This window comes from Panthera pardus, unplaced genomic scaffold, assembly GCF_024362965.1.
Source record: "Panthera pardus isolate Hobbes unplaced genomic scaffold, ASM2436296v1 HiC_scaffold_2, whole genome shotgun sequence".
Lineage (NCBI taxonomy): Eukaryota > Metazoa > Chordata > Mammalia > Carnivora > Felidae > Panthera > Panthera pardus.
In genome coordinates this window covers 136,668,342-136,740,430 of record NW_026526765.1, presented here as the reverse complement: position 1 = coordinate 136,740,430, position 72,089 = coordinate 136,668,342, and the positions used below count along the sequence as shown (strand labels likewise).

Sequence of the window (72,089 nt, the reverse complement as noted above, 5' to 3'; positions counted from 1 at the left end):
ATGGTGTCAACTCCTCTTACGCTCTTGACAATTACCGCCTGATAGCCTTTGAATCGACAATGAAATGAAAATGAAAGAGATACTCTGACCTGGGCCTTATGAGGATGCTGCAGAGAGGGCTTTTCAATGATTACCTGGGGAAGAGGCAGGCTGATGGTCACAAAGGCAAGGGATTAATACATTCAACAGCTGCTTGATGAATTTCTCTGAAAAGAGAGGCTTGAAGGACCCTGCCAGAAAGAAACGGGAGAAAACATAAATGGCTCGTGAGGAAGAGCCAAATGGCCTTTTCCGGTTTCCTAAGAGACTGAGTCTCCTGTGCTGAAGAATGTGCTGTTTCTTATAAAAGCTTCTGGAAATGCACTTTCCTTCCCAAATTCAAAGCAGGGCCACAAATCATTTACAGGAGACAAAAAACAATAAGTAGTGTCAGCACAGAGGAATATATTTTACTTTGCTCTGCCATGAGGAATTACGGCGGGTTGTGATGAGTGGAATATAAAGTAACATAAGTTGCCTGTTGACAACAGAGTTTGAAATTATAAAATGTAAAACCAATATATTTCCTGCACACTATGTAACAGCTGGGGTATTTTTATGGCTTCTAGCAGGATACCAGGCCATCTCTCAAAACCCTATAATTCTGTAAGCACGTTAAGTGCAGCCTGTTATTTATTTTGTTTGTTTATTTGGCTGCAAGGATTTCACACGCGGCTTTGCATAGCATCAAACGTAAAGCAAGCGATCAACAGGGAATCGCGCCGTCTTCAAGAAGGTCCAGCCCTGGCTCGATGACACGGTGGCATGGACGGGACGTCCAACGTGGTCAGTATATCTGGGCAGACGGCCATCTTTTTCCTGGAGGAAGGGGGCAAAAATGGCTCCATCAAAAATGCCTCAAGAATGTTTCTTTCCTAGCTCTGTCCAGAAGCTGAGGATAAAAACTAAGCCTTTCATGAGGCCGACAGCAGTGGAGTTCGTATAAGATCTCTTTAAATGACAGATGGTGATAAGCAAGTCCACACTTCCTATGTGCTAGACATTAGCACTGTAACCACTGACCCACACGAATGCACCATACCACACTAAGAAGAGGGCGAGGCAAAAGTCTGTGCCGAGTATCCTGCCCCAAACTGAGACGCGTATTTCAACCTGCGCCTACCAATCAGTACAGAATCCTTTGCTTAAACGTTTTAGCTGTTACGTGTTGGGGGTTTGATGTTTTTATCAAATGTCACACTTTCAATTATTATTTACAGGCTGAACTCCAGGGATACAGAATTGGCTGGAAATGTATTGGGAGTGGGGCAGCCCAAGTGGGTGGCGATTTCCAGCACCTACGCGGCGCCGGAGAAGCAGAGGGTTACAAAGGGGTACTAGATAAATGCTCTGCTCGGAGATGGAGGGAGCCACCATACCCTGCAACAAATTCCAGGTGCATGAAAACAGAAGAGAATGGAGGCAAACATCCTCTCCCTGTTGTAGACAGAGGCCTTTTCTGTGCCTTGCAGGCTCAGGAATTTTGCGAGGAGAAGGCATTGCTCTTCACACAGCAGTTTGTCAGCTGTCAGCAGCTCCTGACATGACAAAATCCCAAAGCTGGGGTACCGGGGATGCGTAACACAGAAGGGCCCAGTTGTTTGAGTTGAAAAGAGAGGAAACATCAGATGTTGCTTTTCAAACAAAGACCCAGTTTCATGCTTAACACCACAAAGATAACTTGGTTTTCTGTTCTTAGGATTAAAAAAAAAAAAAAAAAAAGGAAAAAAAGAAAGAAAGGAAAAAAAAAAAAGAAAAGAAAACCTTTGTTCCTTTGAAGTAAGGGCAAGCGATGTGAAATGAATTTTAACCAGGTTCTGCCAATATCTATCAGCGCACAGCATTTCGTATTGCAGATAATAAGAGTCTGGAGAAAATGACAGGCAGGAGAAAGGGGAATGTGGCGGCCAGGGCCGGAGGTGGCAGGATCCAGGTCAGAGGAGGGCTGAGGAGCCCTCGTGGGATGAAGTACAACCAGATCTTCAGGGGGGTGAATGCCCGTGTGCAGAGGTATGGAGTTTCCTTCTTAACAAAAAATAATTCAGCCAAGAATGGGGGGGGGGGTGGTAATTCTCCTTTTGAAGATGCTCACCCCCAAAGAAGATAAATTCTGTTGATGCAGAAAGGACTCAGTCATCATTCACGGTAATCAATAACTATTACTTATTAGTAAGGTTCGTGAAGACCTTCTCCTTTAGGTGAGACAAAGCTGTTAGGATCCCTTTTCTCCTAAAGAAAGAAGCTAAGATTAAAAAAAAAAAAAGTGACATGTCCTGGGAAAGATGGGACATGATAAGATTTAACGTGTATGATGCCTGCAGAAGGAAGGATAGGGTGTTCGAAAAATAAAGGGTCAGGTTTAGGTATCCTTCTTAAAATAATGTTTTCAGACCGCTTTATCACACTAGAGAATTTTTTTCTTTTAATGTGAAAAGAAAATGCCTTAACCACAACTGGTGGAAATAAAAAATAAATTAAAAAAAAAAAAAAAGCAAGCAAGCAAGCAAGCCTGAGATCCAGGTATTAATACCGGTCACTGTTTCTTGGATACTGAAAAGAGAAGCCGGAAAGCCAGAAGCAAGTTCGAGGAACAACTCTAATATGAGGCTTTTCTCTCGGTCAACTCTCCACTAAGGGAAACAGGGGTCAGCAATCATATTGCACTGAGATTTAGAGCCAGCACATGAACCGTGTCTGTATTTCCCTACGGCTTATCTTTTTTTATTCAGTATCAGTTTTTTTTCCCCCTTAGTGTGCGTGTGTTTTGTTTGGTTTAGAGGTGGCTGTGCAGAGATAAAAACAAGTAAGTTTAGTAAAAGGTAAGAAAGGTGATGTGGTGACAGGGGCGGGAGACAGAATCGGAAGATCGAAGGGTACACGTCAGTGCTAACTCCTCATGTGACGTTAAGGGATGAGCTTCCTGGGCCTCTCTTCCTTCCCTACACAAGGTGCAATTTTGCATGAGGCTTCTCGGAGACCCTTTCTGAGCCTGACATTCTCCAATCTGAATGATCTCCCCATTATCCCAAGGGCAAAATCACCAATGATGCATGCATAATGTTGGGTTGGTTTTTAATCGCACACACTGAGAGTGATAATAATTTTAATTGCATTCGGTTGTATTTCCTATTAATCTTGGAACAGAACTGCTGCGTGTTAAGGCAACTGTGGAGCTTAGAAAACAGCAGCTTAGAAAATAATTATCGTGCAAGAAAAATTCCATTTTTCTGAAATTTTGCATGAATCACACACTAAGTGAAAGGATACTAAATTGAGGCTTAGCATTTTGGAGTCTAGAGTTTGCTCTCTGAGACACTGGGCAGGGCTTGCATTTTCCATTACTTTGAAGTGAAGGGAGGATTTGGGATAAACGATTTCTTAGATGACTTCAAAATTCCCTTTTCAAGATGTCCTGAGATAGAGTGTGGAGTAATGGAAAAATCTGGACTTTTCAATCAGCGAGACCTGGACATGAATCCCAGCTCAACAACTCAGGGCAGTATGATGTTAGACAAGTTGCCTCTCCGAATCTCTCTTGGCTTTTGGGATTATGTGAAGCACAGGGCTGCACATAGTGTGTGTGTGTGTGTGTGTGTGTGTGTGTGTATGTGTGTGTGAGCGAGGGGGGGGAGGGGGAAATGTAACTGGAATTTAGGGGATGTTAGTGATTAGTATGGAGACTGCTCTGACTTTCCTCTGACTCTGGGCTTGTGGACAGACAATCATTTTCAGAGTTTACAGACAATCATCTGTCTGGGAAGAATCATCTTAATGTTCACCATATAGCACAAAGCCCTCTGATTTGTATGTTAACATGTAAGTTTAAGTTGAAACCCCTCCCAAATCCTTCTAGGACTTCAGAGTCTTTGGGGACTGCCCTGGCAATCTTGTTCAGAGCAAAAAGCAAAGCCTGAAATACTGTAACTCGTACGGAGTAAACCCCAAGGACATAGCTCCACCTTAGCAGGGAATCCATATAAGCCAAGATTGACTCCTGAATAAACTCAAGAAAATGAAACATCTCCAGTGAAAGGGCTCCCCAGTAACCCCCCTGGAGGTAAGGCAGATGAGCAGACTTCCACCTACCTGTCGAAAAGGTCCATTTTATCCAAATTATGCAACAGATTGACCCCAGAGCCAGACCTCTCCCACATCAATTCTGCACTGTTAACCAGAAAAGGAAAAGGAGTTTTTAGAGGAAAAGATAATGGGGCAAATAATCGTATTTCCTAATAGCTACGCATATGCACACACATGCACTGCATTTGGAGTACATTTCTAGGGAGGAAACATAAAGAAAATACTGACTTATACTTTGCCAAGATAAAAACCACATGATGTGATTTGATTTTAATTCTCTCTTTTCAGTAAGTGTGCCAACCTATGCGTTAACAATTTAGAAATTCAGACATGCCTGACACGGTGAGGTCATTAAGTCAAACGAAACAACATCATGTTTTATTTATTATTTTTTTAACTTCATTTAAATCCTAGTTAACATGTAGTGTAGTAATGGCTTCAGGAGTAAATTTTAGTGACTCATCGCTTACATGTAATACCCAGTGCTCATCCCAACAAGTGCCCTCCATAATGCTAATCGTCCATTTAGACCATCCCCCCACCCAACACCGTGCCAGCAACCCTCAGTTTGTTCTCTGTATTTAAGAGTCTCGGGAGCCATCATTTTTAGAGGAGAAAACTGCTTCACTGATAGTTGCCTGCTTCACTTCTCTGAAGTTCCCCACGCCCCCTGACTTAACATCGATGCAACACATTACATAAAACTTGTCACTGGAGTAAATGTTCCACGAGGAGTTAAGTGATTCCTGCGTTCAGGTCAGTACCCTTTCTAATGCCATTTCCAAGACGCTGCATGTTGACCACACATTCTGTGTGCCTAAAAACCTTAAAGACACATCCAACGATGAAATTCAAAGGGTACTACATGTCAATCATGCTTCTCCAGATAGACCATGCTTTACTATCAAGCCCTTAATTCTCAGCCACTCTGAAAGAGTAACGCTGTGACTCAGATAAGGCAACTTGTACCTAAATTTAAGTTCTTCCATATTTATTTTTTCTCCAGCGTCCAGGTCGCCTCCCAGGATAGAAATTCATCTCCTCAAAGAACAGTTTGCTTTGTCAGCCAAAATTGCTTCCTGTAGCAGATAACGACCGGCACATTTACTTGCCCAAACCCGGAAGCACTGATACAACGTAAGGCATACAATGGATTTCCCAGCACCACACGCATATACAGAAGCTACTATAATCAAATGGCATAGAATAAAACATGGAAATGCAGACTAATCCCCGGTCCATCATGCATTTAGCAACTTTAGGAATGTTCTCACAAAGTTATACGCTCTTACATAACAATCTTAGTTCCTAGAGTTTCTGAAAAATAGGATTCTGAGCACTGAGCATCCGCACAGAGGCGATGGGAATAGAGAATCCACTCTCTGCTGGCTCATTTTACTCTAAACAGATGAAGTTCTCATATTCTGCTGAGCCATCTGAATGCTGACAGTAGGAAGTCTGGATTGAATCATGCCTTTTCTTTCCGCATGGTACTATCTTCTCTCGTATCTTCAGATTTCTGGTAGGAAGTCAAGCCAGGTTAATCAAATGGTAAAATTAAATTTCTTGAGTAGATTTATTAATACAGTAAATGATGCCTTATCATCTTCTTGCTAACCCTATTGAGCTTAACGTGTTCAGACTTTATTATCATCTCTAGATTTCCTCATAATTAAACATAATATCTAAAGAAGGAGAGAACCTGATTGGCCTGACTACTTACAAACAGAAGTTTTGAAAATAGTGCTAAGGTACAAAATTATACATGATTTTCATGAGGTGTACAGGAAACCCTAACCAGATCCGTAACCAGATACTCAGGATTCGGAGCCAGAATTGTTTTTTCAAAACTTAACTAGCTCTGAACTGCATCCACGTATTCGAAAGCTTTATTCCCTCAAGTAAAAAGAAAATGTATCAGCATATTCATCATTTTCTCTCCAGCTATTTATAATGTTGGCATAGGGGAAAGAAAACCAGGTTTCCTAAAAATGTGGTAAGCACACATGTTGTGCTGCCCCGGAGGGTCTCATTCTTTGCCTGTTACCTGAGAATAATTATGAATAGTGCCTACGTTCACTTTCAAAGGTGTGAATAAATTATGGCAATAAATTATGTGGTCAATACACACACACACACACAAAAGATGGGATTCATTCTGAGGATACATAGCAAAGAAAGTACATGTAAGAGGACCGACCAACCAACCATCCAATGGCCAGGCAAGAAGGAAAGCGAGACGTTTGATGAGAATATCCCCGCATTCCAGAGACCTGAAGGCAACTTCCTATAGTCAGAGAGCAAACTGCGGGAACAGAAATAACAGCAATGACTCTCTTAAAAATAAATACACATAGGGGCGCCTGGGTGGCTCAGTTGCTTAAGCGTCCGACCAGCTCAGGTCACCATCTCAGAGTCCGTGAGTTCGAGCCCCGCGTCGGGCTCTGTGCTGACAGCTCAGAGCCTGGAGCCTGCTTTGGATTCTGTGTCTCCCCCTCTCTCTTCCTCTCCCCTGCTCTTGCTTCGTCTGTCTCTGTCTCAAAAATAAATAAAAACATTAAAAAAACTGAAAATAAATAAAAATAAATAAATAAACATTAAAATGGGTGGGTGGGGGGTGCCTGGGTGGCTCAGTCGGTTCGGTGTCTAACTTCGGCTCAGGTCATGATCTCACAGTTCTTGGGTTCGAGCCCCGTGTTGGGCTCTGTGCTGACAGCTCAGAGCCTGGAGCCTGCTTCAGATTCTGTGTCTCCCTCTTTCTGTCCCTCCCCTATTCGTGTGCTGTCTCTCTCTCTCCCTTAAAAATAAATAAACATCAAAAAAAATTAGAAACAACAGCAATGAAGTTGTGAGTGATGGCTATAAAAATGGAAAGAAAAGTGCTAGCCAAAGTTGGAAAAAGGTTGAGAAAATGTTTCTTCGAAGTTAGAAAAATGGTGCCCCCTGTTCCTCTGTGGCAAAACAACTGGAAGGCACAGAAGTGGGGAAGAAAATAAAGTCAACTGAATATACCTTGGGACCGTGGTCAGATGATTTTCAGGCAGAATGTAAGAAGTGTCAGGTGCCTTCTCTTAGCTGAGAAGGTGTGGGAGAGACCAGATATTTGAGAAAAAATTTAAAAAGGGGCTGAAGAGCAATTGTTGGGTTGGAAAAAATACATTTTCATTTCCTTCATTCTGGAAAGACTCTCAAACAGAAACAGTGCCTGGGGCACAGATCAAACCAAGTGTGCGGCTGTTAAGACTTTGTTAAGATCGCTAATAGATTTAAGGCAGTGTGGAATAGACAGCCGCTCAAAAAAACAAACAAAAAGACTCGATCCCATCCGATTTGTCATTTCGTTCATTAAAATCTTCATTTCTCTATTTGGAACTTTTCTTGCCATTACAATGTGAATTCCTTGCGATTGCAAACGTCACACAGCATTTCTCCAACATCATTGACCATGGATGGCATCCTTCTGAACAGAGAACACTTATGTGGAGCACAGAGTTTGGAAAGTGTTACTCTATTAAAAAATGAAATGAAACAAAACAACACTTCTTCTCTGACCTTTTCTACTTTGGGAAAACTATTCATTAGCAGTTAGCTGCATTTGGTTTAATATCCAATATAAATACGTTAAAAGAAATTCTATCCTCGATTAGTGAGAACATACACGGTAAAGCATGCGGTGAAGGTATAAAATATAAAATGCTCTCTCTAGTTGATGGCAAGGAAAATGATGGATCTGGTTGTGTTCCAAAGTGACTGAGCTTATCTTCTGTGTTCTCGTTTAAATAGCTGGCTACCTTATTTCTCTGTGATGACCACTTCAATGCTTTATGTTCACATAAACACACCAAGATTTTCCATTTGTTTTGATCATTTACGAATCATGTGTGCTAAAATGAGGGCTGTGATGTGAATCATTTGGGCGAGAGTAAAATTATGAAATGAAAAAAGTTGTGACAGGTAACATGCACGACAACTTCATCAAGTAGCTTTTTATTGCGGATGATTATATCAACTAGCTAACATGTGTTGCACTTTCTAATTGTTACAATAAATCTTTAGGAACATGTTACTGATGTTTTTCCTTCCTTCGTAGGGCCATTTCTTTACATTTGAAATTTCATGTCAGTGACCTCAGAGTAATGTATAGAACTGTTGAATCACACTATGCTGTATACCCGAAACTAATATAACACTGCATTAACTATACTGCAATTTTTTTTTTTTAAAGTTCCTTTTGGCACAGACAGAACAAATAAACTCCATGTGGGCAGGAATCTGTTTCACTATCCCAAGTGCCTCACGTCTGGCACACACGTATATCGTAAGTATGTGAATAAAATTTTGTTGAGTTAAAAAAAAATTCTATGCATGAATTAAATTGGAGAAAGCCAATTCTTTGAAATTATTTAAGGTTTACTGTCAATGAAGGACTATACTTAAATGCTGTGTTTGTGGATCTTGTTTCCCTCACTTCCTTAATTTACTGGAAGGTATGAGATGTAATCATTTTTTAACAATAAAAATTAAGCGTGTGAATAACTTAGCTCTTCATGAACGGATCTTTTACTAGTCATTTACCATCTTCACAAAATGTACTACATTGATGTATTGTAGTCAAAGTCGAACGCTATAGGTGAAGAAGACATCATAGCAATTAAACAAAATTAGTTTACCTTAATTTAAATGCTACAGGTGCTACCTTTTGGGATGAGCACTGGGTGTTGTATGGAAACCAATTTGACAGTAAATTTCATATATTAAAAAATAAAAATAAAATAAAAAAATAAATAAAAAAAAATAAATGCTACAGGTGCTATGTGATTGCTAAAGAAAACAGAAGTTCCAAATGATGCTAGACTGATTTCTACTAGGGAAGGTGGCTTTATTATTTGGAACAAATGATTAATCTTTCTTTACCAAAGTTACTGTTATGCTTTCTCAACTAGGCATTTTAATTTCCACGTTGACAGCCAGTCAGGAAGAATCTATTAGAAATGATCAAAGCATATGCGTGATAGGCTAGTTTCTTAAAATGACAAGTAGGACAGTTTTGTGATAGAGAGGAATTGATGTGTGCTTTAATCTCTGTATTTTGATGCAGGGCATACCACGCTGCCTTAGCTGAAATGCATTTTGTTCTTAAAGCTTTCACTAAGTGTTTCCTCTTTAAATACTTTGTCAGGGAGAGGGATGCTCTGGATGGAATCTGTTACTGACGGTGTAATAACTGCTTTCCTACTTAGTGTGCAGAAAACTGGTTTGTCTAATATCTGATCCTAAACTCTAGCTCATAAATTGCGAGAGACATGAAAACAGAAAAAAAGGAAAGAAAAAAAATCAGTATCTTCCTTTTGACTGTTTTCTAGTCATTATAACAAAGGAAGATAATAAGAGTAAAAAGAATGAAATAAAAACTAATAGTATTCAGAGTTGTCCACTCCATCTAGTCTAAAAACACTAGATGATTTTAGATGGCCAGGCCACCTCAGGATTCTGAATCAGGTAGGAATTTTCATACGTCATTTTAGGTACATAAAATGTAACCTCTCTTGCGATTTCTAAAATAAATCACAAATCCATCTCCAAGCTCCACTGGCCAAGGTTCATGAAAAGGTTACTCTTTTATGACTTCCGTATCCTTCCTGTTGGCACTTTCAGGGTTTGTGTGTGTTCAGGAAGATTGTGGAGAGGCCTCTGATGGCAGGTCTTGGTGGTTGCCATTGCGATGCTCTTTGTTTAGGCTTATGTGATTCTCATAAAGGCAAGTGACTCTGCTGGTGTCATGGCAAGCGCAGCCACAAGGACTTGGAAATCCAGCTTCCAGGGTCATGACACAGGTTGGTCAGAGAGATGTGAATGAGGGCGTGGATCCCCGGCAGTTATACAGGAGCAGATCTACACAACTCCCAGGAACACTCACTTGTCCCTACAAGTCAACCCATAAAAATGCAAAGAATCTATGGGCCACAGCCCTGCCTGCATCTCCTGGATGAGAGAATCACCTTGTAATTCTTTGAAAATATGGAGCAGAGAAGAAAAGGCATGGATTGATTTCTTCATCGTTAACTCCAGTCCATGTTCGTTTCAAGACATTTAACAGAGTTAAAACTCTAGGGAGAAGAAAACCCAGTAGGAATCAAGGGATATCAGAACAGAGAGGAAAAGGTTAAGAATTAAGATGTGAGATCACAGGGTACCTCAGAGAGTCCTACTTCAAGTGAGAAGAGAGGTGCTAACAGATTAGATCTTGCTGAAACACTGTTCCTCTTCTGAGATCCCTTCCCAAAATCAGACAGAAGTTGCCATTTTTTCCAGTTTTCTTTGCTTGGATAACAACAGCAATAGCAACAACTATATTTAATTGAGAATTTTCTTTGCATTAGACACTATATAAAGCTAAGAGCTTCACAAGCTCTTTTCTCCAAGTAAAAAATACTACAAGTCAAACTATGTGATCACCAGAAGTAGAGAGAAGGCTTCAAGTTTCTCATCTCCTCAAGAGCATCAACAAAGAGCTTTCCGTCTTTATCCTCCGTTGACACGTTGGCTTCATCCTAAAGTCCAACACCCTCATGGTCATGAGAAATCTGCTGCCAGCAATGGAGCATAATTCCTTGTCCACATCCCACCGTACTAGCCACTCTTCTGTACCTTGTTGACCTCAAGTATCACAGGTTGTCCATCCATGAAACAATTACCGGCAAGGAACTTGCATGGCAACAAATATCTCAGATGAATTATCAAAAGTGGAATGGCGTTGGGGAGCCAACCACAATGACCCCATTTTACACACGAGGGAAATAAAGAGCTAGGAAGTTAAATGATTTGGCCAAGATCACACGGTTGTCAAAAGCAGGTATAGGTCTGCCTAGAAACAAAGTGCATGCTCTAAACTTTTGTTTTACAACACTTGAGCACATTCTGGAGGTTCTCCTAACCCAAATTTAGATGCTTATTTATATGACAAATAAGAGACATCTACCAAAAATCACCTCGTTTTTTTTAGTATGAGAAACTAAATAGATAAAACTACTTCTGTGAGAGAACACTGTGATACTGTATTTGTGGGACTGGGGACACTTTTGAGTTTTTGTACTTAATACAATGAAAAGCAAGATAGGCATGAAAGGAAGGGTGAATGTTACGATCAAAGCAAAATACAGCAGCCGGTTACCCACCTTTACTTGAAGTCAAGATTGTTAAAGACCCGTTTCTTTCCTGTGACTGTGGTAACTACTGCTCAACTCATTCTTGTCATGTGTATTACACTACCAAGTTTAAAAAAAAAAAAAAAAAGAACAAATTATTTCTTTAAGCAAAAGGTTTTCCTTCCTTCCTTCAAAAAAATTCAAATTGGCCAAATAAAATTCATCATTCAAATATAAATCATTTTTAACAGGTCATATAAATGACTGATTGTATTAACTACTGAATCAATACAGTAGAATCTCCTTCAGGGCCCTGGGAATTATATGATGGATCTTTCCTTTTCATCAATAACTCTGAATAGCTCTGGGTTAATAAATACTTCATATTTCTCATCACAGATTATTTGTCAAGTAGTAGATCACTTGTAAGGAGCAAGACCAGAGAAACGTCCCAAACCCTGATTTGATTCACTGTCTAGGTGAACTTACAGATAACAACTAAGAGGTCGTTCCCCCAAATGATGAGAATGGGACTCATTAAGAGAAAGATAACTATTCTGAATAAATGAAAACCAAAGTCTTCCTTGGTTTCTTCTTTTCTTTGATTCTATCTTCATCTTATTCATAAAAACACTAAGTTCTTAATGATTTTTATTTTTTTCTGATTTTCTTCTCTGAAGCTCTAAGACAATTAATTTACTGCTCTTTTCCACTTTTTGCCCCATTTTATTCATCCATTCTTCTTGTACATTGTGGGCAAAGTATCAAAGTTCACATATTTTTTTTTCAGATAAATAAGTCATACAGACAAAATAATTCTAAGTAACTTCTGGTAAAATTTTTATCCTGTGAGGTTTTAAAACTCACTTTGCCTATTTGACAAAGTATTTGTTTAAATTTATTTTGAGAGAGAGAGAGAGCTGGTGCACCCACATGCGAGCAGGGGAGGGGCAGAGAGAGAGAGTCCCAAGCAGGCTCCATGCTGTCAGTGCAGAGCCTGATGTGGGGCTCGATCTCACAACCACAAGATCATACCCTGAGCTGATATCAAGAATCAGATGCTCAACTGACTGAACCACCCAGGTGCCCCCAAAGTACCTGTACTTGACCCTCCAAATAAAACAAAGGCATTTTTATGTTGAGATGGTTTCCTTTTGTGTGTATGCATGACCTAAAAAGTTAAAATGACAAAATTAATACCTTCCAGTGATTTTTAACCGGGCCTGTTTATCAGTGATAAGAAACTCTGAGGTTGATGAAGTAGGGCAAAGGCTAAAACATCTGCCTCAGCATACACATGAGCAATTTATTTTCTAAGAAACCTAAAGACATAAAACAAAAACATTTAATTTAGTTTCAATGACCAACATTTAGAGATGCTCTTCTCGTTTTTTATTTTGGTCATTCTTGTGACTAGGAATGGTGGCCCGTGTGCATGTGTATGTTTTGAAGATCTAATCGGCTTCACTATATGATTCAGTTGGACAGCAATCCACCTACCAAGAAGAAGAGAGCTCCAAAGAGCTCCATCTATACATGGAAGGGTTTTACAAGGAGATTGGGGCAAGAAAGTTATGAGCCGAAGAAAAGGATTATTTTAGGCAAGGTTGATTTCCTTGGGGGTGGGGCCTGGGGGTAGAGGGTCTTAGAATATGGATCACCTCATCTCCCTTTGCGGGTAGGAGAGGGCCCATGTAGCAGACTCATTGGCGCTCACCATAAAATTCCTGACTGACCACTGAGACTAAAGTTCTAGGTGAGGTGAGAACTGCAATTAGATGAGATATTAAATCCCAGTTTACTGACTGGGGACCTTAACCTATGTGGCCTGTGGTTTCTTTTTAACAATTGACCCCTTTGGATCAGACTCTCGGGTCAACTGAGAGACGTGATCAAAATGTAAGGCATTGGAGCCATCTCAGCTACTACTCTACAGTTCTAGAAGCTTTTGTTGGTCCTTTGTGTGATACTTCATGATGCTTTTAACTGCCTTTCCCTGATGACTGATGACATGGAGGACTTTGTTCATGAGCTTTGTGACCATTCACACATTCTTTTGTCAAGTTGCCTAAGTTCTTCTCTTACTTATTAGTGAGGTGAGGGTATTTGTCTTTCTATTATTGATTTGTAAGTGCTTGTTAGGTATCCTGGGTATCTTTCTGTACTCAGATAATTTTCCTGCAATAATGTTTTTTCCCAGTCTGTGAACTGCCTATGCAATTTCTTAAAAGTTTATTTATTTTTGAGAAAGAGTGAGTGAGCATGAGTGGGGGAGGGGCAACGAGAGACAGGGGACAGAAGATCTGAAGCAGGCTGTGCACTGACTACATACAGGCCAATGTGGGGCTCATGAACTGTGAGATCATGACCTGAGCAAAGTCAGATGCTCAACTGACTGAGCCACCCAAGAGTCCCTACATTTTAAATGGTGTCTTTCAGTGAGCAAATATTCTTAATTTTGAGGAGGCCCAATCTATTAATTTTGTCTTAATGATTAACACTCTACCTTTTTTTTTCAATATATGAAGTTTATTGTCAAATTGGTTTCCATACAACACCCAGTGCTCATCCCAAAGGGTGCCCTCCTCAATACCCATCACCCACCCTCCCCTCCCTCCCACCCCCTATCAACCCTCAGTTTGTTCTCAGTTTTTTAACAGTCTCTTATGCTTTGGCTCTCTTCCACTCTAACCTCTTTTGTTTTTCCTTCCCCTCCCCCATGGGTTTCTGTTAAGTTTCTCAGGATCCACATAAGAGTGAAACCATATGGTATCTGTCTTTCTCTGTATGACTTATTTCACTTAGCATCACACTCTCCAGTTCCATCCATGTTGCTACAAAGGGCCATATTTCATTCTTTCTCATTGCCACGTAGTACTCCATCGTGTATATAAACCACAATTTTTTTATCCATTCATCCCTTGATGGACATTTAGGCTCTTTCCATAATTTGGCTATTGTTGAGAGTGTTGCTATAAACACTGGGGTACAAGTGCCCCTATGCATCTGTACTCCTGTATCCCTTGGGTAAATTCCTAGCAGTGCTATTGCTGGGTCATAGGGTAGGTCTGTTTTTAATTTTCTGAGGAACCTCCACACTGTTTTCCAGAGTGGCTGCACCAGTTTGCATTCCCACCAACAGTGCAAGAGGGTTCCCGTTTCTCCACATCTTCTCCAGCATCTATAGTCTCCTGATTTGTTCATTTTGGCCACTCTGACTGGCGTGAGGTGATATCTGAGTGTGGTTTTGATTTGTATTTCCCTGATGAGGAGCGACGAAGAGCATCTTTTCATGTGCCTGTTGGCCATCCAGATGTCTTCTTTAGAGAAGTGTCCATTCATGTTTTCTGCCCATTACTTCACTGGATTATTTGTTTTTCAGGTGTGGAGTTTGGTGAGCTCTTTATAGATTTTGGATACTAGCCCTTTGTCCGATATGTCATTTGCAAATATCTTTTCCCATTCCGTTGGTTGCCTTTTAGTTGTGTTGGTTGTTTCCTTTGCTGTGCAGAAGCTTTTTATCTTCATAAGGTCCCAGTAGTTCATTTTTGCTTTTAATTCCCTTGCCTTTGGGGATGTGTCAAGTAAGAAATTGCTACGGCTGAGGTCAGAGAGGTCTTTTCCTGCTTTCTCCTCTAGGGTTTTGATGGTTTCCTGCCTCACATTCAGGTCCTTTATCCATTTTGAGTTTATTTTTGTGAATGGTGTGAGAAAGTGGTCTAGTTTCAACCTTCTGCATGTTGCTGTCCAGTTCTCCCAACACCATTTGTTAAAGAGACTGTCTTTTTTCCATTGGATGTACTTTCCTGCTTTGTCAAAGATTAGTTGGCCATATGTTTGTGGGTCTAGTTCTTGGGTTTCTATTCTATTCCATTGGTCTATGTGTCTGTTTTTGTGCCAATACCATGCTGTCTTGATGATGACAGCTTTGTAGTAGAGGCTAAAGTCTGGGATTGTGATGCCTCCTGCTTTGGTCTTCTTCTACAAAATTACTGTGGCTATTCGGGGCCTTTTGTGGTTCCATATGAATTTTAGGATTGCTTGTTCTAGTTTCGAGAAGAATGCTGGTGCAATTTTGATTGGGATTGCATTGAATGTGTAGATAACTTTGGGTAGTATTGACATTTTGACAATATTTATTCTTCCAATTCATGAGCATGGAATGTTTTTCCATTTCTTTATATCTTCTTCAATTTCCTTCATAAGCTTTCTATAGTTTTCAGCATACAGATCTTTTACATCTTTGGTTAGATTTATTCCTAGGTATAAACACAAGTGCTTGTTGGTGCAATTGTGAATGGGATCCGTTTATTTGTCTTTCTGTTGCTTCATTATTAGTGTATAAGAATGCAACTGATTTCTGTACATTGATTTTGTATCCTGCAACTTAGCTAAATTCATGTATCAGTTCTAGCAGACTTCTGGTGGAGTCTATCGGATTTTCCATGTATAATATCATGTCATCTGCAAGAAGTGAAAGCTTGATTTCATCTTTGCCAATTTTGATGCCTTTGATTTCCTTTTGTTGTCGGATTGCTGATGCTAGCACTTCCAACACTATGTTAAACAACAGCAGTGAGAGTGGACATACCTATCGTGTTCCTGATCTCAGGGGAAAAGCTCTGTTTTTCCCCATTGAGGATGATGTTAGCTGTGGGCTTTTCATAAGTGGCTTTTATAATCTTTAAGTATGTTCCTTCTATCCCGACTTTCTCAAGGCTTTTTATTAAGACAGGTTGCTGAATTTTGTCAAAGGCCTTTTCTGCATCGATTGACAGGATCATATGGTTCTTATCTTTTCTTTTATTAATGTGATGTATCATACTGATTGATTTGCGAATGTTGAACCAGCCCTGCATCCCAGGAATGAATCCCACTTGATCATGGTGAATAATTCTTTTTATATGCTGTTGAATTCGATTTGCTAGTATCTTATTGAGAATTTTTGCATCCATATTCATCAGGGATATTGGCCTGTAGTTCTCTTTTTTTAGTGGGTCTCTGTCTGGTTTAGGAATCAAAGTAATACTGGCTTCATAGAATGAGTCTGGAAGTTTTCCTTCCCTTTCTATTTCTTGGAATAGCTTGAGAAGGATAGGTATTATCTCTGCTTTAAACATCTGGTAGAACTCCCCTGGGAAGCCATCTGGTCCTGGACTCTTATTTGTTGGGAGATTTTTGATGACTGATTCAATTTCTTCGCTGGTTATGGGTCTGTTCAAGCTTTCTATTTCCTCCTGATTGAGTTTTGGAAGCGTGATTAACACTCTATCTTAAGGTAATGACAGTATTTTCCTACTATCTTCTTCATAAAGTTTTAGGACTCTGAGTTTCACCTTTGCATGTAGGACCATCTCAAATGAATGTTCATATATGGAATGAGAATTGGATTGCAGTTCATTTCCAATTGTCCCAGCAACATCTGTTAAAAATTACTTGGCTATTCCTTTAGGACTGACTTGGTACCTTGATCAAAACTCAATTTGCCATATGTGTATGTGTCTATTTCTGGAATTCCAGGTCTTTCCCATTGAACTATTATCTAACATAGTGCCAAAGTACATAGTCTCGACTGTCATGGCTTTTTAAAATGTTAAAATCAGGTAGCGTAACTTTCTGGAATTATTTTTTCAGTGTTATTTTGGCTATTTTAGATACTTTGCATCCCATATAGAACCAGTTTATTAATTTCTTCCAAAAAATTAGTCTGCTGGAATTTTGACAATGTTTTGAATGTTTATCAATTTATGGAAAATGAACAATATTGTTTCTACACACCCAAAAACATGTAGTATGTTTCCATTGAAGTAAATATTCTTTTTTTAATATTTTTTTGAATGTTTAATTTTGAGAGAGCGAGAGAGAGAGAGAGTATGAGCAGGGAAAGGACAGCAAGAGAGGGAGACACAGAACTGGAAGCAGGCTCCAGGCTCTAAGGCATCAGCACAGAGCCTGATGTGGGGCTCAACTCACGACCTGTGAGATCATGACCTGAGCTGAAGTCAGACGCTCAACTTACTGAGCCACCCAGGCACCTCTGAAGTAAATATTCTTTAGTTTCATTCAGCAACGTCTTCTAACTTCATTGAAGAGCACTTTTCCGTATTTTGTAAATTTCTATGTATTTGATGCTTTTAATGTTACAATAAATTCCATTTTTACTTCAATGTTATTATCAATTTTATAGAATCAATATGTATCAATTTATATCAATTATACAGAAATGTAATTGATTATTATATAATGATTTTTATCCTGAAAAATGAGGCCTTCTTAACAACTTGACCTTTCTGCCGATATAGAATGTCCTTCTTTATCTCTGGTAATTTTCTTTGTCTTTAACCATTAAGGCATTAACTTTTTATATTTAACATTTACATGGTAAATACATTCATTCATTCCCTTTCACTTATAATATATCTTTGTTTTCTGTAGGCAGCTTATAGTTGGGTTTTACTTTTTAATCTAGTCTACAAATCTCTTTTAAGTGAAACATTTGGGCAATTTATATTTAATAACACTATTAATATTGTGCCTTAATTTCCCCAACTAGTATTTGTTTTCTATGTTTTCTATTTATTCCATTTGTTCTTTACCTCTCTGCAACTCTTTTCCTGCCATTTTGGAGGAGAAGTGGATATTACTGAGAATTTTATTTTGCTTTACGTACTGATAGTTCAGCTATACATTTTATGTGTAGTTTTAATAGTGGATCTAAATATAATATCCATCTTTAAGTTATATTTTTCACTCATATAATAGTATACAATTCATAAAGAGTATGAAAATTGTATAGTAGTATTCCATGTACCTCTCACCCCATCACTTTTTCTGCTTTATTTTAATATATGTTAAAAACCTCACAATACATTGTTATTATTTTTGCACTAAACACTTGGTCTTTTAAAGAAAGAAATACACACAAGTATAACATAAAAGGATTAAAAAAAAAACGGTCTTGAGTTCCATTTATTATTATTTGCTTCAGCCTTAAGAATTTCTTTCTGCATTTCAGTGGTGAAGGTCCCCTAGAGATAAATTATTTCAGCTTTTTCCCACTTGAAAATATATATGTTGTCTTCTTTTTTTGAAGGATATTTTTGCAAGATACAAAATGCCAGGTTGACAGGTCTATTGTGTTCACACACAATATTGTGTGCTCTTTTAAGAGGTCTTTCCTTTGTCTTATGGCTTCAACTATTTCTGTTGAGAACTTAACCATCCTGTCTACTGATGTTCAATTACACACATGTCTTTTTTCCTGTGGCAACTTTTAAGCACTGCTTTTTTATTTTTGTTTTTTAGTAACTGACTGCAATGTGGTTTTCTTTGTATTTTTCCTGCTTACATTTGCTAAGTGGTTTGTATCTCTCATCAATTTTACAAAGTTCTTAACTATTATTTCATCAAATAATACTTCCATCCCATTTTCCTCTTCCTCTCCTTCTTGAACGATTTGTTATTTTCCCACAGATCGCAGATGGTCTTTGCTTTTCTTTTTTACTGTTTTGTGAATTTAGGTATTCTCTATTGACTATTTCAAGTTTATGGGAATCTTCCTCTACTGTGTGTAATCTGGTCTCAAGTGTATCTAATGAATTCTTCCTGATGTTACACTTTTCTTTTCCAGCATTTCTTTTTAGTTTGATTTTAAAAACAGTTTTCGTATTTCTGCCAGCATCTCCCATTTTTTTGTGGATGTTGTGCACCATTTCTACTATGTCTTTTATCATTTTAGTATATGTGCTGCCGAAGCGAGCACATGTCTTTTATCATTTTATATATGTTTTAAAGCCACTCTCTGATGATTCCAACATTTGGTCCATCTCTGGACCCGTTTCTATTGACTATTTCATCTCTTGACCATTGATGCCATTTTCCTACCTTGTTGTGTATCTTGTAACCTTTAAAGATATGCCAGACATTATATACAAGAAAACACAAGAATCTAAAACAAGTCATATTTACTTTCAGAAGGTGCAGTCTCCTTTCTTGGTCAGTCTACTGGAGGTGGGCTGGGCAAGCTTATTGGGTCTGGGCTTCACTGCTGCTTTAGTTTGATTCAGTCCACCACTGGCTCTAACTATTTTGAGGGAGGGATTACCAATTTCTTATCAACAGGACCTGAGATCTGAGCACTGACAGTTTTCCACAGATATGTCGGTGTCGCACAGCCAAGCCACCAGCTGTCAGATCTGTTGCAAGTAACACCCTATCTTACTGCCCAGTTACAAGATGTGGGGGATTCCTCTGTAGAGTCTCTTTCCTTTCTAGTCTTACCACCGACGGACTTGTGTACCTCAGGAGATATTTTGCAATCCTTCCCCCACCTTCTTCCACTCTTGAGAAAGCAGATGGACTTACACTTATGATGGGCCTCTGGGACTTAGACTGGTTCTTTTAGCTCTTCAACTTACGGTCAACTTTTGATAAGGAAAGCCTGGATCTCTTGGGCAGAGAGGGCATTCTTCGAGCTCTCCTGCGAGGCCAACTGTCGAATGTAAAAGTCTAGACTGCCTCATGAGGTTTATTTTATTTGTTTAACTAAATTTTTATGCTAATAGGATATGCCTCAGAGTCATCATTCAGAGATAACATCACATTAGTACTTCAGAAGATGTATGTCTTTAAAAATCATGCAATCCATACAATGATGGTTTGACAGTACATAAGCCAGCTGACACTAGGTTTATTAGGTGAAGAATTATTAAAATATCATTATTTTAAACACTCTCTATTGCTTAGGAAGTTTTGTGGTCTAGTGGAACCCTGCCACAAGGTGATTCTTGATTATATTCTCTGCTTCTTCATCACTTACTAAGGAAGCTTGGAAGGGCCATGTGACTTCATTGCTTCAATTTTCTCCGTCGGTTCATTACTCACTCCCGGAAGAAATGTGAGAATTAACACGTGTCTAAAGTATCCTGAAAACTTTCAGAAAGGAACTATGTAAATCTAGGCAGTCGTTTCCATAAATGTTTTCTCTGTTAAACATTATTTTTATAACTAAAAAAATTCTAATAGTCTTTTCAATTGTATAGTATTCATGACCCTGCAGATGAGAACAAGCCAATGATTCATGGATCTAGTGTCTCCATTTCTAAACAAAACACTAATAAAATACAAAACTGGTTCACTTTAATTTTAAACTATAATGATATCTACACAAGGGACCCCGCATGCAGCTTTTAAAATCTTGGAAGGAAAAAGAGAGTTTACAGAAGCCGGCGAGATATGATTAGTCCACTCAAAACAATGGTAGTCCATGGAATCCCATGTGTGATTTTGCTCCCATGATAACTCACAGGAAAATGAAAACGAAGTGTGCCTGGTGGTCTTGGTAAGGACTCTGTTCCCTTTGAGGACAAAATTATTAGAGTGTTTGTCACCCAGCACAGCAGGACCCTTGAGAAGGCTTTTTTTTTTTTGACAATGTTCCACAGAGAAAAATGAGGCTACAGATAAACATATCTATTATTGAAGCACCTAAGAATGCTACTTTAGAATCAGGACATAGAAAACACGGTAGAAGGGAAATTAAATTTCTAAAGAGTGTTCATCATTCCTTCTATCAAGGCCCACATTCTGCAGTGGCTACTTGAACATTCTATGATACGCAGACAGAATCGTAACCCAGCCTAAAAATCAGTGCCTGTGCCATGTGGTAGTTCACCACAGTGTCTGTCCTCATCTTGGGGGCATTTTACTAATCTCTGTCAATAGAGAGGCTACTTTCGAATTTCGCTGTGCAGTAGTTTAAGGAGAAGTAAGTCTAGTTTTTAAAGTTCTTAAAATATTCGATTTTCAGACCTACATTTTAATGCTAGAGGGACCTTAATGTTCTGTTATTTCATAAGAAAAATTATTTACATTCGCCGATAAATATCGCACTAGATCAGAGGTCTCCAAACTGTTACGGTATATACCTATTAGGAAAATGATGTTGGGGCGCCTGGGTGGCTCAGTCGGTTAAGCACCGCACTTCAGCTCAGGCCATGATCTCACAGCTCATGAGTTCAAGCCCCACATCAGGCTCTGTGCTGACAACTTGGAGCATGGAGCCTGCCTCGGATTCCGTGTCTCCGCCGCTCTCTGCCCCTCTCCCACTCACACTCTCTCTCTCAAAAATAAATGAACATCAAAAGGGAGTGGGATGCCTAAAAGGAAAACGATGCTGAGAAAAAACTCGCAATACATGCATATTGATTTATTCATAAATTATATGCATGTAGTATCATTATTAACTCATATCTAAAGGCAGAACATACATTTGAGATTACAGCCATTTCTAATAACGATATGCATGAAACCATATTTGAAACCGTCTTCTTAATAATTCCAATTTTGTTGGCTACGTACTTGTCAGATCTTTTTACGGCTGGTTTGTGGCGTATTTCCTTAAATGAATATTGGCGGCTGCTGAGCTCACTTGAAAAGCAACAGTGATACCTCTGCCAATGTCTAGTTGTTTGCTGGGGTCTGCATTACAGTTGCAACTTCTACTCCATGGTTTTTCTGCCATAACCTCTTAAAGTCACTTGCCCTTTTTAATGAAGAATGGTCTTTCAACAAAGTGGGTGGTAGAACGCACGGACTTCTTAAACCCGGCACACAGAAACTACAATGAACATCTGTGCACCACGTGTGACACAGGACAGTGTGACGTACGAGCTAGGTAAGATGGTCTGGGTCACTTCACAAGCGCGGTGATTAGGAAATCAGGAAAAATTAATGTACTTCCTATTTTTAGACAGCAAAGAGGGACATTATAATATTTTCTTCCTGTATTCCATCTGGTTCACCCACTGGGCCATGTGCCCCCAGTCTGGAGCCAACTGGCTGCCATGACTTACATCCGAAAATGGAAAAACAGAACATGACTAAAGGAAAGTGCGATTGTTAATTCCTCAATATGTTGTGCTCCGAGGACAAACCAAATTGAAAATCAAGACAAGATGACAACACAGGTGAGGATCGAACTACATTAATTTCTAGTGATATTTATCTAAAGAGACAGGATGACTACTTTCCCAGAAGAGAAGGAACCAGAGTAACATAGGAGAGGGAGAGGTGACTCTGGGAGAGGTAACTCAGCATGTGGGAGACTGAGGCGGCTGGCTGGGCAAACAGATAAAACTGAAGAGAAAGAATAAGGCAGCTGATGAGAGCAAATTTCGGTAAAAAAGAGAATTAGAAATGCAGTGGCAATCGGGGCACCTGAGCGGCTCAGCCGGTTAAGCGTCCGACGTCAGCTCAGGTCATGACCTCCCGGGTTCGTGAGTTCGAGCCCCGTGTCGGACTCTGTGCTGACAGCTCGGAGCCTGGAGCCTGCTTCAGATTCTGTGTCTCCCTCTGTCTGCCCCTCCACTGCTTGCACTCTGTCTCTCGCATTGTCTCAAAATAAATAAACATTAAAAAAAATTTTTTTAAAGAAATTCAGTGGAAATCAAACTAAGGAAGAAAAAATATATTTTAATTATGGATGGGCTTAAGAAGATGCTTTTGTTGTCATGATACTGTGGTAATAAAATAGAAGAGAGTTATTATCCCCCTGAGATACTGCCTTTAGCATTTTTATCACTGGTAAGATCAGCTCTTCATCTGCAGGTGCACTGAGTTACAGAGACTCAGGGATAGGACTTTCTCACTTGGTATCCTTGTCTCCATCTTACGAAACAAGTCCTCTCCTCCCCTGAAGCTCAGAGCCTCTTTATAAAAAATTTTTAAATTTAAATTTTTTATTTTTTTGAGGGACAGAGAGAGAGAACGTGTGTACAAGCAAGGGAGGGGCAGTGACGGAGGGACAGAGAATCTCAAGTAGGCTCCATCCTGCCAGCACGGAGCCTGACACAGGGCTCAATCCCACGAACCATGAGATTGTAACCTGAGCCAAAATCAAGACTTGGATGCTTAGTAAACTTAAAGCGGCCCCTCATCCATTTTTTAAAGTAAGCGCCACGCCCAAAGTGGGGCTTGAACTCACAACTGTGAGATCAAAGTCACATGCTCTACTAACTCAGCCAGCCAGCACCCCGCTCAGAGCCCCTTTCTGTGCCACTCTGGTCCTCTCCTTCCGGTCCCATTAAGACCCTAATTCTCAATTTCTGCCCGTCTGCCTGCCTTCTCAGGCATCTTCAACCTGGCCCACAGCTGTTACCCTGTGCCTACAAACACGTATAGTTCTCTTTTCTCCTAGAAAATGTTCTCTTGACCCAGCTGCCCTCTCTAGATAACTGCTGTAATTTTTTTTTCCCTTTTGCTGCTGATCTGCTCAAATAAGCAGCCCTTATCTGCTGCCTCCATAATCCCTGCCAGATCCTGGAACTGGGCTTCTGTTCTTACTAGTTTGCAGAAACGAGTTCCACCTTGTTCTCTGGCAATCGTGACTATGGCCTATTTATGTTTGATGCCTCCTTCCCTCTCCCCTCCGGGCTACATCCCTAGCCTGGCCTTTTCCGTTTCCTGCCCCGAATCCAGACTCCCTCTTTCCTCTCTGGGCTCTTCACTGTACCTTTAAGACACCCTTCTGTTCACAACATTAACACTCCCCGCATTAAGCCACAGGATGTTTAATTCTTCATCCTTTCTTTGAACTTTCTCATGTTTTTCCCATCCCCATTTATCAAATCATTTGTTGCAGAAGAAAGGCCTGAATAAAAATTAGTTGAGTGAATAAATAAATGAAGGGACATGTATTCTATGCCCCGGCCAAGAAGCATCTTTACTACTCTATCAAGTCCATAGTTACTTTCTATCTTTATGATGTTAATAAATTATAGCCATTTGGTTCGGGTGGGTCACCGAGTCACCCAGCTACTTAAATTCAGGTTAACTAGCCAGGAAACCGTAAATTGCAGCATGTGATTCCCACCAGTATACAGCAGGGTTGAGTCGAGCCATTTCTCACGGTTGCATTCTCATGAAGACTACAGGGCAGCTATTCTCGAGGCAAGTTTTCTTGCTCCAAATGGTTCTATGATTAAAGCACAGTGAACTCCAGCAATGTTCATAAACGTACGCACTAGACAAGAGTTGCAAAAAACAGGGTGGAATACTTAAAAGGCAAAAGTGCTAAAACAGAGGCATTGGGGGATGATCTTGACTCGCTTCTATTTCCACCTTTGATACATTTCAACCAGTTTTGTTCGTGGGTTGCCTGAAGCCTGGTGTGCATTGAAGCCTTTCAATTAACTAGCTAATATATTTAAGCTTTTCTCTGAGAGTGACATTCACTACTTTCCCTTTGAAAGTGCTTGCCAATCGATACCAGCGGAGATGAACTCAAAGTCACGAATATGGTGATTATGTGGCTTTTGTGCTTGCCTGATGAAGCTGCTTCCCTCCAAGGAACACTTGACATGCCTAAGGTTCCTATACCCCTTGCCATACAATAGGCCTGACTTTCGATCTGGTTGATTTCGTACCCAAATGAAAATCACATACACCCTTCTGCTTCTCCCCCACAGCTTATTATTGAAGTCAGTAACTTTAGCAGAATGTGCAATCTGTTGACAAGCCTTCCTTTCTGGTTAGAGGCCCTTGCCAGCCAGTTTCCTCTTATGAAAAACTCAAGTTGCATGAAACAACAAAGTAAATAAATATAATACGTGACACAGCCTTATAAAAACAACTATATAAGGTACTGTGTGATCCAACTTTAAAATCCTTTTCTGTTCAGGGGGCCTTGCAGAATTATTCCAACCATTACCGATGCCATGTGCCTTTGAAGCCTTACAGAAATTAAAATTTCGCACCGCACGGTACAGTGCATGTTCCGCTTTGTTTGTGACTGTCAACTGCCTGTCCGTCTTTAAGACTAGGGACCCTGTCATAATTTACATCTCCGCCATATGGCACACTGTAAAAGGTGTAGTTGTGAACCAGCATTCACATGTCTACTGAACAATTAATGTCGGCCAGGGGGTAAGGAGGAGTGTGAAAAATAGTCACCAAAATAGTGACGGAACGTACTAGCCAGGAATTTCCAAACTGCCAGTAATACAGGCCCAAACTTTTTTTGAATGTGTATTTATTTTTGACAGAGAGAGAAAGAGGAAGAGGGTGATCAAGGGAGAGGGAGACAGAGGATCTGAAGCAGGCTCCACGCTGTCAGGACAGAGCCCGATGCGAGACCCGAACCCACAAACTGTGAGAGCATGACCTGAGCCGAAGTGGGATGCTTAAATGACTCAGCCAGCCAGGCTTGTTTTTATTCCTTCTTTCATTTAACTAGCATTTGTTCGGCGCCTACGATGCGCAGACACCACCCTAGATGCTTAGAATGTATCAGTGCACAATTTACAGCACGACTCCCCCTCCTGGGAAGCTCGCTCTGAAGCACAGTGACGCACACATGACGCCATAAACATAATAAGTCATTACAAGATGTAACAGAAGACTATGGAGGAGAAGTGAGAAAAAACAGGGTCAACGGTACCAGAGAGAGTCAGTGGCAGGAGATGTCAGGTCTCTGGTAAAGACACGTGACAGGCTGGTGTCAGCGTGTTCTAGGCAGAGATGGCAATCAGTGCAAAGCCCCCGAAGCATACTCAAGTCTGAGATGTCAAGGCCAAGGCCAGTGTGGCTAGAGCAGAGTCAGCAAGAGGGAAAAGAGTAGAGGCAGAGCAGAGAGAACTGATTAGGGGTGTGTGCGTGCATGGGTGCCCAGGTGGGTGGTACATCACCATGTGGGTTTGTTAGGTAATTAAAGAAATGAAATTTTAAGCCAAGAAATGAAGTTTTAGTCAGATGAAATGGAAAGCCAATGCTAACGCAAGGTTCTGAGCAGAGGAATACAAAGTGTGACTCTCATTTTAAAAGATTCACCCTGCTTTATTTATGTGAGGCAAAAATCAAAGCAGGGAGACAAATGAACAGGTTACTGTAATTATAAAGTTGAGAGACGGGAGTGGCTTGAACCCTGGTGACAGTGGAATGCCACTTAGATCGTAGGTTTAGAGTTTAGATTCTAGATATTCTAAGAATATTCTGGAAAGCAGCATCAAGCAAATGTGTGGCTCAGCTGGTTAAGCGTCCAACTGTTGATCTCAGGTCAGGTCTTGATCTCACAGTCACGAGCTTAAGCCCACATTTGGGCTCTGCAATGGGCATGAAGCCTACTTAAAAAAAAAAAAAAAAAGGAAAATGCTCTGATAGATACACTTGGGGTTGGAGAAAAGGAAGGAGACAAGGATTAACATCAAGAATTTTGGCTGGAGCAGGTGGAAGGCTGCAGGCTCCATGTAACTAACAATGGGGACGCCTCAGGTAGAACCAATAGCAGAGGAAAGGTTTGCAGCTCCATTCGAGGCATGTTAAATTAAAAACTTCTAATATATATCTAAACAGACATCACGTAAGGAATTAGATACACAAGTCTGAAGTCTGGATCTAAGATGTGAGCTGGAGCACAGTTATGGTGTTAAACCAGAGTGGCCAAGAGCAACCCACTCTCTGACTGCAAAGTAGTTCGACAGTATATGACAGCTCGGTGTCCACACTAATTTGTGTGAAATCATCCAGGTTCTGATGAGGAGAGACAGCTCGTAGATCGGATTTCATCACCTTCTACTTGTATTGTGAATAACTGTTAAAGAGAAAAAATCTACGTCTTAACCGACCCTCCACTCTCCAAATTGCATTTTCTCCAAAGCAATGGGTACTATAAAATGAAGCATCATAGAAAGATACTTCCCTGCAAATGTAAGTGGTAGGTCTTATGAGAGTAACTTGGATGAAAAACCACCATCCATCACTCCTTTATGGGTGTTCTTGAGCAAAGGTCAAAAGTCTGCTTTCTTAATTGTGTACCAGTATCTTACTTGCAGAGAGATCAGATTTTCCTGTAAGTATGTACGTGTGTGTGTGTGTGTGTGTGTGTGTGTGTGTGTACACACATATATGTGCATGTATATAGGTTATACATCTACAACATGTATGTTTTGGATGCCAGTGTATTACCATGGGATCAATTTCACTGATACAAGAGTAAAATGAATGAGTCAAAGTAAAACACTGCTCCTGTTCACAGTTATGGAAATAAAAGTTAGGGATGCCTTTTCCCAAGAGTGATTTTCTATTTTTTTTATGTTTATTTATTTTGGAGAGAGAGAGAGAAAGACAGTGTGAGCAGGGGGGAGGCAGAGAGAAAAGGGAGATACAGAATCCGAAGCAGGCTCCAGGCTCTGAGCTGTCAGCACAGAGCCCAACGTGGGGCTCGAACCCACAAACCTCGAGATCATGACCTAAGCCAGAGTCGGACACTTAACTGACTGAGCCATCCAGGTGCCCCCCAGGAGTGATTTTCTAAAATGTACATGTTCACTTCACCAGGTCAAGATGGTAGTGTTCAACTGAAGCCAGTATACAGTTATGCCAATTTTAAGTACCTGTAATCCTCCAGAGTTATACAAACCAACCCCTTCTCTTTGTCAATAGTTCTATCTCTACAGCACAGGAAGTATGAACCCAAATTTATCTTTAAATAATTAGGAGCTGTAGAAAATGTTCCTAAATAACACGTGATAGAGCAACAAATCTTTACTGTCCTGGGATGCCAAAGCAAAACAAAACAAAACAAAACACACGAAACTACCATCACTTTTTCATAAAAACAACACGAGGAGTCATATGCAAGATTCGGTGATATGCCAAAGGTGTTTGCTGGGAAGCCAACCTAGTATTTTAAGAGAAGCACCCTGAAAATCTCCTCATGTGCTCGTTCAGTCTAAGACCTATGAAATTTCTCTGCATTGTAGATTCCCCCTCTGGAAAATTAAAATAGTAACAACATTTTCCCTGAAAAGTGGTAGTGAAAACAGATTATATTAAAGACCCCGGTAAAATATACTTACCTAAAATGCCATACAATGCCAAGGTATGAATTATTTTCTTAATTATAATAATTATTTCCAAATACTAATTTAATATTCAACAGAAATAATACTCAATTCTGTATCAGGAAATCCCGATAAATGCGCCATCAATAATTCCATTAAATGTATATATCACCTGACTCTGCAAAACTCAATACAAACATATACATGAAAGTCTTTACTCGTGGCGACCTAAAAGCTGTTTTATGACGAACTCATTGGTCTTCAGCCACCTAATTTTGCAGAGCACGTATTTTAAGAGGACGAGGCACAAGAATTTCAAAATATATAACCTTAACTGAGCTAACTTGGGTGCTGACAGGAAAACCTTAGACTATAATTATTCTAACAATAGCATCAGGTTACAAACCCCCTCACCACGTGGGGTCAAAAGCTTCCCCTAGAAAGGCAAAGGTTTCTCAGTGAACACTAGGCAACATGGCTCATAAAAAATTCATTATATTGCCCTTCTCTTCCTGTGGTAAGACAGATGTAAAATCAGCAATTTTCCCTGTAGATCTTTCTCACGGCACTGAGAAAATGAACTTGGAAACACACACACACACACACACACACACACACACACACACACACACACTGACAGAATGTGTTAGTCTGATGAGAGAGTTGTAGGTAAAGCACGTCAAAAGCCACAGATCAAAGGGGCCACGCGTTCGATGGCGGCCTCTTAAGGCAAAGGACCGCCATATGCCTGTGCTGGGACCCGCCACTCAGACAGTTATGGGAAAGGCGGTGGAATGTGGAACATGGAGAGAATAGGCCTATAATTATTCACAAAACTTCAGGAAATAAACATTCACTTTCAAAAAATTGTTTTCAGCTGCTTTAAAGCCAAGTGACAGCTAAATTACAGTTCGGGGAAAGAAAAGTTTCCATTTTCTAATTTGATGCATTTTGTTGCATCGTACTACATTATCCAGAGTCAGGACTGCCACATCCTGTCAGGCTTCAAACCACAGGCTGAAAGCCCCACGCAGCTGAAAGAGCCGTTTGTCCAGCCACACAGTGTGCTAAGTGTTCTGGGAGAAAAGTGTGTGGGGACTCGGGGCGATTCTTTTGGTTCACATTCCTCGGATTTCCACAAGTGCTTTTTGGCCGTACATGCTGTGGCTGCTCCCTCAGCTTCTTCTTTGTGCCAAGCTGGGATATGTTTATGGAAACTCCGCAGGCCCTGCCAGGGAACAGCCCCAGACTCACATTCTCCCATGGCTTGGCCAGGAAAGGAGGATGGGGAGGTGGGAAGAAGAAATCGTGGGAATCGGCAAGGCGAGTCTTGGGTGCTCACGAGCCGGCCGGCAGCTGTCAGGAAAATGAATAAGGGGCCGGTATCTGACGGCGTAAGAAGGAAGAAAGGAAATTAAGTTTTTATTAAAAGAGATAACAGAAATGCTATCGGCCCGGCAGTTTCCTATGGCCCGCTGAGCCCAGTGATGAGGATCCCCTGGTCTACAAATGATGGACCGTCACTAACGGTCACTGGACATACACTACGAGATTCCTCAAAGCTCTGTTCTACCTCAGACTTTACGCTCATTAAACATTTAAGACACTCGAGCCAATTCGATATGAAAAAACTAAAAATCCTATACACTTTCCTTAATCTGAGACACTGAGCTAGGTTTTTCCACCATAAAGCCTGGGCCACGATCAATCAGAAATATGTATTCAAAAGGGGAAATACTTAATTTTACACACTGAAGAATGAAGGCAAAAGTTCTGGCTGGGATGCAGGTTCATCACAAGAAATTCAAGGTAATACTCCCTGATTCCTTCTTATTAAGATCTTACAGTTCTGTTTATCATGATTGTGAGCAACTTCACAAACAAAACACGTTTTTAAAATTACACATCAGGGGCGCATGGGTGGCTCAGTTGGTCTGACTCTTGGTTTCAGTTCAGGTCACCATCTCATGGTTTGTGAGTTCAAGCCCTGTATCTGTCAGTGCTGAGCCTGCTTGGGATTCTGTCTCTGTCTCTGTCTCTCTCTCAAAAATAAACAAACATTTTTTTTAAAGGAACTAGTCATCCCTCCCTTTATATTGATGCATTTGCCTGTCAAAGTTTGCTACACATTCAACTAATGATATGGCATTTTTTTTTTTTTTTACCTCAAATGACATACATACATGTCTTGAAAACCTTTTACCTTTTTAAAATTGTGAATGACCTAAATGATTTAGGACAGATTAAAAAAAACCAAACAAAAAAAAAAAAAACCCTAAAAAACATCCAAAAGCAGTGACTTGCTCCAAATGAGGTAGACATCTTTACTCACACAAATTAAAGGTGCTCATATGTACCTGCTTCTTTTAAAATTTTTTTTTCAATGTTTGTTTATTTTTGAGATAGAGAGACAGTGAGAGTGGGAGAGAGACAGAGAGAGAGAGAGGGAGACTCAGAATCTGAAGCAGGCTCCAGGCTCAGAGCTGGACAGCACAGAGCCTGACATTGGGTTCAAACCCACAAACCATGAGACATGTCCTAAGCTGCAGTTGGACACTTAACCAACTGAGCCACCCAGGTGCCCCCATACGTACCTGCTTTTTCAGGGCACTGAAATGAGAATAACCAAGAGGTCCCAAATAATCTCTCGTCACGTTTCCCGATTTTAGTATGTACAATTTTTGGGTTGCAATGAAAATAAATCTTTTTCTCTAAAAAGGTTTTCAAATTCAGTTATTACCAGTGAGCGGTGTTTGGTTTGTCACATGATTCACAGTGGTGAACGCTTCAGTACTGGTGAAGTGGAAGATCAGCAGACTTCAATGCACTCACTGGATTGGGACGCTCCCATTTTCAACTTAACGGGTTATTTTGGTGTGGAAAGGGCTGAAACTTCAGTGACCAATGAGAAAACAATTGTCTGGGGCATGAGTGCTGTGTAGTGTGACTTTGGATTTTAAATAAAGTTATTTTTACAGAACCAAAAAAACCCTATACTCTCCGTCTAATCATTCTAGTTCACGAAATCATGCTAATTTCTGAATTCATTTTAAAAATTCTAAGAAAGAAATGCAACTTAAATCACATTTAAATTACATTTAAAATCTTTGGGGGAACAAAAAGAATGATATTAATAAACAAATTTAGTTACTACATGTGAATTCTTCATTGGAATAAGGAGTTAAAAACAAGACTGTCCCAGAATATGTGTAGCTCAGTATATATATTCAACAGGAAACCAAAGACCGTGAATTATTAAAATCTCTAAAGAAGATGAATTTTGGAAATGTGAGACATTTAAATAAGTTTCAGTAAGATGTCTCATTAAGATGGCTCTGTAAGTTCACACTTAAACACATAACCTCTTTTCCAAAAAAATCAATGACAGATAAAATCATTTAGAAATCAGTCACCTCAAAAAACAATATAAACATTTCCATGTACTCAAATTAGAGAAATACAAAGGAGCAGTAGAGCTGAAACTCCATGATCTCTGGGTTCTGGGACAGGTTGGCCAGAATCGTGGCTCCATCAAGGGTAACAGGTCTAGAAATAGAGATGGCAGGCAGAAGCCAACCTTAATATCTAGAGTGAATTTGAAGTAAGGACTCTCTCCAAACACATCACAAAAAGAGGCCAAAGAAAATCCCTGTTGACAACCAAGAAGACCAACAACTAAAACAATGGTTCATTATAAACAATTAATCTGGTAGGAGCTTGGTTGGCAGTCATTAAAATGACTTAAAATGTTCGGTTCATCTTTTGCGATGTGCAGAAGAGATTATAAAATAAAATGTGGAAAAATAAAGAATGAAAAAAGTGGGTATGTAAAAAGCTTATTAGAAACTTTAGGAATGAAAAAAATGAACAGAAAAGTCTCAAAAACTGTATAACTGCTGAAATAATCACCAAGGCAGAACTAGACAATTTTAAGAACTGATGAATTCACTTCAAGTGCATTACAGAGAAAGAAAGAAAATGAAGAGAAGGTAAGAGCCAGAGGATAATCTGAGAGACTCTAATGTAATTACAAACTGATTTCTTTAAAAAAAAAAAAAAAAAAAAAAAAGGGAAGGAATTACAGATGAACAATATTTGAAGATAAATAGCCGAATAACTGAAGAAATCCATAAATCTTTATACTACAAACATATTCTGAATGCCAAAAAAAGATACATAAAAATAAATTCCACATCTAGAAACACATTGCAAAACTGCAGAATATAAAGGAAAAAAGAAAAATCTTAATCTACCAAAGAGAAAAGACTGCATATGTACTAGGAATAATTCTAAGGCTGGGCAAATCTTCAGGCAGCAACAGTTGAGGCTAGAAGACCATCTAATAATATTTAATACTATCTTCAAAGTGCGGAGAGAAAGTAACTAGTAACCTAAAATTTTATACCCAGCTAACCTATCACTTAAGAAAAATAGAAAGAATAATAATAATAACAACAAGAACAACAGCTAACTTAAGAGAGTATAAAGCATGTATTTTAGCAAGAAGAAAAATAAAGTGAAAAATTAATGGATATAAAATAATGTTAAAGAGAAACTGATTAAAAATGCATCAGTAAATTTAATTAGTTACAGCTGAAATGACAACTACTTTTAAAATGTAAAACTAAGCTCTAAGTTGTAAAACTAAGATAAGAAATGATAATAAGAAGAAATAAATTACAAAAATATATACTTATTTATGTATTATCCATAGAGAGTATAAATAACTCCAGTAAAAAATCCTGAATATTTCACATTTCTGGGTGCTATGCTGCAAACACCCCATGTTCACACTCCCTCAAGATCTCTACACTTGCTCTTCTCCTTGTTTGGAAATGCATCCCCTTAAATTTTCTCTTGGCTTTTGTCTCTCACTTTCATTCAAGCCTCTGCTCAAATACTGACTTTTCAGAAGTTAGAGGTCAGAGAGAAGGTGACAAATCTATTTGAAACAGACCTTCTTTTATTTGCCGCCACAGGAAACTATATCCTCTTAGATGTAAGCCTCATAAAGACATTGAGCTAATGCTTGTGGAGTAAAAGAAGGGATGAAAGAAAAAGAACATGGCAGCAGTGCCACTAGCAACTAAATACTTTCTGAAGTGTTTCTTTTTTTTAAATTTAAAAATTTTTTTTTAAACTTTATTTTTGACAGAGAGAGTGAGACAGAGTGTGAGCGGGAGAGGGCCAGAGAGAGGGAGACACAGAATCGGAAGCAGGCTCCAGGCTCTGAGCTGTCAGCAGAGCCCGACGTGGGGCCCGAACCACAAACCATGAGAACATGACCTGAGCTGAAGTCAGACGCCCAACCGACTGAGCCACCCAGGCGCCTCTGAAGTGTTTCTTAATAGGAATGTAAACTAAAAAAATATTTCAGTAGCCTTTGGAAATGTGATTTTAAGTACTGTGATATTGCCAACTATCGGGAAAAGCAACAGACAGTGTTTACACAGCAAAACCAAGCTGCATCCCATTCATTATCTCATTGAATCCTCCTAACAGTGTAACCTATGGAAAAAACTGAAACTTACAAAATTAAGGCCAGTAGTTCAAAGCTATTGAGGTAGTGAGTAGTAAAATCAACATAGTAACAGAGACCTCTTTGACTCTAACTTCAGTGCCTTTCGTACCACACAGATCTTCCTACTCAAATGCCTCCAGAGTACCTATTTTGTGAGAGGTAAAATGTCTAACTATAGGCCATCCTTATTTCAGAAGCATTATTACACCTTGCAAGCTCTCTGCATCACAGAGGAGGAACTACATTTCCCAGAATTCCCTTCCCTCCATGATTCCAACTTAGTGGTTTTTACATGAGAGCAAGCGAGTGGGAGATGGAAGGATGGGCATGGTTCTCCTGAAACACTGGCAACCAGAAATATGGACAGTGATGACATTCACAGCAGCTTAGCAGGGAGTTGTTGAGAACCAACAGCTTTATAACTTCAGGCTGATATCAGAGATCATTCTTCTGATCTTTGCTTCTCGGGTTCTTCCAATGTAAGCCTCCAACTGTTATATTAAAACCCTTTAGGGGCACCTGGGTGGCTCAGTTGGTTAAGCATCTGAATTCGACTCAGGTCATGATCTCACAGCTCATGAGTTCAAGCCCTGAGTCGGGCTCTGTGCTGACAGCTCAGAGCCTGGAGCCTGCTTCAGATTCTTTGTCTCCCTCTCTGTCTCTCTCCCCCTCCTTGGTTCATGCTCTGTCTCTCTCTCAAAAATAAATATAAAAAAAAAAATTTTAGGGGTACCTGTGGGTTCGGTTGGTTGAGCATCCGACTCTTGATTTCGGTTCAGGTCATGATCCCAGGGTCATGGGATCGAGCCCCATGTCGAGCCTGTGTAGAGTTCTGTGCTAAGCATGAAGCCTGCTTGGGATTCTTTCTTCCCCTCTCTCTGCCCCTCATCCTGACTCTCACTCTCTCTCTCAAAGACAACAAAAAATCCTTTATACCTGAGACACAAAGAGTAGGTTCTGAGTTCTTCACCAAATCCCGAATATGTGCATTTTGCATGTGATATTTTTATTTCATCACAACCTGTCTTAATCTTGTACCAGATGCAAAAAAAATGGAGGCATAAAAAGTTGTTGCTCTAGATCACAATCTACGACCAGGGGTTGATCCCTCAAGCCTATGCTGATTCTGCTTCAAGTGGAGGAGTGTTTGGGGAAAAATGCGGAGGCAGTTGGGCTAAGTGAGAAACAAGGTCACAATCTCCTAGCAATATCATTAACGGTGTGTGGGTACAGAAGCATGACATGGTGGCAAATGTACTTACCAGCCATGTGCTAAAATATCAAGGGAATGAGAAAATGACAACTCTGGTTTATCCCTCAGTGACCCAAGTTGGTGCTCGAGAAAGTCATAGTTTCATTGGGCAACTGTTTAGCCCTCTGCACAAATCAGGATGAAAAATGTTGCCTCTTGTGTTAGACACTGTAAATTAGCTATTTCATTATGTTTTACTTTCACATTTTTAAAGGTCTCCCAATCATTTTTTATTGCCCATTCAATTACAATAAACCCTTAGTGGGTAAATAATCCTTCTTCTGAAAGGTATTTATAGCAACATGTTCTTTTCTGGGCTTACCCAGACAAAACCGTGGTTTTTTTACTAAAAGTCCTTGGTCACTCAGTCAAATGCATCGTTCAGCCCACAGTGCTGAGTAACCGTGCAGAGAAGCCGGCCTCACACATAAGATCAATAATAACTCTAATGTACTCTGTACAGGCAAGAGTGGGTACTTCCTTCATGAAAGGCTAAAAGACTGTAAAAAGAATAGCGTTACTGTTAGCCGGCACTTTTATTCTTGTTTTACAAGCAATATGCAATTTAATTTGGAGTTAACTTCCCCATTCAGTAATCCGTAGTTCTTTTAGAATGCCAATACGAAGGAAACGGCAAATCAGAAGAGTCTGGTAAATGTGCATTTTAGACATAAGGCAGGCGTTATTAGATCTACCACATGTCCAATCTTTGTTCTTGGTTCATCGGGCCACGATTCATGTCAAATCATTTATCTTATTTTTATTTCAAGACGACAACTGATACGTGATGCAGCTTCGCAGTCAGAGAAAATGATTAATAGGCCTCCTTAGCTTCTGATGAATGGTTGCTAATATAAAAATAGAGCAAAATCAACAACTACCACAGCATATACAAATAGCGATCCAGAAATGTAAGTGCAATCCTGCGCCTGTTTCTGGGAAAGAGGGCAACGATTTGATGAGAATCTGTATTTTCCTGCCTGGGGCTTCTGATTTACAAGTCAATTTCTATTCTTAATTTATTTTCTGATGAGGCAGGAGATCAGTACTATATTTTAACCAGATTGTGTCGTGGAGGTTTTTAAACCTGTTTTCTCTACGTGTCTAATTTGAGGTTAATGGGTGCTTTGGTTCAACAAGGGTGTCTAATGTCTCTTGTTCCCATTTTGCAAGCCAAACGTTCGTTTGGACCACAATTTGTCAGATGATTATAATCTGCTTATATCCATTCAGGTGGCCACTGAATTGCCCGCAATCTGCACCATTCATCAACTTGCCTTCTTGGTTGTTAAGGGAACTGAAAACATCAGCTCAACTATTTTTTTCCAATCTGGTGTTTTTCATGTTTCCCCCACTTTCATCATGTTAGTTAATTTCTCTGTTTTTGCATTCACTTTTCCACTCATGGTGGAAAAATACATCGGAGTTTCATCATGACCACGATTTTTTTTAGCCTGCATAAAAACCTAGCAGTGTCTTTTAACCTGACCTTGACAAGGAGACTACTCAAATTTTCACAGTGAGAGATGTAGGAGGGCTCCAAAAAAATAGGCTAGTTCGGTAGCATGAGAAATGAAAGTGGAATCAGTTGCCTCTTTACCAACCAAAATTATGTCCATGTATTTCCACTATCTTCATCTATATCACACTTAGTGGAAATAAATACTTAAGTAAATACTAATAACCACTATAATATTCCTGAGGACTGTGGCTCTGTCTTCACAGATAAAACTAAGGAGAATGCTGGGCAATTATCCCACGGGTTTCATTCACAAAGACAAATGTGTAGGAAAATGTGGCCAAAGTCACATGGCTTTGTCCTCAATTAAAAAAAAAAAAACGTCTGTTCTTTAAATCTTTTCAATCTGTTTTTTTTTTTAAGAGTAATCCAACAAATATTTAATGGGCACTTAATTTGTTACAGGTTTTTAGATATTCAAAAGATAAAAACCACCCTGAAGACATTCTAGAAATGAGGATTCACAGAGTGAATTCAATCCCACGCCTCCTCTTCATTCCCTATCCACTCACCAAACTGTACCACTGAACATGTGACACCTCTATGAAAAATACAGGAAGCTATATAAATTACAAAATACACTCACGATGTCTTCAGCTAAGTGGAAAAAGTATGTACATTTTTCAAGAGAGAAAAACAGATTCAAAGTATATGGCTATCGCCTTCAAGGGAGAGGAGTCACTACACCATCCAGGTCATACGTACCATACCCCGTACCAAGCTATCCCCCCCTGTATATTCCGGCAAAGACAAGAGACGCTAAAAAGCTTTGATGAAGACAAGGACAGAATATCGTGGAGGTATACAGAAGAACCAGCTAAACAATAAGACCATCCAAGACTCCCTGCTTCAGGAGGAATGAAATGTCCTCCCTAGCAAAATCTTTTCCCTGATCAAGAGACTGGATCTCTAGGAGACGGTGGCAAGAAATAAGCTGTGGGCATTCACTTACTAAATGTTTGCTCATCTTTTATTATTCATTGGACATATGTTCAATAAATATTTCCTGAGTATCTATCCTGCGCCAGGCATATGGCATTTACCAAGAATCCCTTACATGCCAGGTAATGCGTAAGTATCAGGGATTCGTCTATGTCCTTGAGAAGGAAACTGAAAACTCTAGGAAGAACTTCAAATCCATTCTTTTCCCCCAATCAATGATGACCCAAAGCCTTCTAATTTCTCTTTAGGGAAGCCACACCCATTTTCTTGGGGTCAGTTTCCCAAATACTCTGTGGGGGAAAAAAACCCTTCCCATTATGAAAATTATACATTAAAGAAGTCAAATTGGTTATTTCCAGCTTGTAAACCACTGTTAAAGAAAAAAAGAACACCCCAAGCCTAGGGCAAATCCTAGGTGACACCTAAAAATGGAAATATTTCTGGCAGAGGATATTGAGAAGAAACCACAAAGAAGGTAAATTTTTTGATCACCTTTTTCTCTACAGTACTGGAAACTTGTGGAAGCAAAGATTTCTCACTAAGAAAAGGAAAACCGTGAGTAAATGAGATGGAATTTTACCTGAAAGGACTCCTTTTTCTTTTTTGAGAATTTAATTTAGGAGGCTGTTAACCCCTCCAGTATGAGATCTGGAACTACCTGTAGGCACCCTCCTGTGGAGACACCGAGACAGGATATAGAAGTCTCATAAAGATATAGATGTACATGCAGTGGCTCCAGTATCAGACATATACATCTCGTTACAACCACCCTGAAATTTGCTGCGAGCAATGAAATAGATCCCAAGACCAGGAAAATAGTTCAGCTATGTGACCAATCTAAAATATACACCAGGTAACAAAGAAGAAGATCCGGTCTTAATTAAAAGCAAATACCCAGTTTCCTTCTCCTATTTTTCTATATTTGTCTCTTCACTTAGTGTTTCAAAGTACAAACACTTTTTTTTCTACTTGCAAAGTAGAAAAAAACTCAGCTAGAGTTTCAAAGTAATTTTCTGATTTTCTCCATTAAGATTTCTCCTCTGTTTTTCTTTCTCCTCCTTTTTCAGACAGGTTGTCATGAGTTTGGAAGCTACTGAAAAGAGCTTAGCTCCATTAAAAAATCAACCAACTCCCTGCTTCTCAAATATTTGATAAGAAATGTTGCCTGTGTTAAGTCTGTAACATATAAATTTCTTGGAGGATTACACTATACCAATTATACTCTTCCTGATTAAAATTGTAAAATGCTTTGGGGCAACTATGTTCACATTTCATATAAAAGCAAATAGGTTTACGAGTCAGAAATTTAACAGGGGCTTGGAACAACACATTAAAGAAGGAATCGTTCCTTGTGATTCAAGGTCATGTCCTGTTTTTTATAAATAGAATTCATTTAAAGTTATGTAAATAGCATACACTTCATGTTATATAAGGCAATGAAATATTGCATACACCTTGTATCATCTGTCTATATTGAATTTTTGCTATTTATTTCTACTAATGACATCTTTGCCAAAGGGGTAAAACAAGTTTTAGAAATGTTCACTAAATTGGCATAGCCACTAGACATCTGCTTTTCCTAATCTTGTTGCCCTACATTATCACCAATTTCTGAAGTACATTTTAGCCAGTGTTACTGTCTGTTGTGAACAACAAGAACGTCAGGCCCAGAACGGGCAGGGGGTGGTGTGAAACCGCCTTGGTTATCAACATTTCCATAGTCAAAGCGTGCTTGCTGAATTTGCTTCTTCCAGAGCTGACCACACTTCAGAATGGCACGCGGTGACCCAAGAGTTCTCTTCCCACTGTTGGGGTCTCTCCTATTTGCAGAATCTAAAACTACAGGAGAAGAGCAGACCCATCTGGATGCGCGGCCATTGCATGTACATCTATATCTTTATGAGACTTCTACATCCTGTCTCGGTGTCTCCACAGGAGGGTGCCTACAGGTAGTTCCAGATCTCAGTTATGCAAAGAAAATGCATTCATTTACCACAAGCACTTGCACTGCTTGTAAAAGGTCCTCTCTGAGAAAGAGGCACGGGAGAGATTGTTAAAAGTGAGGAGGAGTTAGTGGGCTGACGGGCAGAATAGAAAGAATACGACAGGCATATTTTAGCTTTGACGCAATCCCAGAGGAACGGAACAAAAGGAAAGCGGGGTGGGGAGTGAGACAGAAAAGGAGGGAAATCGTGTGAGGGTTCGAACAGTTCCCTGTCTACCCTTAGAACAGGTGCAGGCGATTTCCCAAATGGGACGGAGGTTCTCAGAGAGGCCTTACACACTACTGTGTCTCAAGATAGTCTGTCTGTAGGAAAGGAAGACAAAGGACAAATCCGATGGCTCCTTCTCATTCACTGATTCCCTCCGATCCAAGTCTGCCCTTTGGAACGTCGATCTCCTTATATTTATCTATTTGTCTCTGGGCTGTTTTGGGTAACGACTGCATGAGCTAGAGGCCCCAGGGCGCTAATTTCGCCAGTGCGCATGCGCCATGACCAACACCGCGGGAAGGGTTTCTAAACCTGCATTCACCTCTGCAAAACTAGTGCAATTTATCTCCAGGGCTACACCAGCAAGCCAAGCAAATGTGTGCATCTAGAGTAGAGCCGAAATTGGCCCTGTACAAAGAGTAAGTCTAGACTGAGAAAGCTGATCGCCCAAGGGAGGATCACTTACTCCCTCCTTTGTGTTTCTGTAGCACCTGATATATGCCAATATTATGATTTTAACCCACTGAATCATAATTAGTTATTTATATGTCTGCCTCTCCCCCAAAACACTGTGAACTCCTTAAGTAGGGCGACCTTACCTCCGGATTTGACCGAGTATTGGTTTCACTCCCGTTCAGATCAGTTAACACCGGATAATTATTTTAATTCCCTCTTTCAATGACAAAGGGTCCGGTTTGGATAATGAATTACAGGATTACCATACTCATATGACAGAGGCCACGTCTTACTCAACATTCAACGTACCTGAGTACCTACTGTCACATCCGAATCTTAACATGTGTTCAAATAAGGATACAATAACTTTTTCTAAAAAAGAAGAAAGAGTGACAAGATCGAACACCTGAAATAATTTGCAATGTTAAAACGAAAAAGCAAAGACATCGACAATATTTGCTAAATTGAGAAATGTCATTGGCTTCCCAGAATTTCATGGATAGGAGGCAAAAATGTTAAGAGGTGAACCCATCTCGGAATGTAGACTTCTGGTTTTGGTGACTGGGAGAGTTGCAAGAAGGAAATAATACTGGGTGATGAATAAGGAATAAGAGGTACCATTTCCTCAGTGGTAATTCCGTAGCAGCCATTGGGCATTTCACCTGCTGGCAAACATTTGAAGTGCTCAGCCAGTAAGTATTCTCTGATTTTGTTTGGAGTGGAAATGTGTCCAACCAAAAATCTCCTAATTTGCTAGCTTTCATTACGAGGGACGGCCATGATATGCAGTAATAGCCTCTGAGACATAGCAGGAACCAACTCAAAAGATTTTCAAAAAAGGAGATGCTACCTCCTTCTCATTTAACCAGTAGTAATGCACACAGTCTCGCAACCAAAAATATTAAACACACACTGGTAGACGCCCCACTCCCGTGCTGCCAAATTCCATGCTTATCATGTTGTGAGAAATGAAACCCTAACTGTTCAAGCCAATGTTACTAGCATTTCTGTTGCCAACACAATTTCCAACTGACATTTTAATTCCTCCAATACCCCTGTGGAGTGGAATTATATGAAATTTTGACCTACACAAGTAGTAATTTCATTCACTCATTCATTCATTTTTCAACATCTATTTAACAAATATTTATTGAATGCCTACCATGTGCCAAGCATGGACACATGCTAGTCAACTGGAAAAACAGTGGCCCTTAGTTTCCAATATATTACCCAACTATTACTGTTTAGCTCCCCAATTCATAAAACTCAGTGACAGAACTAGTGAACCACATGAAAAGGGTAATTACTTGAGGAGGAGTCAGACATGATTAAGATGAAAATTATACAGAAAAATTAATTTAAACCAAACAGATAATTTCCTTTTAACATTAATATGTGAGCAACTGGAATTCAGTATCCTGTACTGTGGCTTTTACAAAGTTCAGAAAGTTGGAACTGCATGAAAATAAGGAAAATAGATTAGGGCAATTCTTCTAACAGTCTGCAGTTTAAAAAGAAAATGCTACAATTCCGGATCCATGAATGAGGTGCTTTAGTTCCTGTACGATTTCTCTTAAAAATGTAGGCCATGGACTTGGGACACCAGCTTCAATCTGAATTCACACGCAAGTGATCTTTTTTGTTTGCTTTATTGCCAAGAACAACCAGACTTGGCAGGAAGCTCTGACACACAGGGTTAGCTCCCGAACGGTACCAAACGTGTCTTCTACGAACTGTGGTCAGACATTCTAATAAGGTTCTTATGGGGGAAAGTAACAACTCTTGATTTAAGATCTCAAAGCCAAAACATCAGCAACAACAAAAAGAGTTCTTGAGTTCATTTTTAAAAACTTTTATAAAATCAGAAGAATTTCTCTTTATTGTTTATTTTTTTGTTTTTCTTAACATTCTTTCTTCTGCAGGGTCAGCTGAGTAGCTCAGTCGGTTAAAGGTCCAACTCTCGATTTTGCCTCAGGTCATGATCTCATAGTTCGTGAGATCGAGCCCCACGTCGGGCTCTGTGCTGTGAGACAGCCTGCTTGGGACTCTCTCCTTCTATCTCTGGAGACCCCCTCTCAAAACAAATAAACATTAAAAAAAAATACTGTTTCTTCTACAAAATCTTGATTTGGGAAACAAAGTATACTTTCCTGACATGTACACAGAATGAATACTCTAATGGTTCAGGAGATAAAGCAATAATTTTGAGATTTAAGGACTAGAACATTTAACTTGAAAAATGGGAGAGAAAAAGCAGTTTTGTTTCATGAGCTTTTCATAGAGATTCTGTGACGATCATCTCGTAAGATCACATATGGTTTTGTCTTCGCAACTAGAGGGCCTTAAAAAACCCCCGCACATTGTCACTGAGAATACTGAAGATTTTCACTAAGTACATGTCTATCAGTTAGCTGATCCCAACCACTAACACATGATAAGAATCTACTGTAGACAGCATGGGTGTTGAAATACCTCTTTCCCGAGGACGCCATGCTTGTATAGGAGCTTTCTGGTTTGGCTGAAGTTAGTAGCTTATCAAAAAAGTACTCATCACTTCTGAGAGCAGCTACTAAAGGCACCTGGGTTCTAGTCCGCCAGGACACCATCTCCAAAGCGAGCCTTATGTCCCGCACACAAGAGCCTGAGGAACCCATGATCCTGTCCGTGTCAGGCAGCATGACTGTTTTCAGGATGAAACCCCCAAAGGAATAAGAGGTAACAGCAACCGCAAACGATCACATACTGAAGAAATTAATTGTTTCAAACAATTACTTCATTCTTTTGAAAAGTTCATAAAATACTTGTTTTTGAGAGAGCCAGAATGTGAGTGGGGGGAGGGGGAGAGAAAAGGTGGGGGACAGAGGATCTGAAGTGAGCTCTGCCGTGACAGCAGACAGGAAGATGTGGCACTTGGACTCACAAACTGTGAGATCCTGACCTGAGCGGAAGCTGGGCACTTAACCGATGAAGCCACCCCGGTGCCCCCAAAATTATTTGATTCATAAAATTCTTAAAAAAAAAAAAAGGGTAACTACAAACAAAAGCTTCTAGATCTGATAAGGAGTCAGCTCCAGTTGATGGAAGAACCACGTTCCATCCATCAAGCAAGTGTTCCACTTAAAAGAAGTACTTGAGGGGCGCCTGGGTGGCGCAGTCGGTTAAGCGTCCGACTTCAGCCAGGTCACGATCTCGCGGTCAGTGAGTTCGAGCCCCGCGTCAGGCTCTGGGCTGATGGCTCGGAGCCTGGAGCCTGTTTCCGATTCTGCGTCTCCCTCTCTCTCTGCCCCTCCCCCATTCATGCTCTGTCTCTCTCTGTCCCAAAAATAAATTAAAAACGTTGAAAAAAAAATTAAAAAAAAATACAGAAGGCCTGCACAAGAACGGCCTCAGTCTTTAAAAAAAAAAGAAGTACTTGAAGGGCACCTGGGTGGCTTAGTCAGTTGAGCGTCCGACTTCGGCTCGGGTCATGATCTCACAATCCGTGAGTTCGAGCCCCGTGTCGGGCTCTGTGCTGACAGCTGGGAGCCTGGAGCCTGCTCCAGATTCTGTGTCTCCCTCTCTCTGTCCCTCCCCAGCTTGTGCTCTCTTCCTCTGTCTCTCTCAAATAAACTTAAAAAAAAAAAAAAAAGAAGAAGTACATTGACTTTATCACCAGCTAAAAAAGAACACTCTTAAAAACAAATAGAAACCTAGGGATTCCTGGGCGGCTCAGTCTGTTCAATGTTTGACTTGGGCTCAGGTCATGATCTTGTGGTTCCTGGCTCGAAGCCCCGCATTAGGCTCTGCTGAGAGCTCAGAGTCTGAAGCCTGCTTTAGAGTCTGTGTCTCCCTCTCTCTCTGCCCTTCCCCTGCTCATGCTGTCTCTCTCTTTCTCTCTCTCTCTAAAATAAATAAGTATAAAAAAAATAAAAACTAAATAAAAATCTTGGCCTATTTTGATAATGAAAATAAGGGAAATTTGTAATGAAATGAACTTAATCTTGAATTCTCAAAATTATGAGTTTAAAAAGGATATATTTCTTTCTTTTTTTTAATTACAATAAAAATGCAGGGCTCGAACTCATGAACTACGAGATCATGATCTGAGCCAAAGTTTGACACTTAACCAGATGAGCCACCCAGGCACCCCTTTTTTTATTTCCAATTATAAGAGAAATTTATGTTGACTGTAGGTAAAGTGGAATTCATCGAAACATACAAAGAAACAATGCCTATAACCCAGTAATCAACAATGTCTGTTGTTAAGAGCCTTGGCTATGTATGCATGTATACGTATATTTTCTTTCTCTTGAATTTTTGTATATACTTAATAAAACTCGTGCATATGTTTAACATAACAGCTCTTACTACTGTTTTGTCTTTCTTTTAACCTAGTACCATGCTTGGAGAAATCTGCCACATCTCATGTTTTTTTTTCAAAACATAATTTTAATGTTGCTGAGTGCGGTGGACAGACCCTAAGCGTAGCCCACGTTATCCCCATCCCTTGGTGTTCACACTCCAGGCGTCCTCTGAGTTTGTGCGGGATCTGGGACTTGATTCTAATCCATAAAGCACAGTGAAATTGACAGGGTGTATGAGGTTACTCGTACGTGAATGTTAGGATGCTACAAAACTTGGTAGCATCCATCTTTCAGGGGTCTCTCTCCCTTGTTAGCTTTGAAGAAGTGCACGGCCATGGTGGGTGTCCCATGTGGCAAGGAACTGCAGGTGGACACTGTTTGCCGAGGGTGAAATTCCAGGTGACAGCCAGCAAGCATCTGGGGCTCTCAGTCTTAGAGCTGGGATTCTGCCAACAGCCTGAGTAAGCTTGGAAGCAGATCCCTGCCCGGTCAAGCCTCAGATGACACCGCAGACACTGCTGACAACTTGACTGTAGCCTTATTATATCCCAAGCAAAAGACCCAGCCAAGCCATGCCAAGACTTCTGACTCACAGAAACTGTAAGATAATGAATATGTGTCGTTTTACGCCACTAAGTTTGTGCTAATGTTGTTACACGGCAACAGAAATACACAGAGTATTTCACCTTAAGAATACACTATGATTTACGTGGCCAAGCCCTTACTGGACAGTTTGCCTGTTTTCTCATTTTTAAATTTTTATCAATAAGTCTGGAATGACTTGCGTGAACAGGCAAATTTTTGGTTACAAAGCCACTGATTTTGTGTGGATTTATTTTAGTTTTTGAAACTTATACACCTGCATCCTGATATGTTCACTCAGACACATATTTCCCGGTTGCTGATGGATATCCTCCAGGACTTACAAACTGATAAAAAAAATAATAATAATAACAAAAGCACAACGTACTGACTAAAGCCATAGGATTGCCTAAGGATTATTAACTTGGATAACGTCTGGCACACCAGATGAAAGTTTGCTGAATGATTTGGGGATATCTGAGTACAAAATTATTTATGCCCAGTAGGCTCTCTAGCAACTTATTATCCAAAGCAAACAGATGTATTTTGTAAAGCATTCCACACGAAACACACTTGAGATTCAGTTTAACAGGGAATAGGGATTTTTTTCCCCCTTAAAGGCCCATAGGCTTTATTTGACCCAAGTGAACATCTTATTTCATGGCTTCTAACTTTCTCTTTAAAGATCTCAAAAAGTTACAAAATTTTTTCAGCACCCCATCCTATAAAATCAATTTCTAATTGTAGAGCACAGATGTAGAAAACATGGCTCTGAATGCCACGTATTTATGAATATTTGCAATGCAAATCACGAATAATAAGTAATGTTTTTTTTTAAACTTTTGGTCAGAAAATTGTAGCTATGGACTATAATTACTAATCTAAGTGAAGATCCAAATCAGCACTATCTTGCTAGGAAAGCCTGGACTATTTAAAGGACCATGATTTATCTCGTGGGGACTTCTATCCAAGCGTCTTCGAGTATTCAAAATCAGAACTAGTTTATTCAAAGCCTGTAGGAGACAGATGGGCAATTAATGACTAGGGAGGCCAGGGTGAGGGCCCATGAGGGTCACCAGAAGAATCCTGCCTTTATCTGTTTCAGGCACCTGCCACTCAGCATGCATGAGAGGTGGGGAGAGTGACGACAGACCTTTGGATTTTTCAAGACAAAGCTGGGAGATTTCCTATTTTAAATGCGTTACAAACCAAATCAAATATATCTGCTGGATTCCACCTATCGGCTGCCAATTTGCGACCCACAGCCCTAGGATTTGCTTCTTAAATATGACAATTGTACACCTACTCAGCAACTGAGGAAAGAATGTAAATTAAGTGGAACAGGGAATTAACAGGAACTAATTTGCAAAAAAGGGACTGCTAGTCAGACATAAAATCAGTAAATCAATATATGTGTTTTTCCTAGGCCTCATGTACTTTCCATGGCAGAACAGAACGTCACCACAAGAGTCTGCCCTGAAATTTACAACCACTTAAAATTTTAAGATATGTGCCTGTGACGACGTTCATCAACACCTTTTTTGGTGGAATAAATGGTACAGGTAAATATGCAGAGAATTAATTATTTAAAAAGAATAAATGAAAGCAACACATCATATGGAAAAAAAGGTCTGCTGACGCTCTCTCTGGTTGTCATGAATGTAGGCAAACAATTAGCAGACTTTCAGTTCTGCTTTTCAAATACATGGTGTTTGATCACTGAACTAGACAGTGCTCTATTTGGCAAAACTAGCTCCGCATCTTGAATTTCAAAAGCACCGAGGTAATCTTATGAGCCAGCTTTCTTGAAAGAGTTCCCCCATGGTGGACATAAAAAATGCAAAGCGTTCTATGAAAATATGCTCTCAAAGCTACATGGTACTACATCTAGCCAAACTAAAACTCTTCTGATATAAGCAGGTCAGGCTGGAATGTTCTTTTAATTTTAGCAGAGACCTGGTTTTTTGTAACTTGCTACATCTACAGCCTTGTGAATTCACATGTTGGTTTTAACCAGGGTAGGAAACTAGACAATTGCTTATATAGTTATAAATACAGGATAGAACATTCAGAGGAGACTTGTGTTCTTCCCCAAGTTAGGTTTCACTTCGACAGGTCAGACACCGTCCATCTTAGTGATGATTTACTCCACTTACAGAAAAGGCTAGAGTGTTTTTGCAACGGTCTTGAGATTCACACAGAATAGGACAAAGAAAACACATGCGAGGACTCAAAGTGGGGGAACATACTGCTTTCCAAAGAAGACTAGCCAAGAGGGGAGTCTGGAGGAACGTGCCAGTTGGGATTGAGGGATGGGGCAAAGCTAAACAGGTGGGAGAGGTCAAGAACAGAGCAGGAAGCCAAACTGGCTAAAAGAAGATACGTAAGAGACAGCAGACGAGAGGACACGAGCTTTCTGAACAGCAGACGTGAAAAGTTAACAGAATGGATCCTAGAATGTCCTGCCTTCTTGCCAGCATTTGATATGTCAAAGAGTAGGAGGTAAATGGAAGGTTCTGTCTACAAAGTCATCTTTGAGTTTAGATCTTAGGAAAAACCAAGTTCCAAAACACATTCTGGTATTTTTTTGTTTTTTGGGTTTTTTTTTTTTTTCCTTTCGAAGTTTCTAAGTCAGGACTCCAATAACAAATATGGACAATTTTAAATTGCCCATATCCTACAATCTGGTTAGATAACTCAGTTTTTGGACACACCTTTTAAAGATACAATGTTTTACTAACATCACTGAATTCCCTATGTTCTGAATACCTCACTTGGGAGAAAATTATAGGAAGCTAGTGGATCTGAATACATCTTCCAAGATTTACATTTAAATGATCAAGAGTATATTCTTATTTTTAAAAAAATTTTTTAAAGTTTATTTATTTTGATGGAGAGAGTATGAGCACCAGCAGGGGAAGGGCAGAGAGAGAAGGAGAGAGAAAATCCCAAGCAGGCTCTGTATTGTCAGTATAGAGCCTGATGGAGGGCTTGATCTCACAAACCGCAAGATCATGACCTGAGCTGAAATCAAGAGTCAGACGCTTAACTGACTGAGCTAACCCAGGCGTCCCTCAAGAGCGCATTTTTAAAAGGGAGAGGGTCAAAACCTGCATGAAGCCTGGAGTCCAGTGGATACAACTACTCACGAAACCAAAATATTTAGAGGAAGTGCTATATATTGTGTGTCCAGGTTAATTTAACCCACCAACACCTCCTTCTCTAGGAAGGAATGCCTGCCGATGGACAGAAAGCCTTGATCAACCCATTTTTCTCTGAGGGAAGACACATAAAGATGAGTCAGAGAGAGGGGCAGTCAGGAATATGAGTTATTTGTGTAATTCGGGTATTTTAGGTTGCCCAAATTACTCTGAAGACTCTCAACAAAGAATAAAACATTTCCAAATCAGGCCCTAAATTAAGATTTTTGCAAAGTGTGGGCAAACTAAAGTCAGAGCTTTAAAGACCTTTCATGTCCTTATCTTTGAGTAATTCAACTTTTAGAAATAAAGAAGAAAACAAGAATCTTAGTAAAGGATGTTCATGATAGTGGTTTTTTTTTTAAATATGAGTGAAAACTGATTTCCTAAAAACAGCAGAGGAAGACAATGTAATTAAATTTTACAGAATATTTGAGAGCATAACAATTATAAAATATTATTTGGAAAGGAAAGCAGAAGGCAGAACTTTTAAAATAAGATTATTTTTACAGAGAGGAAATGGTATTTTACTGTATTTCTAGGTTTTCTATAATCGCTATAAAGGGAATTATTTTTTCGAACAAAAAAAAGATAAAAAGATTTTTATTTTATTATTTTTAATAATATATTATTTATTTGTAAATTTATTTATGTATTTTTCAGAGAGACAGAGAGATAGTGTGAGTGGGAAAGGGGCAGAGAGAGGGAGACAGGGAATCCCAAGCAGGCTCTGTGCCATCAGTGCAGAGCCCCATGCGGGGCTCAAACTCACCAACCATGAGATCATGACCTGAACTGAAATCAAGTCAGATGCTTAACTGACTGAGCCACCCAGGTGGGGGCTAAAAGATAAAAAGATTTTTAAACATTTTTTTTTAACGTTTTATTTTTGAGACAGAGAGAGACAGAGCGTGAACGGGGGGAGGGGCAGACACAGAATCGGAAGCAGGCTCCAGGCTCTGAGCCATCAGCCCAGAGCCCGACGCGGGGCTCGAACTCACGGACCGCGAGATCGTGACCTGAGCTGAAGTCGGACGCTTAACCAACTGAGCCACTCAGGTGCCCCAAAAAGATTTTTAAAAAATACTCGCTAGGGGTTAAGAAAGTTGCCTGTCAGGGGTGCCTGGATGGGTCAGTCAGTTAAGCATCTGATCCTTGATTTCTGCTCAGGTAATCATCTCATGGTTCATGAGATCAAGCGCTGAGTTGGCCTCTGAAGCATGGAGACTGCTTAGGATTCTCTCTGTAGTGCGCTCTGTCTGCCCCTCCTCAGCTCACGTGCTCGTTCACATTCTCCCTCTCTCTCTCCCTCTCTCAAACTTTAAAAAAAAAAAAAAGAAAGTTGCTGACCAAAAGCAAGTATGTGCTCCTCCTCCTCCCCCTCCTCCTCCTACTTCTGTTCAAACATTAATGTACTTTTGTTTGTTTCCAGTTGACATTTTGGAGATTCGGGCTCACTGCTGTCTACCATTTGAGAATAATTCCATTGTTTTCTTAACTTACTGATTTGTTTCCTTCAAATACATTATATCATTATTTGTGGAATCAAAATAAGAATCACTAGACAAGATGGCCCTAGGGATTCCCAAAGACAAGGGTCTGATACTTTTGCAGAAATCAGGAGACTTCTGTGATCTCCTCCCTGTCCAAGCCCTCAAACAGACTGAGTCTCTGCCTTGTTATCGTGAGCTGTGCATTCCAACATCTTTTTTGTTCCATGCCTAGATGTGAATAAATCTCTTTCTGTGAATGAAAAACAAATAGCTGGTAAGACTTTTACTGTTTACTGTGTAGGTACCAATCTTTGAATTTATCAATTTTGAAATTTCCAAGTATCTTGGCTCCATATTAATAGCATTAGTCCAATAACTTCCTTTTCTGTTTTTTTTTCCTATCAAATTCAACTTTATCTAATGCCTCTTTTCAGTCTATGGGTACCTTTACTCCAACTTAAATAAAAATTAATATAGTTCTTCTTTCTTTGTAGTTGCTATCATTTCATGTTTCCTTCTTTCTTTTAGTCCCCCTTCCTGTCTTTTGACCAGTTTATTCTTGTCTCTTTCCCAGAAGCTTTTCGCAAATCTGAAGCATTGCTTTGTACCCCCGTCATACTTTGCTTTACAAAGCCATGTTTAAAACTATCGCCAACAACAGGGCAAAAGTGCCAGGAGGGTATATACATGTTCACTTTTCTTTATAAAGAACTGCAGTGACTGATCAAAGCCTTTTTTCAACAAATATTCTAAACTTTCTCTTCCATTTACACGTCACTAACCTCATCAGAGAAGTAGATTCTATTAACCATGCAGAGAGAGTGGTCACACCTGACCTGTACCTTCATGGAAAGAACGAGTCTGAACAAGCAGAGAGTGGAGAGAAACACTCATGGCCTAGAGTGGAACAACGTGGTTTCAAAACAGAGGGTTTGGGGTGCGGGGGTAGCTCAGTACATCAAGCATCTGATTCTTGATTTCGGTCCAGGTCATGATCTCACCATCCTGAGATCCAGCCCTGTATCACATGCTGAGCTTGGCGCCTGCCTAGGATTCTCTCTCTCTCCCCCTGCCCCTCTCCTCTACTTGTGTGTGTGTTCTAGCTCACTCTAAGAATACAAACAGAGGGTTTGATTAGTGGAAGGTAACCTTTGAAAGCTATGGGGGAAACCATCTCTTAGGTCTCACAAGCTTCAAGAGAAATCATTTTATATTGATAATAGAGAAAATCTAACAAGAAAGCCATTGGGAGTACAGGGCTACAGTCTTTAGCATGTTTTCTTAGGTCATTAGTAGAAGTTGAGCGTAATAAAGAAAAAGTACCAACATTAGATGCATATTTAACTGTGCCTAACGATTATAGGTGAATTTCCTCTATAAAGACCACTAGCGAATAGGGCTAAAATCTATGTCAGTGATGCACGTTAAAGTCTTCTTGGGTAAAGAAGACCATACAAAATGCTAGCTCCCTGGGACCCTTCTGCTTAGTGTCACTATTACCAGATTAGTGATCATTACAGAAAAAAAGCACAGTTAAATTTAGGCTCATCCACCGCCCTAAAATGTTATCCTCCTTAAAGAGTGGCAGGCCCTGAAAACATGTCCCACATTAAGCATACATCTAGTAAGTATTTGCTAACTAAAACAACCAGGTTGTGGCTCAGAGAGTAATTTATTAGAAAATCTTCTAAACTGTCAGAAACTGAAGACATCAAACTGGATTTTCTTCTAGTATATTTTATTATTTTTTTATTTTTTAAAGGTTATGTATTTATTTTGAGGGAGAGAAAAGAGAGAATGCGAGCAGGGGTGAAGCAGAGAGGGTGGGAGAGAGAATTCCAAGCAGGCTCCACACTGTCAGCACAGAGCCCATCTCAGGGCTGGAACTCACGAATCGTGAGATCATGACCCAACCCAAAATCAAGAGTAGGATGCTTAACCGACTGAGCCACCCAGGAGCCCTCTATTATATTTTAATTGGGAACAAGGCTTGAAGGCACAGGAAAATAAGCTCCTTGTCTCGCGATCTGAGTTGGAAGGACACCAGTGAGCCCCCAGCAGTTAGGAACACCTATCCACCTGTGTGTTCTACTGCAAGGGGACCAGTTGTTCCAACTACCAGCACGATGGCCTTCATCACCACCTGTGTCGCCAAGAGTCGCTCATAAAGAGGAGGGGTAATGAAAGCAGGGGGACACTGGCACCTCATACCCTGGAAGGGTGCTTGCTGAGGTGCAGAACCCATAGGTCTACCCTGGGGCAGCTAGCAGAGGCGAGCATGAGGACATCCATGTTGGGAAAGATATTTAGAAGCCTCAGTTTCCAGCACGTCCATTGCCTGTGAAACTAAATGCCGTGCCCTCAGCCCCAGTGGAAAGAAAAAGAGAGGCATGAAATTATACCATAACATTTTGGAGAATTGTTGAACACAGAACCTGGCCCAGGGAGGTCTACCAGTATGATGCTGCTGGAGTAGCTCACTCTGTCAGCATTTGAAAGAACTGCAATGTCAGGTGCCTGAAAAAAAGAGGGCATCTTCCCAGTTTTCACTGGCCTCAGAAGAACCCAGAAAAGAATGCAAATACCTCCTATGCCTCCTTATGTTAGAGAATTCAGGGTGACAGAGCAGGAACAGTGCAGAATCTGGGTGGCCACAAGGTCAAGCAAATGGACACCTAATCCAGGAAATGGATTGTGGCATATTCTAACTGGCTTTGGCAGAGACAAAAGGGAGCTCATTGCCCCTTTGAGGTGAGGAAGGTTCTTCCAGGTTGTAGCAACAGGGGAGGCTAGAAAGAAGGATACTGTTCCATGGAACAGGGGACTGCAACTCAATCGTGGCCTCCAGTACCAAACAGACCAGACTGAACTCAAAGAAGCTGGTGACACTTTCCATAGTTGAGATGCTGTGGCCTCATAAGCAGAGTCTTCTGTTTTTCATTGATACGAGACAAGAAGGGGGCACCAGAAAGACAGAGTCCAAAGGGAGGCGGGAACGATGTCTACTAGAGAAAGTACGGAGGAAGAGATCATGCCTCTCCTCTGTGCCATCATTCCCCCCACTATATCCACAGCCAAGGCTGGCTCTGGGGCGATATGAGAAAGGGTGGGAGAGGCAGGGAAGGAGTTAAGCACGGGAATGAGTTTGAGACCAATCTTAAAAAACGAACAAGACTGAATTTTCAATAGCAATTGAGAATGTCTTAAACCAAAACATCTGGAAAACCAAGCCATCTGGCCGAGATTTCATTACAGAAAACCGGCACTGTCACCATACCTCAACTGGGGGAAGGTACAATTAAAATACTCCGTAAACTGACTAATAAGGCATTCGAGTGAGCTGGAAAAGGCACTTCCATTCCTCCCTCCATAGCTAAAGAAGAGTGTGATGACCTCGAAGTGCCTACTTGTCCCATCTCCAAATCAGGCCACAACTATGACGATTTGTTTAAAAACCAAAGTATTAGCTAAAGTCTCCTCTTGAGTATAGCCTGAGTGGTTAAAAAGATGAGCTTTGGATTCAGAAGGTCGTGGGAGAGAACGCTGTTAGGAGCCAGATCACTTTCATCTAGTGGGGCCTCAGTTTATTCATCTGAAGCAGTGGGGATAGTTCTAATCACGTTAGATAGTCGATATAAATCTTGATTAGAATAATTCACAAAAAACACTGAGTCCTTAAGAAGCACACCATAAATATTGTTTATGTTGATATAAATAAAACATCTCTCTGGCTTTCCATCTAGACGGCAGCTGCGATCATGGTGAAATTCAATTATTGCCAATACACCGACCTCTTCACTTTGTTCCAATGAAAGGTGCCACGGCCAAGCTGGTACATGTTCACAATGGTGCCCTGGAACAGGACAGATGGACAAAAGGTCTTGCAGAGATACTTACAAAATAATAAAAGGTTGGAAGTGCTTGCTAGCCGACTAACACTTTGGGATGGGAATTTAAACTAATCATTGTTTACTTATGATTCAAGATGTACCCGAGAAAGTAAATACGACTCCTCTAGTACCGACACAGTTCTTTCCTTGAACGCTTTTTCCTCCCTTTCCCCTCATTTGATTTATTCTCGATTTTAATTTACTTGCATGTACATGGAGCTCTGCCAAGGCTGGGAAGACTCAAATGTGATCTGCTTCTAAACACTTGTTCAAAAAAACTCCAGGGTTTTTTCCAAGTCAGTATTTCAGGGCACGTGAGTCCCTACCCCCGGAAGGCTGATGCCAGCAGCCCAGGAAGCAAGGGTAGTCCTCACCCATCTGACCAGGCTGTTGGCACAGCAGAGAAAAAAAAAATTGACTATGCAAATGGCCTCAAGTCTCAAAAACTGGGAAAAACACAGAAAACAAAACAAAACAAAAAGGATGACTTGAGAAAGTATTCAGAAATACGTCAGTAACGAATTTCTGAGGGAGCCTGGGTGGTTCAGTCGGTTGTGTGTCCGACCTCGTCTCAGGTCATGATCTCATGATTCATGAGTTCGAGCCCCACATTGGGCTCTGTGCTGACAGCTCAGAGCCTGGAGCTTGATTCAGATTCTGTGTCTCCCTTTCTCTCTGCCCCTCCCCTGCTTGCGCTCTATCTCTCTCTGTCTCTCAAAAGGGAATAAATGTTTAAAAAATATTAAAAAAAGAATTTCTATAGCTATCATAAAACTCTTCCTAGGAATGGATCATCTTTTGCCACCTCAACTTGCTCCCTGTCTTCTAAAAGTGACTTCCTCCTTTGTTTCCTGTAGCTGCACTTGTTAAAAATGGTGCACTCCTTCGGGTGCCTGGGTGGCTCAGTGGGTTAAACGGTTAAATGTCCAACTCTTGATTTTGGCTCACATCATAATCTCAGGGTTTGAGAGACTGAGCCCCACAGTGAGATCAAGCCCATGTCAAGCTGTGTGCTGGCAGCACAGAGCCTGCTTGGGATTCTCCCTTACTCTCTTTCTTCCCCTCCCCCACTCTCTCTCAATATAAATAAATACACATTTAACAAGCACTGATATTCCTTTTGTTTTGCATTAAAATTAACACTTAACTCTTGGTCTAAGGTTTGGCTGGGTGCTTACCCAAGTCAATTTCTAAGAATATTCTTACGTACTGTTTTTTCCACTCCAATGTGCTCAAAAAAGAATACTTTTTTATTTTCAGAATCTCTAATTCCAGCATGTCTAATATGACCCTACCACCATCACCAAACACACACACACACACACACACGCACGCACACACACACCCTTCACTTCTCCTTGAGGCAAAATAAGATTAAGTCACAAGCACGGGTAGGTGCCAATGACAAGCCCAACAGTGTTACTGGAAGTGGAATATAGGGAAAAATGCTGAAAAAGAAGTTGCTGAGGAGAAGTAGGGACAAACTTTGGGCACCGAAGTAAAAGAATGTATGGCAGAGCTGAGCGCAGTGGGCGTTGTGTTTAACTCTACCCCAGGAGCCAATCTGTTTCATTAATTGCTTTTAATTCTTTCACTCAAGATAAGCTGATTACAGAACCTTTCAGAATTCCCATTATGGCACTTTTTTTTTTTCTTATTTTGAACTCTCTTCATTTCAATTGCAACTAAAAATTATCCTCTACTGTCACTTCAATTTGCCAAAATTTCACTTCCAATCAGTTCTATTCATTCTCTTGAGGACAGGTTGATTACACATAAATGATATACCAAGATGATGTTGGCCATCTTTCGGTAAGACTATGTAAGACAAATCCCCTAATAGCTCATCTTTTAAAAAACACATCTGAGATTTCTTTTTCCCCTAAAATCCATTCCTGTCCTGAGACAGTATGCCCCGTTGCCTGAGAATATTTAGTTAGGGAGGTATATAGGCCAATAGGAGCTGATTTGATGGAAGGAATCTGAACTTCAAAGGCCAGATATCTCAGAAAGACATTCGGGGAGTAAGAAAGGGAATGATGTGGGAGAGGCAGAGCTGAGAGGTACCAGTTCAGAGGGCTCCCGAGCTCGTACTGTCAGAAGCATATCCGCAACAGCGACAGCCATTCACTGAATTCCCACTATTCTCCTTGGGCTCTATCAAAACACATCCAATTCTGACAACCACCCTCTGAGTTAGGCATTAAAATCATCATGCAGTGGACACTTGCTTTTGCCTCCCCAGCACCTATTCTCCCTTTGCGGACAAGCAGGCTCCAAAATTTCACTGTATATCCAGCCATTTCCTATGCTTAGGCCATCTGTTTGGACAGGGCTCTATGCTCAGCTCCAGGAAACGAACAATGTAGCCAAGCCCTGCCATGCTAAACGCTTCATGCCACAGGACACAAGGTGGTAGGACAGGCATGCCTTGAGACCACAGAGGGGCGCTCTTTAAGTCCAAATGCCCGCCAACTGACGAATGGATAAAGAAGATGTGGTTTCTATACACAGTGGAATACTACTTGGCAGTGAGAAAGAATGAAATCCCGCCATGTGTAGCCACGTGGACGGAACTGGAGGGTGTTATGCCAAGTGAAATAAGCCAGTCAGAGAAAGACAGATACCATATATGTTCACTCAAACGTGGAATTTGAGAAACTTTACAGAAGATCATGGGGGAAAGGAAGGGGAAAAAATAGTTTCAAAACAGAGAGGGAGGCAAACCCATAGGAGACTCCTAAATAAACAGAGAACAAACTGAGGGTTGATGGGAGGCGGCAGAGAGGGGACAATGGGTGAGGGGCACTGAGGAGGGCACTTGTTGGGATGAGCCCTGGGTGTTGTATGTAAGCGATGAATCACCCCCGAAACCAAGAGCACACAGTACACGCTGTATGTTAGCTGACTTGACAATAAATTATATTTAAACAGGAAAGAAAAGAAAATAAATGTGCCCTTTAAGCGATCTTTAACCTGAAGGGTTGTATACTGAAGAGCCAGTAATGGCTTACCACCAGAGCAAGAGAAACGTATGACAAGGAAACCAATAGAGGGCAAAGGGAGCTGAGATCGGAGAGAGATGAACAGGATCCTAACTGAGCCCCCGTGACACGTGTGGGCTGGACCAAAGTGAATTCCAAATTCATGCCAACTCAAATCTGCAATCACTACTTTCCTGTTCTGTTTTTGAGCCTGTGTAGACTGGCTTTTCTGTAACTTGTAATAGAAGGAATCTTAACTGAAATGCATGCTCTTCAAGGTAAGAAAACTAAGACTCAAGGAACTTTTGTACTTGCTCAAGGACATACAGGAAGGGGCAGACCTGGCTTTTGAATCCAAGTCCCTCTCACTCACAGTACCATATTCTTCCAACACAACATGAAGCACAAAGGCAAATTTTGTTTTGTTTTGTTTTGTTTTTACAAACGATGTGATGGTAACTTGTATGTGTCAGTTTGGCGAGTTGGCTAGGCTTTGGCACTAGTCTAGATGTTTCTGTAAAGGCATTTTGTAAATATGATTAACATTTACATTCAGTTGACTTTGAGTAAAGTAGATGATCCTGCATAACATGCATGGTGGGCCTCATCTAATCAGTTGAAGGCCTTAAAAGCAAAAACTGAGGTTTCCCACAGACGAAGGAACTTTGTCTCAAGACCATAACACAGAAATCTTGCCTGAGTTTTCAGCCTGCTGGTCTGCTCTATGGAATTTGGACTTCCTGGCCCTTATGAACCAAGTACTTTAAATCTCTCTCCATTAACAGAGAGACAAAGAGATACATAGGGATATAGTTTGCATATCTATATATATTCTATATATCTCTGCACACATATATTATCTATAACTATATATCTCAGTTTATATCTATGCTGTTTCTCTGAAGAACTCTCACTGATACAAAAAGTAACTGAAGGCCACCCAGAGAATGAGAAAAAGACCAAAGGACATTTTTTTTTTTTTACTTTCCTTCAACAGATAATGATCTGTTGAAACTTTCTTCTGTTGAAAGTCCTGATGACTTTCCAGAATAAGACAAGAAGGCAGAGCTCCATGATCAAGGTCATAAAGATGCTTTTTCTGTCAAGCGCCTCGTGAGAAATTTTGTTTGCTTTCTTTTTTTTCCAAAGTGAAAAGGGTGTGTGAATATTGACAAGTAATCCACGCCAAACTGTTCGTGTGCTGCACTTTTTTTAATGCAGACTGACTTTGACAAATAAAAGGCAACCAAGGAGCCCTGGTTTGCATAGGTTTAAGAGGATTTTCACATTCTTTCGAAGAGCTCAATTGCAGTTAAGTACAGGGATGGAGTCTCCAAGGAAAACGGACTGGTTCCACCTTGATTCACATTTGATTTGTCCTATCACTCTTTCCTGTATCCACAGCATCCACTCAAAAGATGCAGTGCTCTTCAATATAACGTCGAGGGTAACTGATCAGCTTGGCTCCATTGCAACTGTGCTGACGTTTGCTAAAACGCCCAAACCCAATGGGATAAATTATTCAGTTTACCTGAAAGACGAGGGAAGGGCTGTGACGGGTTGTTAAAGAAGAATACTACTAGCCTCCTCTGCTTTCAAAGGATGCAAAGGATTGTCAGCTCCAGCCTACTTCTCAAATAAACCACGAAATCCACAAGCCCAAGTGGAGATTCTCCTTTTCAGCCACATCCATTCTTAATTTCTGTTCCCCCAGCAGGCAAAGCACAGGAGAGACAAGTCAGATGATTTGCAGCTCAAACTATAAAAGAAGTTTCAGAGAAACAATAGGAAAAAAAAAGAAGGTTTGGTGAGTTGAGAAAATTCTTTTTCTTTTAATACACTATAAAACGTGAAGGAGAAGCACAATGGTTTAATGAGTTTCTGTCTCTGTACTGTGACAAATCTACAATTCGGCCATTGTAAAAGTAATGATATGTTTCATTAATTTCATATGTTCTTTTAATAGAGTATTTGGAGGGAAGGCATTTTTGCTTTAGAAATTAGGGCAAAGAAAAAGCTGATAAAAGCTTCAAGTTGGTGTTCAGTACTTCCTGGAATACATTAATAACATTCAACTGCCTTTTCAAACACAAAGACAAATCTCAAAGCGATGCTTTGTCTTCCCTGTCATGGCGCTAATAGTGGAAGACTAGAAATCTTTACCTAGTCTCCCCCCAGAAGACCTCCCCCAGCTCCTGCTTGCCCGTGAACACGCCACACACACACACACACACACACACACACACACACACACACTAGGCTTTTTATTGGTACAACCTGGCAATTAACATTCTATGTAACCCCTACCTGTCTACTTAGACACTCCTGGACCACATCCTCTGTGCCATTTCCAAATCTACTATGAGGATCACAAACAAGCCACCTAAGGCCCATGGTCTCATCTCGCCCTTCTGTAAATATGTTGGGTTTTCATTAATTGCGATCCTCCAGAAGCTGACCCAGACAACAGTATGAATACCAGAACTTTATTTGTGAGGGGATCCGTGAAGCTCCCGAAGTGGGGAGGGGAAATGAGACAGGGAAGGCACAAAAGCCACTCAAGGGCACACAAGAGAGCAAGTTACTGTCGTGAGCAATGAGGATGCACTCCCACTGGGACGTGTCAGGAGCCTGTGTAAAACGCATCTCCGTTATCCACACTTGGGACACTTCACTCTCCAACCACCACGAGCCAGAGGCCAAAGGCTGCTCCCCTGAGATTTCATTCATTGTACTGTTTGTGGATCAAGGGAACCTGTTAGGAGGACAGATGAGGGTTTGCAGTAGAACCCCATCAGCCTGTGCAGGATGGGACACATCTTTACATGGGACACATCTTTCCTTCACACCATTCACTCAACAAGCTCCTTTTCCCTCCAAACGCTACTGTCCACGAGTCCCAGGGCAGATTTATCAAGCCAGCTACTATAACACCTTTATCAGCCACACTTCCTCTTTGCCTCAGAAGTTTGCCTGTGGTGCGTTTTACCTGACCTGATCTTTAGAAAAAAAATCTTGGGCTGGGAGCATCTGGATGGCTTAGTCGGTTGAACATCTGACTCTTGATTTCAGCTCAGCTCATGATCCCAGGGTTGTTGGATGAAGTTTCTCTCTCTCTCTCTCTCTCTCTCTCTCTCTCTCTCTCTCTCTCTCTCTCTTTCTGCCCCTCCCCTGTTTGCTCTTGCTCTTGCCGTCTCAAAATAAAACTTTAAAAATAGCTTGGGGGGCCCCTGGGTGGCTCAGTCAGTTGAACGTTCAATTTCAACTCAGGTCATGATCTTGAAGTCTGTGGGTTCGATCCCTCCATCAGGCTCTGTGCTGACAGCTCAGAGTCTGGAGCCTGCTTCAGATTCTGTGTCTCCTTCTCTCTCTCTGTCCCTCCCCCCCCTCCCTCTCTCTCAAACATAAATAAACATCAAAAAAAAAAAAAATCTTGGGCTTATTCTGTAGCTCTCTAATGAAGAAAGCTAGAATCTACAAACCCACGGTGAAATCCGGATGGGATCAGTGCGTTTACACCCTACAAATGTGTTACTTCCCTTAGTGAGATTTCTATCCCAATCCCATGAACAGAAAAATGAAGCAGGGTGGGGTGTGTGGTTGTGGAACAAGGCAAGTTTTACATCATTGAGAAAGCATGCATCTAGAAAGAAAAATTAGCAGTAGTAGGATCAATCTCAAAGTTGGTTGCAGTTTTCTGAAGGAGGGAAAGTGGACTTCTGTTGTTGGCTACTGTCTTTCTTAGAAATACTCTTTAGCCGGGCCTGGAGAATTCAGTGCTGTCCTAGCAGCGCCTTGGGGGTGGACATCCTGCTGGTGGATTCTGTTGGGCTCCTGAGGTCTCCGCAGGGGCATCTGCAACTGGTGATGCTCCCATGCCAGTGAGACTGATTTTAAGAGGCTCACTGGCTGCAGGGCCTCCATTGATTTACTTTTAGAAAATCATTAGCCCTGCCCAGAGATGAGTTAATACGGTATTGTCAATTACATCCTATTTCTCATTATCTTACCATCTGAACGCTTCCTGAGAGCTGGGATGGTGAGGAGAAAGGAGACGGAGAGAGACTAAGGCGAGACACGTGAGCAAAACGTGGGCTAGCAATGCTGATACTTATTTTTTAATGTTCATTTATTCTGATAGAGAGACAGAGACAGAGCATGAATGGTGGAGAGGCAGAGAGAGAGGGAGACACAGAATCCGAAGCAGGCTCCAGGCTCTGAGCTGTCAGCATGGAGCCCGACGCGGGGCTCGAACTCACAGACCGCGAGCTCAGGACCTGAGCCAAAGTCAGATGCTTAACTGTCTGAGCCACCCAGGTGCCCCCGATGTTCCTATTTTTAAAGTAATGAGATTTCTAACCTGAAGTCCTCTTATTCCTGGCCCTGGCCGGACAGTGGGCGGCACTCCTGGGCCCCAACAGCACCCTTCCAGAGAAGCGCTTTTCTCCCTCTGTTCCAACTAGTTAAGGCCACTAGTGAGTCAGGCCCTTGAAGACACAGGAATGAACACCCAAATGGAGACTGTGCAGACCCGCGTGTGTGCGTACATGCGCGCGTTTGCGCAGACGCACGTGCACATGTGCGTGAGCTGAAGGGGAGCATGCTAATTCCCCAGCACGCCACAAATGAGAGAACAGCAGCCTGTTTCAGATATTAAAAGAACGTAAATTGGGTTGAGTGTGCTTTTGGCACAAGAACAAGGAATGCTTCAGTTTCCCACTTGCACGTAATTTATTTTTAGGTTTATTCACCACCATTTGTCAGGCTTCTCGAGCCTGACCTGAAACTAACCTTTAGATAAACGTGAAGGCCAACGGAGCCCTGAAACTCTATCTGTACGTTCTTTTGTCCTGGGAACTGTAAATCGGGGCATTAGGTGAATAACACAGCTTGGCTTTGTGTCATGAAAAGTAATTCGGGGCTGCAGGAAGGGCAGGATTTATGAAGCTGTCTGGCCAAGCTTGGGCAAAAGGCCCAGCTTACACCTGCTTCGCAGACACGGATGTGTGTGCTTGGCCACCCTGCTGAAGCGGCCAGATTCCTCTGGAAAGAGGCAGGGCAAAGCCAACAGCAGGTAAGGGAGGAACCCGGGCTGGGCAGGAGCGGGGGACTGGAGGAGCCCATCAGTCTTCAGGAAACAAATCAATCACAACTTCCCTCTTCTCATTCCCAAGCAAAATTCCCTCCAAAAAAAAAAAAAAAAAAAAGACAAAAAAAGAAAAAACCCTCCATCTTTGTTTTCAAACCACTGAAACTCTGTAATCTGTGGGGCTGGCAAGAAGGCTAAAGTAAAGCAAATGGCGAAGTTTTAGAGCTTTCCAAAAAATGAAGGCTTGTGTCCTAAGTCAGGTTGCTATGTGACTTACCATCCAAAGAGGGACAGTCTTCCAAGTGAAACGGGGAGGGCTGTAATTAATTAGGCAGAGACAACACCTGTAAACTGGGACTGTGGGAGGCCAGGGGGCCCAACGGTGACCCTAGTCACGCACATGGACGCCGCCATACAATGAACCCGCTAAATGACTGTTGTGTTACAAGGGTGCTTTTCTAAGAAGTTGACAGAAATTATATTGTCTCTTTGATGGAGCTGGGCTGCCTCCACCAAACAGATGGCCAAATTGTCAGGATGCCAGAGCACACAGCAGAAGGTCCACAGCAAAATCACTGTGCTCTGTGCTCCCTTTCATGGGATCCCGTCCCCTTCTCAAAAAGTGCAAAAAGCGCCCAGCAAATCTCTGCTTTTCCTTTCGGGGAATGGCCAGCAGGTACCATACAAGGCTTGTCAGCGTCTGATTAACGAGGACTTTTTTGCACAAGGTAGAACTTACACGGGGAACAGCACTGGTCTTTGTGATCTCAGCGCTCATGAAATGTGACACAAACTCCTACGTCTCTAGAAAAGCCATCTCCGGCATCTCCAACTTTCTTCCCACTTTCCCACGCTTACAGGTTCACGAGGGCACCCACTTCCTAGGGATGCCGTAACAAATTACCAAAAGCCTGAGGCCTTTCAAATGGTAAGAGTTTATTTTCGCTTAGTACTGGAGGCCGGAAGTCCAAAATCAGGGTTTGGGTAGGGCTGTGCTTCCTCCGGACGCTGTAGGAGAGAATCCTTCCTTGCCACTTCCAAATCCTGCTGGCTCTTGGTGTTCCTCCACTCAGGGCAACATCCCTCCAGCCTCTGACTGTGTCTTCACCTGGCCCTCTCCCTGGGTTTCTGCATCCTCTCTTATATACATGCCAGCCACTGGATTTACAGTCCAACAAAATCCAGGACGGTTTCATCTTGAGCCTCTTGATGACTTCTACCAAGACCTCATTTCCAAATATGATCATACTCTGAGGTTCCCAAGCAGGCCTGAATTTGGGAGGGATCACCGTTCAACCCACTACAATAAGTACACATGTCTATTCGTAAAGAGTTCTTGAACTCTTGAGGTCTCCTGTACCCCACATCCAGGCAACTAATGACATGCATCCTCCACTGGCAACACCCCGTTGATTTTCTGCAAGACTGTGGATATCAGCCTCTAATGGCTTTGCTTCCACTACTCGATAGCATGTAGGCCCTGAGGACACCCTCTTCTATCCAGTGATGGCTTTCCCTTTCCATCTGTCCTTGGCCCACCATCCCCGTAAACTGCAGAGAACTGCCTCCCTGCTGATTTTCCAGGCTATCTATATTCCAAGACTCTAGGTTGTGGATTTCAGGACATCGACACACACAAAATAACAGAGCAAGGGAGCATAGGCTGGGCACCTCAAGACTGGTACCAGGAGGTGAAAGACTACAGGAGGCCATCCAAAGCAAAGATGGAACCTGAACTCAGCCTTACTAGGAGCTTAATGCAAGTGTGGATGAGTTAGACCAAGGAGACGGACATATAAGACAAGAGCTTTACATCTCTCTTTTCATCTGAAGCTACAATAGTGACCAGAATGGCTTTTTTGGCTGAGACGTTGGTGAGAGCCAGGAATCTAACGCAAACAGGTTATTCACAAACAGACTGACTGATGAGTTCCAGTAACGGGAAAATCCAAGTTTAAGCCCAGGAATGACCTAATGATGTTTCTCTAAGAATGCTAACAGAAACATACTTTTCTCCTCCTCTTGACTTGGGCTGCTTCTACCCTGACTTGATTCTCTGAGAAATGGCCACCAGTGGGTCCAGGCTGATAACATACCGGGTCAGTAAATCCAGCAAAACGTGCACATCTCTTTTGCAGGAGTTTCAGTACAAGTGGGTGGACTGATGCTGCATGGCTGTGACTGTCACATATCCACTCCCGAGTAATCATTCTGGCAAGAGGCTAGTGGTCTGAATCACGTGGGATCAGCCACACCCACATCATGTGGGCTAAGACTGAGAGAGAATCCATTCGTCACAGGAAAGCCATGGTGATGGAATCAGGGATAACCGAGCACATGTGAGCAAGCAAACAACAGAGATGCCCACTCAACCTACTCTGACTACATTTACAGACACTTTGAACACTATCAGAAGAATTTCGAGCTGGGTGCCAGAGCTGTGTCCGCTTCCAGAAAATTCACCATAACACAAGATGACTGTTTTGGCACCACAGATAGTTCAATATATTATTATTTACCCATAGTGCCTTAGGCCCTGTTTTCAGGCAACCAGATTAAAAAAAAAAAAAAGGGTAGGAGTACATTAATCAGTCTGCCAGGGCTGTCATGACAAAATACAACAGACTGAATGGCTTAAGTGATGGAAATTTATTTTCTCACAGTCCTGGAGGCTAGAAGTCCAAGATCAAGATGTTGGCTAAGGCTGGGTTCCCGTGAGGCTTCTCTCCTTGGCTTGCACATGGCTGCCTCCTCTCTCTGTCCCCCCATGGACTTTTCTCTGTGTGTACATCCCCAGCATCTCTTCTTAAAGTTTGTATTTTAATGTTTATTTTTGAGAGAGAGACAGAGCTCGGGTGGGGGAGGGGGCAAGATTTATTGAGAGGAAGACACGGAATCTGAAGCAGGCTCCAGGACCTGAGCAGTCAGCACAGAGCCTGACGCGGGGCTCGAACTCACGGACCGCGGGATCATGACCTGAGCCAAAGTCAGACGCCTACCTGACTGAGCCACCCACACGCCTTCTTTTCTTATGAGGACACCAGTTCTAGGGCACCACCCTCATGATTATCATAATTTAACCACAACCTACCTATTACCATGATTACCTTCTTAAAAGCTCTATCTCTAAATACAGTGACACTGGGAGTTTGGGTTTCAACAACTCTGGGGGCCGGGGAACATAACTCAGTCTACAACAAAAGACCAAACTTATTTTCATGCCCTTACCTCTTACCTCTACGAGTAAGACACGGAGTAATACATTTTGACGCTGATTAGCTGTGGCATGTTGGGCTGCTTCAAATATTTTTTCAAGTGCAAGAACTAAAATGTTTTCCAGTTTCCAATTCATGATATCTCAGAGGTCACATTCTGACCCCAAGCACAGCCAGAATCCTATTAGTCTTCCCCTATCAATTAACCCTACAATTTTTTCCATTTAATTGCCAGATGTTTTTCCTTAGGTCAGCAAGCCGCCGCTAGAACACTGCATAAGAAGAGCATTTTCAGACATGAAATACACACACGCACCCACACAATACACACATGCACACAAATATTTCGTAGCATGCTGCATGATTACATCTCACACATACACTGCTATTACAGCGAAGCATGATTTATGCGCACCATCTCAACGTGTCCCGGCGCTTTATTATTTGGAATTCCTTTTCCCCCTAAGCAACGTCAATATACAAAAAAGCCCGGCAAGAACATGTGATACCTGTTAAGTGTAACATGAAATATGACACTTAAAAGCAAATTGGTGACTAATTCCTGGGGCTGTTTGTTCATTCCCATTTAAACTAAGTCACCTGCTCTTAAGGAAGCATTTAGAAATCAAAATCCAGAAAACAAAAGCAAAACCGGACTCTGACTACAGGTCGCCTTAATAAAATCCATCCTGACTCATTTCTTCAGCTTCCAATGGTGCTAAATCCGCCAGGACTTGTAACACAATCCTCCGTCGAGCTGCCAAGACATTCATTACCCCAGATCACCAATGCACCAAGTCACTGCACCCCTGTTTTTGCCAAATTGACTTCTAAGTCATATGTTAGACTTCATTTGCCAAATACTGAACTATCCCTTGGTTCCTAGTGTGCAATTAGAAAAGAATTCACAAGTAAAGGAGTAGGATAGAAGGCACCTCTAAAATGTTCCTACTTGGGGGAAGAAATGTATCCACTTAACACATGAGTTCCTTCTGACATGCCTCAGCTTTCAAGGACTTGAGGAGAGTTGGGTAGGTCATTCCTGGCATGCCTTTCTCCCTGGAACCTTGAAAGCATCAACACCTCCGTCTTCCTAAAGGCTCACACTGGAGTTACCACAAGTTTTGGATTAAATGTATCTCATTACTTATGCCCACAAGTTACTCTTGTTTCATGGCCTCCTTTTGAGAGAAGACACAAAAATCAGGGTCAGGGTTCGTAGAAGCTCAGTCTCTGAAGGCTGTGTGTATACGCTTACACTATACGGAGAAATCAGCATTGACGTGGTTGGTGGTCCAATTTCAAGTAGTCCAATTAAAAGCTGTTTTATATGGATGGGGCCAGTTGTTTTATGAGCTGGGGTGTCTATTTATCTTTATCTTTGTAGAATACAACATCAATGGAGAGTAACCAGCAGCTCTGGGTTGGACTTGGACGTGACCGACATTAGCAGGATTAACAAAGGCAGACAGCGCTGGTGGGTAATGATTATACCTTAGCTTCAAGAGGACTACTTCGAAAAAAATTTTTTCTAAACTGAAAATTAAGAGGATAACGTTGACAGATTCTATTATGGGTTCTGTCACCTTTTAGTATATTTCCTAACTGTGCATAGTATAGAAAAGGGCAAGGAATTAATCAGGTTGCCAAAAGAGCTGGGTTACACAGCATGCAGAGAGCACTTCAGCTACATTATTTGCACAATTTCTGTAGGGAGTTGTGCAATAGAGGCCTTAAATTTAATATGTCTGGCCCCCTTCCACCTGGACTCGGTTCAAACCCACCGCCTGCAGCTCACTGAATCTGGAGTGGGAAATCAGTCATTACATTACGAACGGATGGCAAATGATTCCAATTCACATTTTTCAGCTGGTACGTTTTTTAACCTGGAGCAAGACCAAATTGGAAAATTCTGCAATTCTGCAAGCTGGGCATTAGATCTATATTGCAGTCTAAATACATTTCTGGTTTGAGGAAGTTGACGAGATGATTTTTCTTGAGAATTTCTTTAGTTGCCGTGCCACCAACAGAAATTTCAAGGTCTACATCGTCACCTTCCTGCTGGTCCTTTTGTTTCTCACCAGGGCGGGGGTAGTGGGGGGGATGTTGTCAGTGCAATTAGACTGCAATGATCCACATAAACACTGACCTGATTTCTTCATGCTTATGGATCCATTATGTAGACTGAAGGGCCATATTCAACAAAGACCAAAGTCTCTTGGAGATTGCTTCTGTACAAAAAGGCAAGCAGAACTATGCAAAAAAAAAAAAAAAAAAAAAAAAAAAATGGGCACAGGAAAAGAAGAAACAAGGGATACAAAAAGAAATATCAACTGGCTCTTAACCACATGAAAATGTGGTCAATCGTGCTGGCACCAAGGACATTCAAAATATAATACAAACACGATCTCTTTTTTTATTCATAACATTGAAAACTAATATCCAGCGCTGGTAAGGACATGGGGATATATACTTCACTGACAGAACAATACACTGCTCTAACCTTCATAAAAGTAATCTATAAATGTAAATGTAAATTAAACATTTAATTAATTTAAATGACCTACACTTGGCCTCCAGTACCCTAACAGCCCTCATCTGACAAGTTAAGGAGCCAATGTGGGGATTCTGCCTATTGCTAAATACATCTTTTCCAATTATGCCTTCTAGAAGGCATCAAGATGGGCTTCGGGACCCACTGGATCCTCTGTGAGACAGACCCAAGCTAAAACACCCCTGAGCACTGGACCTCCATAAACCCTTACTCTGACTGGCAGACCAGAGTGACAGTTTTGGTCTCCTGGAATTAGTGTCAGCTCAGAGCCCCTATCTAGCAGTACAGGGAAAAGGCCTGATCGATCCCTTTTCCCCAGTACGCAGTCACTCGTCAAAGGCTGCCGGTCCCTTTGCGAGGGCTGGGATAAAGATTAAACAGTATCGTTTTGATAGCACATTATGGTCCCTCCTCAAGGGGACCCACCCCCTCCTTTATTCAAGAGGTTCTGGGTCTGAGAACTGGTTCAAGCGGGTGGACTGGTTGAGGAGCCCCGACTCTGTTTTTGTGATTCAAGTTAGACTTTTGTTGCCTTGACCTAGAACTGTTCCACTGATACAAATCAAGTAAGGGCTTAGTAGGCTTGCTATGGGTTTCATTTCTACGAACACCATGATCAACTAGCCGATGTTACAGGTCTTTATCGGTCAGACTATTCTCACTGTTGTCTGACTACGCTGTTCACTCCAGAAACTATGTCCACCTTGCCTCCGGCTCTTAACTGTTGCCACTCGGCTCCACCACCCCAGGATACAATTAACCCCACTGCATTTAGGTTCCCTCAATCAGATGTAGCAGTTCCCACTATAATTTCTGACAAGAAGAGCGATCATGGAGCACTTCAAGGATACTGGGCTCCCTTCACAATGTCTTTCTCACAGACGTAGTGAGAGGTGTGTCCTCTGAACCCTTCCATGGTGAGTGAGCAGGTATTAAATGGTAAATCCACTCCAAAAGTCAATCTTCCTAAGCCCCTGAACCCCTTCCTGTACAGTGTACCAAACTTTCGGTGCCAAGTTTCAGCCAGCCCACCAACCAATCAGAATGCTAATGCCACAGTCCCAAGCTGCATCATTAAATTCACAATCTCTGCCTAGTGCTCCCACAGCCATCAAGTCAGCCTTGTCCAACTTTATGTTCCTTCCACTATTACTGCACGCCCTTCGTGTTCATTCCCCCATATGTTCCCCAGCCTTCTGCCTCCATAAATTGTAAACATGCTTTTTTTTTTTTTTTTTTTTTTTTGGAGCATGGAGTATCTCACCCTTTGGAACCTCCTGGGACTTGAGTCCAATTATAGGTCTAAAGGCAGGTGTGGAGGGAGGGTAGTAGGGATAGGTCCTGAGGAGGTCGACAGTCGCCTGGAGCCTTGTCTTTTATGTTTGACCAGGTGATATTTTGTGTACCTCTACTTCCATATGAAACCATGGACTATCAGGGTCCTCTCTGCCACTGGACACAGTCATTACTGTCTTCAAAGTTAATCACATTAGAGAAGCAATTCTAGACACTCAAGATCTATTTCAGAAAATTCATCTTTGACAACGTTCTGTTCTTCTAGAACCACTCTTAGTACCAAAATCTTTATAAATTAAGGTTTCCAGGCAAAGAGAAGGATAAATAAGTAGACAAGTAGGTAGGTAGGTAGATAGATGTTAACCAAATGTACAAAATACCTTCACGAAAAACCTACATTAGTGTTTGATTACAGAAATGACTATTGGAGTCCAGCCACCCAAAAAGTAACCATCACAACAGGTGGTAACGAATAGGCTTCATTAGACTATTATGCTTGAGAGGCAGCTGGTTAAGCGTCAGACTCTTGATTTCAGCTCAGGTCATGATCTTGCGGTTTGCGAGTTATGCACTGATGTCATGGAGCCTGCTTGGAATTCTCTGCCTCCCTCTCCCTCTGCCCTTCCCCCCACTCGCATTCCCTCTCTCTTTCTCTCAAAAATAAACATTTAAGAAAAAAGAATATTATGCTTGACCGTGGCCTATGGTGAACTCTCCTGAAATAGTTCTGGTTATTCTAAACGTATCTCCTCTCAATCTAATATGGACACTTTGGCGGGGCGGGGGGGGGGGGGGGGTCCCAAGTGGATTATATATAAAATCTTTAGAAGTAATTAATGATGTTAAGAGATCACCCAGGTATGTCCATTTGCTAGTTGAGGAACTAACATCGACTTTACCTGTATTAACATATTCATCGTTGCCACCCACTCTCACCCTTCCGGCTACTCGAGTGGAGCTCAGCATTCCTGGACTCAACTTCTGGCACGGCCTTCTTCCTCAGGGAGATGACGTCATCTCTACAATCCCAGTCAGACTCTCATCTCCACATTTCTGTTACTCGAATTGTTAACATTAAAATAATTTTCGAGCGTTGCAATAACAACATAAACGTACGGAGGTGCTACAAAACGCGGCTTTATTTCCAGAGAGTTTATGTGTTTTCATATGGCATGCTTTCAAAACATGAAAAGCAAAAAAAAAATTTAGACTTCTGGAAGAGGGTTGGTGAGATTTCCCTGGAGCAATGTTCTGCATTCTACAGCAGAGGCTGTCCTAATGGCTACTGTTTCCCGTGAGTTGAGGTAGCGGCTGTGACATGTGGTAAGGGAAGTGTGGCCTTTGCTACATGAAAATATTTCACCTACTGGCTGTAAAGCTTGTACTCTGAATTTTGTTTGCTGGAGTACACAGCCTACATTCTTTTCCTATTTTTTTTTTTTTGTAATAACTTAAGAAACAAATTTATAATTATCTGAAGAGTCAAGAATGCTGCTTGTGGAACAGAGTTTTTCTTGGTTCAAAATGAACTAACCCTTCTAGGCATTACGAGCTTGTGTCCAATGTTCTGAATGTTCTAGAACCATTACAGCAATTGCTATGAATACTTCTGGAGGCCTTGATTAAAAAAAAAAAAAAAAAGTGACATCCAAATAGAATGTAGACTACCTTGCAATAAAAACGTCTTCACCTCTTACAGCAAATGAGTTATTGTGACAAAACAAAAAATAAGGACCTTGGAGTTGGTGGTGAATTTAAAACCTGAGACAACATTTTATAGTTGCGTAACATTGGACAGTTCACTTAGACCCTCTGAGTCTCAAATGTCTCCTAAAATTAGTAATATCAATATCTCCCATTAATTATTATGGAGATAGTCGAGAACATGACAGTGTATAAACTTCACAATATTGGGATTATTAATCGTTCTCTGACAATGTTATACTCTTGTAAAGTCAGAGCCAGTTACAAAAGAAGATGTTATTTCAGAGTCCTAATCACAATACCTCCTTAAAATGAAATCAGAATTTCTCAGACAGAACAACATAAATCCACAAGGGTTTATCTTTACAATGAGGGAAATGAGGAAAGGTTATCAGTCTTTTGCGCAAACCAAGTGTGGTTACAAGTTCAGAATCGTGCTGAAACATGAGTTTCACACACCTGTTCCCACTGGGCAGGGACAGACTAGCCAGGAGATAAAACACAGAGTGCCTAAGAGCAAAGAACTAACCTTTCTGGAAGAAGCCTAGGGACAGCTGCTTCTGGGGGAAGCCCGCAGATGGGAACACTGTGGACCACTCTAATATGCGGACTGTCAGTAAATGTCATGACTTTCAAGAGAAACCTCTCAGTACAGATAGCATCTGTTTCTCCAGCTGGTTCTCAGCCGGAAATTATAAGGAAAACAATGTGGAGGCAGGAAAGGATCAGTTTGGGAAAGATTATATTCCACTCCAGGAGCCAGAGAACAAGTTCTTACATGTGGTCTTTATTCAAAACTAGAAGGGGAATCCAGTATAGAACATTCATTCGGAAATGAATGTACTTTGGATCTGACTACCTGCCCCACTCATTAAGGATCTTTCGACTTGGGGCCCCTGGGTGGCTTAGTTAGTTAAGGGTCTGACTCTGGATTTCAGCTTAGGTCATGATCTCACGGTTTCTGAGTTTGAGCCCCGTGTCAGGCTCCACACTGACAATGCAGAGCCTGCTTAGGATTCTCTCTCTCGCCCTCTCTGTCACTCCCCCACTCACTCGCTCTCTCAAATTAAATAAATGTTATTTAAAAAAAAAAGATGTGACTACTTTAAGACATGATTTTTAGTAAACGGTCTCTCAAACTTCCTAGTAAAGATAAGAAATGAGACATCACTCTAGATACTACCTCTCAAATGGTTCTCAAATATGTCCACCCCTAGTCATGTCCACCTCTACCTTCTAGCCCTCCACTAGACAACTCCCTCTTGACAGGAGGCTTGCCACCTTTGCCTGGCGTCCAGAATCATCTTGTTAAAATCTCAATATGCCTTCCTGCTTCAAATTGTCTATGGCTTCCCACTGGACTTAAAAGCCATGCTTCTCGGGGCACTTGGGCGACACGGTCGATTGAGCATCTGACTTCTGATTTTGGCTCAGGTCGTGATCCCAGGGTGATGAGACTGAGCCCTGTGTTGGGCTATGCGCTGAGCGTGGAGCCTGCTTCAGATTCTCTCTCTCACTGCCTCTCTCTCTGGCTCATGCTCTCTCTCTCTAACCAAACAAACAAAAAATCCATGCTTCTCATGGCTGCAAGACCCTGTGTTTCATATTCTTCCTCTTCCTCTACCTTCTTTTCCAGCTACTCATCTGACACCGACCTTGCTCCACAGATCCTGGTCTTCCTTGAAGGCTCTTTGTTGCATCAACATCTTTTCCACACACCTGTGTCCTTTAAGT

At 41.1% G+C, this 72,089-nt stretch overlaps 1 long non-coding RNA gene across 1 annotated transcript; it reads left to right on the top strand.

Moving 5' to 3' along the window:
• Positions 1-33,928: 33,928 nt before the first annotated feature.
• On the top strand, positions 33,929-37,409 carry LOC109278863 (uncharacterized). The gene is made up of 2 exons (XR_002085868.2): positions 33,929-34,102; positions 36,800-37,409. It is a non-coding gene; the product is annotated as an uncharacterized LOC109278863 (long non-coding RNA).
• The last annotated feature ends 34,680 nt before the right edge of the window (positions 37,410-72,089 follow it).